Raw genomic sequence first — 51,428 nt, forward strand, 5'->3', positions numbered from 1 at the left:
ACAGACAGTCTCTGGTTCCTCCACATAGTCTGGTCTGGTCTCTGGACTCATGTGAGCTACTATCTAGACCTCTGGGGGACCACAGACAGTCTCTGGTTCCTCCACATAGTCTGGTCTCTTGACTAATGTGGTCTACTATCTAGACCTCTGGGGGACCACAGACAGTCTCTGGTTCCTTCACATAGTCTGGTCTGGTCTGGTCTCTGGACTAATGTGAGCTACTATCTAGACCTCTGGGGGACCACAGACAGTCTCTGGTTCCTCCACATAGTCTGGTCTGGTCTCTGGACTAATGTGAGCTACTATCTAGACCTCTGGGGGACCACAGACAGTCTCTGGTTCCTCCACATAGTCTGGTCTGGTCTCTGGACTAATGTGAGCTACTATCTAGACCTCTGGGGGACCACAGACAGTCTCTGGTTCCTCCACATAGTCTGGTCTGGTCTCTGGACTAATGTGAGCTACTATCTAGACCTCTGGGGGACCACAGACAGTCTCTGGTTCCTCCACATAGTCTGGTCTCTTGACTAATGTGGTCTACTATCTAGACCTCTGGGGGACCACAGACAGTCTCTGGTTCCTTCACATAGTCTGGTCTGGTCTGGTCTCTGGACTAATGTGAGCTACTATCTAGACCTCTGGGGGACCACAGACAGTCTCTGGTTCCTCCACATAGTCTGGTCTGGTCTCTGGACTAATGTGAGCTACTATCTAGACCTCTGGGGGACCACAGACAGTCTCTGGTTCCTCCACATAGTCTGGTCTGGTCTCTGGACTAATGTGAGCTACTATCTAGACCTCTGGGGGACCACAGACAGTCTCTGGTTCCTCCACATAGTCTGGTCTGGTCTCTGGACTAATGTGAGCTACTATCTAGACCTCTGGGGGACCACAGACAGTCTCTGGTTCCTCCACATAGTCTGGTCTGGTCTCTGGACTAATGTGAGCTACTATCTAGACCTCTGGGGGACCACAGACAGTCTCTGGTTCCTCCACATAGTCTGGTCTGGTCTCTGGACTAATGTGAGCTACTATCTAGACCTCTGGGGGACCACAGACAGTCTCTGGTTCCTCCACATAGTCTGGTCTGGTCTCTGGACTAATGTGAGCTACTATCTAGACCTCTGGGGGACCACAGACAGTCTCTGGTTCCTCCACATAGTCTGGTCTGGTCTCTGGACTGATATGGGCTACTATCTAGACCTCTGGGGGACCACAGACAGTCTCTGGCTCCTCCACATAGTCTGGTCTGGTCTCTGGACTAATGTGAGCTACTATCTAGACCTCTGGGGGACCACAGACAGTCTCTGGTTCCTCCACATAGTCTGGTCTGGTCTCTGGACTAATGTGGTCTACTATCTCGACCTCTAGGGGACCACAGACAGTCTCTGGTTCCTCCACATAGTCTGGTCTGGTCTCTGGACTCATGTGAGCTACTATCTAGACCTCTGGGGGACCACAGACAGTCTCTGGTTCCTCCACATAGTCTGGTCTGGTCTCTGGACTCATGTGAGCTACTATCTAGACCTCTGGGGGACCACAGACAGTCTCTGGCTCCTTCACATAGTCTGGTCTGGTCTCTGGACTAATGTGAGCTACTATCTAGACCTCTGGGGGACCACAGACAGTCTCTGGTTCCTCCACATAGTCTGGTCTGGTCTCTGGACTAATGTGAGCTACTATCTAGACCTCTGGGGGACCACAGACAGTCTCTGGCTCCTCCACATAGTCTGGTCTGGTCTCTGGACTAATATGGGCTACTATCTAGACCTCTGGGGGACCACAGACAGTCTCTGGCTCCTCCACATAGTCTGGTCTGGTCTCTGGACTAATGTGAGCTACTATATAGACCTATGGGGGACCACAGACAGTCTCTGGTTCCTCCACATAGTCTGGTCTGGTCTCTGGACTAATATGGGCTACTATCTAGACCTCTGGGGGACCACAGACAGTCTCTGGCTCCTCCACATAGTCTGGTCTGGTCTCTGGACTAATGTGAGCTACTATCTAGACCTCTGGGGGACCACAGACAGTCTCTGGTTCCTCCACATAGTCTGGTCTGGTCTCTGGACTAATGTGAGCTACTATCTAGACCTCTGGGGGACCACAGACAGTCTCTGGTTCCTCCACATAGTCTGGTCTGGTCTCTGGACTAATGTGAGCTACTATCTAGACCTCTGGGGGACCACAGACAGTCTCTGGTTCCTCCACATAGTCTGGTCTGGTCTCTGGACTAATGTGAGCTACTATCTAGACCTCTGGGGGACCACAGACAGTCTCTGGTTCCTCCACATAGTCTGGTCTGGTCTCTGGACTAATATGGGCTACTATCTAGACCTCTGGGGGACCACAGACAGTCTCTGGCTCCTCCACATAGTCTGGTCTGGTCTCTGGACTAATGTGAGCTACTATCTAGACCTCTGGGGGACCACAGACAGTCTCTGGTTCCTCCACATAGTCTGGTCTGGTCTCTGGACTAATGTGAGCTACTATCTAGACCTCTGGGGGACCACAGACAGTCTCTGGTTCCTCCACATAGTCTGGTCTGGTCTCTGGACTAATGTGAGCTACTATCTAGACCTCTGGGGGACCACAGACAGTCTCTGGTTCCTCCACATAGTCTGGTCTGGTCTCTGGACTAATATGGGCTACTATCTAGACCTCTGGGGGACCACAGACAGTCTCTGGCTCCTCCACATAGTCTGGTCTGGTCTCTGGACTAATGTGAGCTACTATCTAGACCTCTGGGGGACCACAGACAGTCTCTGGTTCCTCCACATAGTCTGGTCTGGTCTCTGGACTAATGTGGTCTACTATCTCGACCTCTAGGGGACCACAGACAGTCTCTGGTTCCTCCACATAGTCTGGTCTGGTCTCTGGACTCATGTGAGCTACTATCTAGACCTCTGGGGGACCACAGACAGTCTCTGGTTCCTCCACATAGTCTGGTCTGGTCTCTGGACTAATGTGAGCTACTATCTAGACCTCTGGGGGACCACAGACAGTCTCTGGCTCCTTCACATAGTCTGGTCTGGTCTCTGGACTAATGTGAGCTACTATCTAGACCTCTGGGGGACCACAGACAGTCTCTGGTTCCTCCACATAGTCTGGTCTGGTCTCTGGACTAATGTGAGCTACTATCTAGACCTCTGGGGGACCACAGACAGTCTCTGGCTCCTCCACATAGTCTGGTCTGGTCTCTGGACTAATATGGGCTACTATCTAGACCTCTGGGGGACCACAGACAGTCTCTGGCTCCTCCACATAGTCTGGTCTGGTCTCTGGACTAATGTGAGCTACTATATAGACCTATGGGGGACCACAGACAGTCTCTGGTTCCTCCACATAGTCTGGTCTGGTCTCTGGACTAATATGGGCTACTATCTAGACCTCTGGGGGACCACAGACAGTCTCTGGCTCCTCCACATAGTCTGGTCTGGTCTCTGGACTAATGTGAGCTACTATCTAGACCTCTGGGGGACCACAGACAGTCTCTGGTTCCTCCACATAGTCTGGTCTGGTCTCTGGACTAATGTGAGCTACTATCTAGACCTCTGGGGGACCACAGACAGTCTCTGGTTCCTCCACATAGTCTGGTCTGGTCTCTGGACTAATGTGAGCTACTATCTAGACCTCTGGGGGACCACAGACAGTCTCTGGTTCCTCCACATAGTCTGGTCTGGTCTCTGGACTAATGTGAGCTACTATCTAGACCTCTGGGGGACCACAGACAGTCTCTGGCTCCTTCACATAGTCTGGTCTGGTCTCTGGACTAATGTGAGCTACTATCTAGACCTCTGGGGGACCACAGACAGTCTCTGGTTCCTCCACATAGTCTGGTCTGGTCTCTGGACTAATGTGAGCTACTATCTAGACCTCTGGGGGACCACAGACAGTCTCTGGCTCCTCCACATAGTCTGGTCTGGTCTCTGGACTAATATGGGCTACTATCTAGACCTCTGGGGGACCACAGACAGTCTCTGGCTCCTCCACATAGTCTGGTCTGGTCTCTGGACTAATGTGAGCTACTATATAGACCTATGGGGGACCACAGACAGTCTCTGGTTCCTCCACATAGTCTGGTCTGGTCTCTGGACTAATATGGGCTACTATCTAGACCTCTGGGGGACCACAGACAGTCTCTGGCTCCTCCACATAGTCTGGTCTGGTCTCTGGACTAATGTGAGCTACTATCTAGACCTCTGGGGGACCACAGACAGTCTCTGGTTCCTCCACATAGTCTGGTCTGGTCTCTGGACTAATGTGAGCTACTATCTAGACCTCTGGGGGACCACAGACAGTCTCTGGTTCCTCCACATAGTCTGGTCTGGTCTCTGGACTAATGTGAGCTACTATCTAGACCTCTGGGGGACCACAGACAGTCTCTGGTTCCTCCACATAGTCTGGTCTGGTCTCTGGACTAATATGGGCTACTATCTAGACCTCTGGGGGACCACAGACAGTCTCTGGCTCCTCCACATAGTCTGGTCTGGTCTCTGGACTAATGTGAGCTACTATCTAGACCTCTGGGGGACCACAGACAGTCTCTGGTTCCTCCACATAGTCTGGTCTGGTCTCTGGACTAATGTGGTCTACTATCTCGACCTCTAGGGGACCACAGACAGTCTCTGGTTCCTCCACATAGTCTGGTCTGGTCCCTGGCTCATGTGAGCTACTATCTAGACCTCTGGGGGACCACAGACAGTCTCTGGTTCCTCCACATAGTCTGGTCTTTTGACTAATGTGGTCTACTATCTAGACCTCTGGGGGACCACAGACAGTCTCTGGTTCCTCCACATAGTCTGGTCTGGTCTCTGGACTAATGTGGTCTACTATCTAGACCTCTAGGGGACCACAGACAGTCTCTGGTTCCTCAACATAGTCTGGTCTGGTCTGGTCTCTGGACTAATGTGAGCTACTATCTAGACCTCTATGGGACCACAGACAGTCTCTGGTTCCTCCACATAGTCTGGTCTGGTCTGGTCTCTGGACTAATGTGAGCTACTATCTAGACCTCTGGGGGACCACAGACAGTCTCTGGTTCCTCCACATAGTCTGGTCTGGTCTCTGGACTAATGTGGTCTACTATCTCGACCTCTAGGGGACCACAGACAGTCTCTGGTTCCTCCACATAGTCTGGTCTGGTCTCTGGACTCATGTGAGCTACTATCTAGACCTCTGGGGGACCACAGACAGTCTCTGGTTCCTCCACATAGTCTGGTCTCTTGACTAATGTGGTCTACTATCTAGACCTCTGGGGGACCACAGACAGTCTCTGGTTCCTTCACATAGTCTGGTCTGGTCTGGTCTCTGGACTAATGTGAGCTACTATCTAGACCTCTGGGGGACCACAGACAGTCTCTGGTTCCTCCACATAGTCTGGTCTGGTCTCTGGACTCATGTGAGCTACTATCTAGACCTCTGGGGGACCACAGACAGTCTCTGGTTCCTCCACATAGTCTGGTCTCTTGACTAATGTGGTCTACTATCTAGACCTCTGGGGGACCACAGACAGTCTCTGGTTCCTCCACATAGTCTGGTCTGGTCTCTGGACTAATGTGGTCTACTATCTAGACCTCTAGGGGACCACAGACAGTCTCTGGTTCCTCAACATAGTCTGGTCTGGTCTGGTCTCTGGACTAATGTGAGCTACTATCTAGACCTCTATGGGACCACAGACAGTCTCTGGTTCCTCCACATAGTCTGGTCTGGTCTCTGGACTAATGTGAGCTACTATCTAGACCTCTGGGGGACCACAGACAGTCTCTGGTTCCTCCACATAGTCTGGTCTGGTCTCTGGACTAATGTGGTCTACTATCTCGACCTCTAGGGGACCACAGACAGTCTCTGGTTCCTCCACATAGTCTGGTCTGGTCTCTGGACTCATGTGAGCTACTATCTAGACCTCTGGGGGGACCACAGACAGTCTCTGGTTCCTCCACATAGTCTGGTCTCTTGACTAATGTGGTCTACTATCTAGACCTCTGGGGGACCACAGACAGTCTCTGGTTCCTTCACATAGTCTGGTCTGGTCTGGTCTCTGGACTAATGTGAGCTACTATCTAGACCTCTGGGGGACCACAGACAGTCTCTGGTTCCTCCACATAGTCTGGTCTGGTCTCTGGACTAATGTGAGCTACTATCTAGACCTCTGGGGGACCACAGACAGTCTCTGGTTCCTCCACATAGTCTGGTCTGGTCTCTGGACTAATGTGAGCTACTATCTAGACCTCTGGGGGACCACAGACAGTCTCTGGTTCCTCCACATAGTCTGGTCTGGTCTCTGGACTAATATGGGCTACTATCTAGACCTCTGGGGGACCACAGACAGTCTCTGGCTCCTCCACATAGTCTGGTCTGGTCTCTGGACTAATGTGAGCTACTATCTAGACCTCTGGGGGACCACAGACAGTCTCTGGTTCCTCCACATAGTCTGGTCTGGTCTCTGGACTAATGTGGTCTACTATCTCGACCTCTAGGGGACCACAGACAGTCTCTGGTTCCTCCACATAGTCTGGTCTGGTCTCTGGACTCATGTGAGCTACTATCTAGACCTCTGGGGGACCACAGACAGTCTCTGGTTCCTCCACATAGTCTGGTCTGGTCTCTGGACTAATGTGAGCTACTATCTAGACCTCTGGGGGACCACAGACAGTCTCTGGCTCCTTCACATAGTCTGGTCTGGTCTCTGGACTAATGTGAGCTACTATCTAGACCTCTGGGGGACCACAGACAGTCTCTGGTTCCTCCACATAGTCTGGTCTGGTCTCTGGACTAATGTGAGCTACTATCTAGACCTCTGGGGGACCACAGACAGTCTCTGGCTCCTCCACATAGTCTGGTCTGGTCTCTGGACTAATATGGACTACTATCTAGACCTCTGGGGGACCACAGACAGTCTCTGGCTCCTCCACATAGTCTGGTCTGGTCTCTGGACTAATGTGAGCTACTATATAGACCTATGGGGGACCACAGACAGTCTCTGGTTCCTCCACATAGTCTGGTCTGGTCTCTGGACTAATATGGGCTACTATCTAGACCTCTGGGGGACCACAGACAGTCTCTGGCTCCTCCACATAGTCTGGTCTGGTCTCTGGACTAATGTGAGCTACTATCTAGACCTCTGGGGGACCACAGACAGTCTCTGGTTCCTCCACATAGTCTGGTCTGGTCTCTGGACTAATGTGAGCTACTATCTAGACCTCTGGGGGACCACAGACAGTCTCTGGTTCCTCCACATAGTCTGGTCTGGTCTCTGGACTAATGTGAGCTACTATCTAGACCTCTGGGGGACCACAGACAGTCTCTGGTTCCTCCACATAGTCTGGTCTGGTCTCTGGACTAATGTGAGCTACTATCTAGACCTCTGGGGGACCACAGACAGTCTCTGGCTCCTTCACATAGTCTGGTCTGGTCTCTGGACTAATGTGAGCTACTATCTAGACCTCTGGGGGACCACAGACAGTCTCTGGTTCCTCCACATAGTCTGGTCTGGTCTCTGGACTAATGTGAGCTACTATCTAGACCTCTGGGGGACCACAGACAGTCTCTGGCTCCTCCACATAGTCTGGTCTGGTCTCTGGACTAATATGGGCTACTATCTAGACCTCTGGGGGACCACAGACAGTCTCTGGCTCCTCCACATAGTCTGGTCTGGTCTCTGGACTAATGTGAGCTACTATATAGACCTATGGGGGACCACAGACAGTCTCTGGTTCCTCCACATAGTCTGGTCTGGTCTCTGGACTAATATGGGCTACTATCTAGACCTCTGGGGGACCACAGACAGTCTCTGGCTCCTCCACATAGTCTGGTCTGGTCTCTGGACTAATGTGAGCTACTATCTAGACCTCTGGGGGACCACAGACAGTCTCTGGTTCCTCCACATAGTCTGGTCTGGTCTCTGGACTAATGTGAGCTACTATCTAGACCTCTGGGGGACCACAGACAGTCTCTGGTTCCTCCACATAGTCTGGTCTGGTCTCTGGACTAATGTGAGCTACTATCTAGACCTCTGGGGGACCACAGACAGTCTCTGGTTCCTCCACATAGTCTGGTCTCTTGACTAATGTGGTCTACTATCTAGACCTCTGGGGGACCACAGACAGTCTCTGGTTCCTTCACATAGTCTGGTCTGGTCTGGTCTCTGGACTAATGTGAGCTACTATCTAGACCTCTGGGGGACCACAGACAGTCTCTGGTTCCTCCACATAGTCTGGTCTGGTCTCTGGACTAATGTGAGCTACTATCTAGACCTCTGGGGGACCACAGACAGTCTCTGGTTCCTCCACATAGTCTGGTCTGGTCTCTGGACTAATGTGAGCTACTATCTAGACCTCTGGGGGACCACAGACAGTCTCTGGTTCCTCCACATAGTCTGGTCTGGTCTCTGGACTAATGTGAGCTACTATCTAGACCTCTGGGGGACCACAGACAGTCTCTGGTTCCTCCACATAGTCTGGTCTGGTCTCTGGACTAATGTGAGCTACTATCTAGACCTCTGGGGGACCACAGACAGTCTCTGGTTCCTCCACATAGTCTGGTCTGGTCTCTGGACTAATGTGAGCTACTATCTAGACCTCTGGGGGACCACAGACAGTCTCTGGTTCCTCCACATAGTCTGGTCTGGTCTCTGGACTAATGTGAGCTACTATCTAGACCTCTGGGGGACCACAGACAGTCTCTGGTTCCTCCACATAGTCTGGTCTGGTCTCTGGACTGATATGGGCTACTATCTAGACCTCTGGGGGACCACAGACAGTCTCTGGCTCCTCCACATAGTCTGGTCTGGTCTCTGGACTAATGTGAGCTACTATCTAGACCTCTGGGGGACCACAGACAGTCTCTGGTTCCTCCACATAGTCTGGTCTGGTCTCTGGACTAATGTGGTCTACTATCTCGACCTCTAGGGGACCACAGACAGTCTCTGGTTCCTCCACATAGTCTGGTCTGGTCTCTGGACTCATGTGAGCTACTATCTAGACCTCTGGGGGACCACAGACAGTCTCTGGTTCCTCCACATAGTCTGGTCTGGTCTCTGGACTCATGTGAGCTACTATCTAGACCTCTGGGGGACCACAGACAGTCTCTGGCTCCTTCACATAGTCTGGTCTGGTCTCTGGACTAATGTGAGCTACTATCTAGACCTCTGGGGGACCACAGACAGTCTCTGGTTCCTCCACATAGTCTGGTCTGGTCTCTGGACTAATGTGAGCTACTATCTAGACCTCTGGGGGACCACAGACAGTCTCTGGCTCCTCCACATAGTCTGGTCTGGTCTCTGGACTAATATGGGCTACTATCTAGACCTCTGGGGGACCACAGACAGTCTCTGGCTCCTCCACATAGTCTGGTCTGGTCTCTGGACTAATGTGAGCTACTATATAGACCTATGGGGGACCACAGACAGTCTCTGGTTCCTCCACATAGTCTGGTCTGGTCTCTGGACTAATATGGGCTACTATCTAGACCTCTGGGGGACCACAGACAGTCTCTGGCTCCTCCACATAGTCTGGTCTGGTCTCTGGACTAATGTGAGCTACTATCTAGACCTCTGGGGGACCACAGACAGTCTCTGGTTCCTCCACATAGTCTGGTCTGGTCTCTGGACTAATGTGAGCTACTATCTAGACCTCTGGGGGACCACAGACAGTCTCTGGTTCCTCCACATAGTCTGGTCTGGTCTCTGGACTAATGTGAGCTACTATCTAGACCTCTGGGGGACCACAGACAGTCTCTGGTTCCTCCACATAGTCTGGTCTGGTCTCTGGACTAATGTGAGCTACTATCTAGACCTCTGGGGGACCACAGACAGTCTCTGGTTCCTCCACATAGTCTGGTCTGGTCTCTGGACTAATATGGGCTACTATCTAGACCTCTGGGGGACCACAGACAGTCTCTGGCTCCTCCACATAGTCTGGTCTGGTCTCTGGACTAATGTGAGCTACTATCTAGACCTCTGGGGGACCACAGACAGTCTCTGGTTCCTCCACATAGTCTGGTCTGGTCTCTGGACTAATGTGAGCTACTATCTAGACCTCTGGGGGACCACAGACAGTCTCTGGTTCCTCCACATAGTCTGGTCTGGTCTCTGGACTAATGTGAGCTACTATCTAGACCTCTGGGGGACCACAGACAGTCTCTGGTTCCTCCACATAGTCTGGTCTGGTCTCTGGACTAATATGGGCTACTATCTAGACCTCTGGGGGACCACAGACAGTCTCTGGCTCCTCCACATAGTCTGGTCTGGTCTCTGGACTAATGTGAGCTACTATCTAGACCTCTGGGGGACCACAGACAGTCTCTGGTTCCTCCACATAGTCTGGTCTGGTCTCTGGACTAATGTGGTCTACTATCTCGACCTCTAGGGGACCACAGACAGTCTCTGGTTCCTCCACATAGTCTGGTCTGGTCTCTGGACTCATGTGAGCTACTATCTAGACCTCTGGGGGACCACAGACAGTCTCTGGTTCCTCCACATAGTCTGGTCTGGTCTCTGGACTAATGTGAGCTACTATCTAGACCTCTGGGGGACCACAGACAGTCTCTGGCTCCTTCACATAGTCTGGTCTGGTCTCTGGACTAATGTGAGCTACTATCTAGACCTCTGGGGGACCACAGACAGTCTCTGGTTCCTCCACATAGTCTGGTCTGGTCTCTGGACTAATGTGAGCTACTATCTAGACCTCTGGGGGACCACAGACAGTCTCTGGCTCCTCCACATAGTCTGGTCTGGTCTCTGGACTAATATGGGCTACTATCTAGACCTCTGGGGGACCACAGACAGTCTCTGGCTCCTCCACATAGTCTGGTCTGGTCTCTGGACTAATGTGAGCTACTATATAGACCTATGGGGGACCACAGACAGTCTCTGGTTCCTCCACATAGTCTGGTCTGGTCTCTGGACTAATATGGGCTACTATCTAGACCTCTGGGGGACCACAGACAGTCTCTGGCTCCTCCACATAGTCTGGTCTGGTCTCTGGACTAATGTGAGCTACTATCTAGACCTCTGGGGGACCACAGACAGTCTCTGGTTCCTCCACATAGTCTGGTCTGGTCTCTGGACTAATGTGAGCTACTATCTAGACCTCTGGGGGACCACAGACAGTCTCTGGTTCCTCCACATAGTCTGGTCTGGTCTCTGGACTAATGTGAGCTACTATCTAGACCTCTGGGGGACCACAGACAGTCTCTGGTTCCTCCACATAGTCTGGTCTGGTCTCTGGACTAATGTGAGCTACTATCTAGACCTCTGGGGGACCACAGACAGTCTCTGGCTCCTTCACATAGTCTGGTCTGGTCTCTGGACTAATGTGAGCTACTATCTAGACCTCTGGGGGACCACAGACAGTCTCTGGTTCCTCCACATAGTCTGGTCTGGTCTCTGGACTAATGTGAGCTACTATCTAGACCTCTGGGGGACCACAGACAGTCTCTGGCTCCTCCACATAGTCTGGTCTGGTCTCTGGACTAATATGGGCTACTATCTAGACCTCTGGGGGACCACAGACAGTCTCTGGCTCCTCCACATAGTCTGGTCTGGTCTCTGGACTAATGTGAGCTACTATATAGACCTATGGGGGACCACAGACAGTCTCTGGTTCCTCCACATAGTCTGGTCTGGTCTCTGGACTAATATGGGCTACTATCTAGACCTCTGGGGGACCACAGACAGTCTCTGGCTCCTCCACATAGTCTGGTCTGGTCTCTGGACTAATGTGAGCTACTATCTAGACCTCTGGGGGACCACAGACAGTCTCTGGTTCCTCCACATAGTCTGGTCTGGTCTCTGGACTAATGTGAGCTACTATCTAGACCTCTGGGGGACCACAGACAGTCTCTGGTTCCTCCACATAGTCTGGTCTGGTCTCTGGACTAATGTGAGCTACTATCTAGACCTCTGGGGGACCACAGACAGTCTCTGGTTCCTCCACATAGTCTGGTCTGGTCTCTGGACTAATATGGGCTACTATCTAGACCTCTGGGGGACCACAGACAGTCTCTGGCTCCTCCACATAGTCTGGTCTGGTCTCTGGACTAATGTGAGCTACTATCTAGACCTCTGGGGGACCACAGACAGTCTCTGGTTCCTCCACATAGTCTGGTCTGGTCTCTGGACTAATGTGGTCTACTATCTCGACCTCTAGGGGACCACAGACAGTCTCTGGTTCCTCCACATAGTCTGGTCTGGTCTCTGGACTCATGTGAGCTACTATCTAGACCTCTGGGGGACCACAGACAGTCTCTGGTTCCTCCACATAGTCTGGTCTTTTGACTAATGTGGTCTACTATCTAGACCTCTGGGGGACCACAGACAGTCTCTGGTTCCTCCACATAGTCTGGTCTGGTCTCTGGACTAATGTGGTCTACTATCTAGACCTCTAGGGGACCACAGACAGTCTCTGGTTCCTCAACATAGTCTGGTCTGGTCTGGTCTCTGGACTAATGTGAGCTACTATCTAGACCTCTATGGGACCACAGACAGTCTCTGGTTCCTCCACATAGTCTGGTCTGGTCTGGTCTCTGGACTAATGTGAGCTACTATCTAGACCTCTGGGGGACCACAGACAGTCTCTGGTTCCTCCACATAGTCTGGTCTGGTCTCTGGACTAATGTGGTCTACTATCTCGACCTCTAGGGGACCACAGACAGTCTCTGGTTCCTCCACATAGTCTGGTCTGGTCTCTGGACTCATGTGAGCTACTATCTAGACCTCTGGGGGACCACAGACAGTCTCTGGTTCCTCCACATAGTCTGGTCTCTTGACTAATGTGGTCTACTATCTAGACCTCTGGGGGACCACAGACAGTCTCTGGTTCCTTCACATAGTCTGGTCTGGTCTGGTCTCTGGACTAATGTGAGCTACTATCTAGACCTCTGGGGGACCACAGACAGTCTCTGGTTCCTCCACATAGTCTGGTCTGGTCTCTGGACTCATGTGAGCTACTATCTAGACCTCTGGGGGACCACAGACAGTCTCTGGTTCCTCCACATAGTCTGGTCTCTTGACTAATGTGGTCTACTATCTAGACCTCTGGGGGACCACAGACAGTCTCTGGTTCCTCCACATAGTCTGGTCTGGTCTCTGGACTAATGTGGTCTACTATCTAGACCTCTAGGGGACCACAGACAGTCTCTGGTTCCTCAACATAGTCTGGTCTGGTCTGGTCTCTGGACTAATGTGAGCTACTATCTAGACCTCTATGGGACCACAGACAGTCTCTGGTTCCTCCACATAGTCTGGTCTGGTCTCTGGACTAATGTGAGCTACTATCTAGACCTCTGGGGGACCACAGACAGTCTCTGGTTCCTCCACATAGTCTGGTCTGGTCTCTGGACTAATGTGGTCTACTATCTCGACCTCTAGGGGACCACAGACAGTCTCTGGTTCCTCCACATAGTCTGGTCTGGTCTCTGGACTCATGTGAGCTACTATCTAGACCTCTGGGGGACCACAGACAGTCTCTGGTTCCTCCACATAGTCTGGTCTCTTGACTAATGTGGTCTACTATCTAGACCTCTGGGGGACCACAGACAGTCTCTGGTTCCTTCACATAGTCTGGTCTGGTCTGGTCTCTGGACTAATGTGAGCTACTATCTAGACCTCTGGGGGACCACAGACAGTCTCTGGTTCCTCCACATAGTCTGGTCTGGTCTCTGGACTAATGTGAGCTACTATCTAGACCTCTGGGGGACCACAGACAGTCTCTGGTTCCTCCACATAGTCTGGTCTGGTCTCTGGACTAATGTGAGCTACTATCTAGACCTCTGGGGGACCACAGACAGTCTCTGGTTCCTCCACATAGTCTGGTCTGGTCTCTGGACTAATATGGGCTACTATCTAGACCTCTGGGGGACCACAGACAGTCTCTGGCTCCTCCACATAGTCTGGTCTGGTCTCTGGACTAATGTGAGCTACTATCTAGACCTCTGGGGGACCACAGACAGTCTCTGGTTCCTCCACATAGTCTGGTCTGGTCTCTGGACTAATGTGGTCTACTATCTCGACCTCTAGGGGACCACAGACAGTCTCTGGTTCCTCCACATAGTCTGGTCTGGTCTCTGGACTCATGTGAGCTACTATCTAGACCTCTGGGGGACCACAGACAGTCTCTGGTTCCTCCACATAGTCTGGTCTGGTCTCTGGACTAATGTGAGCTACTATCTAGACCTCTGGGGGACCACAGACAGTCTCTGGCTCCTCCACATAGTCTGGTCTGGTCTCTGGACTAATGTGAGCTACTATCTAGACCTCTGGGGGACCACAGACAGTCTCTGGCTCCTCCACATAGTCTGGTCTGGTCTCTGGACTAATATGGACTACTATCTAGACCTCTGGGGGACCACAGACAGTCTCTGGCTCCTCCACATAGTCTGGTCTGGTCTCTGGACTAATGTGAGCTACTATATAGACCTATGGGGGACCACAGACAGTCTCTGGTTCCTCCACATAGTCTGGTCTGGTCTCTGGACTAATATGGGCTACTATCTAGACCTCTGGGGGACCACAGACAGTCTCTGGCTCCTCCACATAGTCTGGTCTGGTCTCTGGACTAATGTGAGCTACTATCTAGACCTCTGGGGGACCACAGACAGTCTCTGGTTCCTCCACATAGTCTGGTCTGGTCTCTGGACTAATGTGAGCTACTATCTAGACCTCTGGGGGACCACAGACAGTCTCTGGTTCCTCCACATAGTCTGGTCTGGTCTCTGGACTAATGTGAGCTACTATCTAGACCTCTGGGGGACCACAGACAGTCTCTGGTTCCTCCACATAGTCTGGTCTGGTCTCTGGACTAATGTGAGCTACTATCTAGACCTCTGGGGGACCACAGACAGTCTCTGGCTCCTTCACATAGTCTGGTCTGGTCTCTGGACTAATGTGAGCTACTATCTAGACCTCTGGGGGACCACAGACAGTCTCTGGTTCCTCCACATAGTCTGGTCTGGTCTCTGGACTAATGTGAGCTACTATCTAGACCTCTGGGGGACCACAGACAGTCTCTGGCTCCTCCACATAGTCTGGTCTGGTCTCTGGACTAATATGGGCTACTATCTAGACCTCTGGGGGACCACAGACAGTCTCTGGCTCCTCCACATAGTCTGGTCTGGTCTCTGGACTAATGTGAGCTACTATATAGACCTATGGGGGACCACAGACAGTCTCTGGTTCCTCCACATAGTCTGGTCTGGTCTCTGGACTAATATGGGCTACTATCTAGACCTCTGGGGGACCACAGACAGTCTCTGGCTCCTCCACATAGTCTGGTCTGGTCTCTGGACTAATGTGAGCTACTATCTAGACCTCTGGGGGACCACAGACAGTCTCTGGTTCCTCCACATAGTCTGGTCTGGTCTCTGGACTAATGTGAGCTACTATCTAGACCTCTGGGGGACCACAGACAGTCTCTGGTTCCTCCACATAGTCTGGTCTGGTCTCTGGACTAATGTGAGCTACTATCTAGACCTCTGGGGGACCACAGACAGTCTCTGGTTCCTCCACATAGTCTGGTCTGGTCTCTGGACTAATATGGGCTACTATCTAGACCTCTGGGGGACCACAGACAGTCTCTGGCTCCTCCACATAGTCTGGTCTGGTCTCTGGACTAATGTGAGCTACTATCTAGACCTCTGGGGGACCACAGACAGTCTCTGGTTCCTCCACATAGTCTGGTCTGGTCTCTGGACTAATGTGAGCTACTATATAGACCTATGGGGGACCACAGACAGTCTCTGGTTCCTCCACATAGTCTGGTCTGGTCTCTGGACTAATGTGAGCTACTATCTAGACCTCTGGGGGACCACAGACAGTCTCTGGTTCCTTCACATAGTCTGGTCTGGTCTCTGGACTAATGTGAGCTACTATCTAGACCTCTGGGGGACCACAGACAGTCTCTGGTTCCTCCACATAGTCTGGTCTGGTCTCTGGACTAATGTGAGCTACTATCTAGACCTCTGGGGGACCACAGACAGTCTCTGGCTCCTCCACATAGTCTGGTCTGGTCTCTGGACTAATATGGGCTACTATCTAGACCTCTGGGGGACCACAGACAGTCTCTGGCTCCTCCACATAGTCTGGTCTGGTCTCTGGACTAATGTGAGCTACTATATAGACCTATGGGGGACCACAGACAGTCTCTGGTTCCTCCACATAGTCTGGTCTGGTCTCTGGACTAATATGGGCTACTATCTAGACCTCTGGGGGACCACAGACAGTCTCTGGCTCCTCCACATAGTCTGGTCTGGTCTCTGGACTAATGTGAGCTACTATCTAGACCTCTGGGGGACCACAGACAGTCTCTGGTTCCTCCACATAGTCTGGTCTGGTCTCTGGACTAATGTGAGCTACTATCTAGACCTCTGGGGGACCACAGACAGTCTCTGGTTCCTCCACATAGTCTGGTCTGGTCTCTGGACTAATGTGAGCTACTATCTAGACCTCTGGGGGACCACAGACAGTCTCTGGTTCCTCCACATAGTCTGGTCTGGTCTCTGGACTAATATGGGCTACTATCTAGACCTCTGGGGGACCACAGACAGTCTCTGGCTCCTCCACATAGTCTGGTCTGGTCTCTGGACTAATGTGAGCTACTATCTAGACCTCTGGGGGACCACAGACAGTCTCTGGTTCCTCCACATAGTCTGGTCTGGTCTCTGGACTAATGTGAGCTACTATATAGACCTATGGGGGACCACAGACAGTCTCTGGTTCCTCCACATAGTCTGGTCTGGTCTCTGGACTAATGTGAGCTACTATCTAGACCTCTGGGGGACCACAGACAGTCTCTGGTTCCTTCACATAGTCTGGTCTGGTCTCTGGACTAATGTGAGCTACTATCTAGACCTCTGGGGGACCACAGACAGTCTCTGGTTCCTCCACATAGTCTGGTCTCTGGACTAATGTGAGCTACTATCTAGACCTCTGGGGGACCACAGACAGTCTCTGGTTCCTCCACATAGTCTGGTCTGGTCTCTGGACTAATGTGAGCTACTATCTAGACCTCTAGGGGACCACAGACCCAGCAGACAACATCTGGGTCCTCCATTTAGGATTCAGGGACGTCAGGACGACAGGAGGACCATCTCAACGCTGAGACGCTTTAGAGACACAGAGTCTCAGGAACTTCTCTCTTCACTTCAAATATTTAAACTCACACAAACACCACAACAACGGGAATGTTGGGTATTCGCCTCCGTTGCCGTCCGGCAGGAATTGGCGTCCGTTTGCGTCTCTGCGTTGACTTTGTGTGTAATTGAAGGTGAAAATGTGGCGTTTGGTGTGAACACAACACGACATCTTTACAGCCACGAAGAAACAAACGCTACGTCCTGATTAGAATCGGATTTCAGTCATGAACACGTTCAAATCTGGAGCAGCTGAGTTACTGAAGACATACTCACACTTCCTCACACCAGGTCTCAGTCTCTGCTGTCCCCCATGGTCCACCCTGCAGGAAGACATGCAAACACCAGTAAACATGAAGCCCAGCTCCTCAGTCAGAGACTGTTGTCCATCTGTCCTCACCTGAGAGTCCAGTCTGATGTCTGTCCATCTGTCCTCACCTGAGAGTGTCCAGTCTGATGTCTGTCCATCTGTCCTCACCTGAGAGTCCAGTCTGATGTCTGTCCATCTGTCCTCACCTGAGATCCAGTCTGATGTCTGTCCATCTGTCCTCACCTGAGTGTCCAGTCTGATGTCTGTCCATCTGTCTTCACCTGAGAGTCCAGTCTGATGTCTGTCCATCTGTCTTCACCTGAGAGTCCAGTCTGATGTCTGTCCATCTGTCCTCACCTGAGTGTCCAGTCTGATGTCTGTCCATCTGTCTTCACCTGAGAGTCCCGTCTGATGTCTGTCCACCTGTCCTCACCTGAGAGAGTCCAGTCTCCAGTGTGGACCCTCCAGTCCAGCAGACAGCAGCTTGACTCCTGAGTCTCCTGGATGATTGTAGCTCAGGTCCAGCTGTCTCAGATAGGAGGGGTTGGAGTCCAGAGCTGAGGCCAGAGAAGAACAGCCGTCCTCTGTGATGAGACAACCTGACAGACTGAAGACACACACACTTCTGTCACTTCTGGGGACTTTACATAGACTTATGTCCATTTGTCCACTTTTTAAAATGAGAAGAAGTGATATTTGTCTTTTGTTGTGTTGATGTTGTTCTGGGTGGGATAAGCGTGGCTGAGTGATGGACAGAGATGGACAGAGGAGGACGTTAAAAGAAAGACAAGAGACGAGCTGAAATGATTGAGAGAGAAATTGAAGCGTTAGAACTCAACTCAACTTTATTTATATAGCACTTTAAAACAACCGTAGTTGAAAACAGAGTGCTGTACAGAGACATAAAATAATGAAAACACTCAAATAAATAAAACAGACAGTAAAACAGGTGTTTCATTGTTTTTAAAAGCAATTAGAAACAATAAAACACTAAATCAAAGCAGGGCCATAAACACACTCAAACAGGAGTAAAGTCTCATGTGGAGTTGAAAGCCAGGGAGTAAAAATGGGTTTTAAGACTGGTTTTAAAAATGGACAGTGAGGAGGCTTGTCTAATGTGCAATGGTAGCTCGTTCCAGAGTTTTGGGGCAGCAGTGGAGAAAGCTCTGTCCCCTCTGAGCTTCCTTTTGGACCTCGGTACCTCCAGGAGCAGCAGGTCAGCTGACCTGAGGCACCGAGCAGGAGGGTAGGGTTGAAGGAGCTCAGAGAGGTAAGGGGGGGCGAGACCATTTAAAGACTTAAAAACAAATAAAAGAATCTTAAAATGGACTCTAAAATGCACAGGCAGCCAGTGGAGGGAGGCCAGGACTGGAGTTATGTGCTCCCTCTTACGCGCTCCAGTTAGGAGGCGAGCGGCTGCATTTTGCACCAGCTGGAGACGTGCGAGGGAGGACTGGCTGGCTCCACAATAAAGTGCATTACAGTAATCCAGCCCAGATGTTATGAAGGCCTGGATTACTGTCTCAAAGTGCTTTTGTGCAACGAAAGGCTTCACCTTTGCCAGCTGCCTGATCTGAAAGAAGCTGGACTTCAATACTGAACTAATTTGCCGATCCAATTTAAAATCACTGTCCATTTTAAAACCCAAGCTTGTGACTGTTGGCTTTCCATAGTCTGTCAAAGGGCCCAAGTCAATGGGCGAGGGTTCACGAGAGCTGCTGGGGCCAAACACCATCACTTCTGTTTTATTTTGGTTCAAATTTAAACAGTTCAAGACCATCCAGGCTTTGATGTCTTCGAGACATGACAGAAGTGGTGTGAGGGAGAAACCATTTGTTAGAAAGAGAAGAACAACAGTAGAAACAGTCTATGTGGTCTGTCTTCAGACCTGGTGGGCCAACAAAGATCTGGTATTGATTTTAAACCATCGAGCAAAGAAAAAAGGCTGGAATTCAATAACATTTCAACAATGTTTATAGTTTTCATGTTGAACTGGAGGAATTATGAATAACAAGGACTCTGATAATAACAGTAAAATACAAAACACAGCTTTGAAAATGTGCTTCTTAAGAGTCTCAGAACATATGAGGCATTCAGGTGTTCAACTGGCAGTTGGAAGAAAAGAGTCTGTCTTGATTCAAAGCTCTGTTCTCACTGTCAGCGTTCCTCTTTGAGAGCAGCCGTGTGAACTTATCTATCGACTCTAGATCTCACCGACCTGACTGACGTTTATCACCTCCACTCTCTGATCCATCTGTCAGCTGTCAGTGAGTCTCCTCAGTTGTCACCATAGAAACGTCACTCACAGAAACTCCAGTTTGCACAGATTTGATTAAGTTCAGAGTTAACGTTTCACCCCGTTGCATTACTGGGTAATTTAGTGTTTGTGAGTAGCAACCAGTGAGATGATTTAGCCTCCAACCATCTGAACCAGTGTAGTGATGCTAACGCTGCAGCAGTAAAATGGAAACGCTCCGTCATCATTTCATAATTCTCAATGATCTATCAGTTATCTGGGTCCAGATAGGACGGGGTCTGGGTCTGGATCTGGGCCAAGCTCCACCTCTTAGTGACCCTTGCTATAGAGCCTTTTACAGTCATTGTCATCATAAATGTGTGTGCACATGTTGGTGTTAAAATGGCGTTTTGTCTCCGCCGTGCAGACGAGTTAGAAGCTTTAAACTTTGAATTAAAACTGTCAGCAGCATCAAAATGTCTGCTTGGTTCATGTTCAGTTGTCAGAGTTATTATTCCAATCAGGCATCAACCTCTGGTTCAGAAAAGTGAAGTCAAGCCTGAAGGTCCTTAAAGCTGCATTCCCAGTCCAGAGTGAACTTCTGTGTTAACACTGTTTTCCCGATGCCAGCCACTCCCTTTGTCATCACTGTTCTGATTGGTTCATCCCTTCCAGGTGAGCCTTTAAAGATGTCTTCTTGTCTGATGGTTGTTTCTGGTCCGTCCAATCAGGCATCAACCTCTGGTTCAGAGAAGTGAAGTCAAGCCTGAAGGTCCTTAAAGCTGCATTCTCTCTGCTGGCCACTAGGGGGTGTTTTCATGAATAATATGTCTTCATTACATCTGCATAGCTTTGAGTCTGCATGTGGGTCCTCCCTGCTGCTTCAGCCACCGTGACAAGAATATTAGTTCATTTCATATAAACTCAATAAACTCAACTGTATAGAAAGTGGTTCAAACTGGCTCCACCTTGACAGCAGAGACAGTCTGGTGTTGGAGTTCAGGCTCACATGTTCATGGAGTGACGTTCACAAACGTAGACTGACGTTTGCAACAGCATTTATAAACACCAGGTGGATTTATAAAACTATTAAAACATGGAACGGCAGGGAAAAGAGAAACAAGAGGTTTGGTTTTGACAAAAGTTTGGTTTTGTTCTTTTGCTGGCAAGTCGTTAGCAGCAGAAACAGTATTTCATCAGCCATGTTAACAGATTAGTAGCAAACGTGTCTTTTTAGGAATACGTGAATATAAATAACTGAATATTTGGTGCATGTAAACGCATCATTGAAAGCTTCATAGGTAAACTTCTCAAAGTAGTTGAATCTGACCTGAGAGTTTCCAGTCGACAGTGTGGACTCTCCAGGCCAGCAGACAGCAGCTTCACTCCTGAATCCTGCAGGTCGTTGGTACTCAGGTCCAGGTCTCTTAGACTGGAGGACTGGGAGCTGAGAACTGAGGACAGACCTTCACAGCTTCTCTCTGAGAGGTTACAGCCACTGAGTCTGAAGAGGAATCAGAAATTAGTGATGAAACAATTACAAACAACTGTTCATCCCCTCAGGTTCTAACTGACATTATTATCCTAATGAAGTTAAATGATGTTTAACATGTTTGTTCATCAGGTTATTGTTGCAGCTGGGTGGCGTATTAGGCTCCATGGTGAGGTTAACGTCACACTGTGCCATCTGTTTATTTCTGTCTGAGTCTTCTTTCAAGACTCTCACTGACTCCGTTTCACCAATCAAACGCAGCCAGGCAGTCACATGACGGCACACAAACTCTCCACGCCCGGTTATAGATAGAACTCTTTTAACGTGTTTTAATTCTAAATCCTTGTCATTCAGAGACAAATGTGCAGAAATATGCAAGTGTATGTGCAATCATTTATGGAGGAGTCACAATATACCGCCCACTTTTTGAAATCCCCCGACTTTTACCGTCTAAAGTCAGTGAATCTGTCGATCCTATTTAAGTTTCACTTTCAGTTGTGAATCAGTTCCTTTCTGAATGTTTCTGATGTGAGATTCTGTTTGTAGCTGCTCATCACGCAGATTCTTGTGGGTCGAGTCATTCTTATGTCGACAAAACTCAGAGAAAAGTTAGAATAAATGTCTTCAACATGACTATCCATCACTGTGTGTGTGCGTGTGTGTGTGTGTGTGTATCTGTGTGTGTGTGTGTGTGTGTGTATCTGTGTGTGTGTGTGTGTGTGTGTGTGTGTGGTATGAAGGTAAATCGATGTCAAGACACTTAGAAAGACGCGCAGCAGCGTGTGTGTGAACGCATGGTTACTTTGTTATGCGTGCGTGCGTGCGTTGTCGTGCGTGCGTTGTATGTCACGCATAACAAGAAGCTGCGTACATATGAAGCAGCGTGCGCACGTCTGTCTGTCACTGTTTGATAAATGTTGTTACGCGTTCACACGCACATGCGGTCGCAGATTCTGATGCTGCGCGGCCGGAAGTTGATCTGCTGTGCGCACCTACTCCGCGTAACTTGAACGCGTAATGTAGTTGGCCTTTCTATTTCAGTCAACCAGGGGAGGCAACTACATTACACGTTCAAGTTACGCGGAGTAGGTGCGCACAGCAGATCAACTTCCGGCCGCGCAGCATCAGAATCTGCGACCGCACGTGCGTGTGAACGCGTAACAACATTTGTCAAACAGTGACAGACAGACGTGCGCACGCTGCTTCATATGTACGCAGCTTCTTGTTACGCGTGACAGAGTCTGCGCACGTCGTTTCCGCGTACATGTGAGCGCCTGACAAAAATGTTCAATTATCTTCATGCGAGCGTTAATGCGTGCGTTCGCTAAAAAACGCATGAATGTTACGCGTAGTTACTCCGCGTAATGTGATCACAGGCGTGCAGCAGCCATCACGCGTGAACGTGCGCGTGAACGCGTGACCATTATAAGTCAATGAGGAAACTACATTACACGTCAGGCGCTGTGTGCGGCACAGGCGTCAAAGCACGCGGGTGTGACGCGTTCAGTTGATAGTTGCGCAAGTAATATGAAACGATTCTGACGCCATAGTGTGTGTGTGTGTGTGTGTGTGTGTGTGTGTGTGTGTGTGTGTGTGTCGGTGAAACAGACAGAGAGGAGAGACGCTGGATGAAGCGGTGAGCTGTGTTGTTTCTTTTCTTTCAGCTGAGGTAACAAACGCTTCATGTTAGAGAAAGCATTGGTTTTTATGTAACTGGGGGGGTTAGCTGCCCTTCCAACGTCTATGCCTCCTGGGAGTCTCTCAGATCACCAGGTGCGGGGCCACAATAATCAGAATTTACTCAGAAGTTACTCAGTACTCCAGTAGTTTTTTCACTAAATACTTTCTTACCTTTACTCTTAAGTAACTATTTGGAACTACTTTTTACTTCTTTACCTTTTGCAGTTGGGAAAACCAATCAAATGGTTCAGAATGCAGATAGAACCTTGTAATTCCAAGATGGTTTGTTGTTTTCTGAATATAAAAACTATATTTACAGAGCTTTGCTGGAGGCTTGGACCACCGGCAGCAGCCTCAGAAGAGCCTCCTCTGAAGCAGAGTATTCCTTCAGGTCAAACAGGTCCAGATGTTTATCTGATGACAGTAAGATGAAGACCAGAGCTGACCACTGACCAGGAGACAGTTTATTGGAGGAGAGACGTCCTGAAGTCAGATACTGTTGGATCTCCTCCACCAGAGAACGATCATTCAGTTCATTCAGACAGTGGAACAGGTTGATGCTTCTCTCTGGAGACAGCTTCTGATCAATCTTCTCCTTGATGTACTGGACTGCTTCCTGATTGGTCCGTGAGCTACTTCCTGTCTGTGTCAGCAGACCTCGTAGGTGTTTCTGATTGGTCTCTAGTGACAGACCCAGAAGGAAGCGGAGGAACAGGTCCAGGTGTCCGTTTGGACTCTGTAAAGCCTCGTCCACAGCTCTCTGGTGCAGATGTGTTAGTTTAGGTTTGTGTCTGGAGACTTTAGACCACCAGGAGGTTGTTGGTTCTTCTGCCATCAGATTGACACCAGACTTGATGAAGGTCAGATGGACATGAAGAGCAGCCAGAAACTCCTGAACACTCAGATGGACGAAGCAGAACACCTGGTCCTGGTACAGTCCTCTCTCCTCTCTGAAGACCTGTGTGAACACTCCTGAGTACACTGAGGCTGCTTTGATATCGATGCCACACTCTGTCAGGTCTGGTTCATAGAAGATCAGGTTTCCTTTCTGCAGCTGCTCAAAAGCCAGTTTTCCTAGAGACTTAATCATCTTCCTGCTCTGTGGACTCCAGTGTGGATCCGTCTCAGCTCCTCCATCATACTTGACGTTCTTCAGTTTGGACTGAACCACCAGGAAGTGGATGTACATCTCGGTCAGGGTCTTGGGCAGCTCCCCTCCCTCCCTGGTCTTCAACACGTGCTCCAGAACTGTAGCAGTGATCCAGCAGAAGACCGGGATGTGGCACATGATGTGGAGGCTTCGTGAGGTCTTGATGTGGGCGATGATCCTGTTAGCCTGCTCCTCATCTCTGAACCTCTTCCTGAAGTAGTCCTCCTTCTGTGGGCCAGTGAACCCTCTGACCTCTGTCACCATGTCAACACACCCAGGAGGGATCTGATTGGCTGCTGCAGGTCTTGTGGTGATCCAGAGACGAGCAGAGGGAAGCAGTTTCCCCCTGATGAGGTTTGTCAGCAGGACTTGGACTGAGGTGGACTCTGTAACATCAGTCAGGATCTCGTTGTTGTGGAAGTCCAGAGGAAGTCGACACTCGTCTAGACCGTCAAAGATGAACACAACCTGGAACTCTTCAAACCTGCAGATTCCTGCTTCTTTGGTTCCAGGGAAGAAGTGATGAAGGAGTTCCACCAAGCTGAACTTCTTCTCTTTCAGCAGGTTCAGCTCTCTGAAAGTGAATGGAAACGTGAACTGTATGTCCTGGTTGGCTTTGTCTTCAGCCCAGTCCAGAGTGAACTTCTGTGTTAACACTGTTTTCCCGATGCCAGCCACTCCCTTTGTCATCACTGTTCTGATTGGTTCATCCCTTCCAGGTGAGCCTTTAAAGATGTCTTCTTGTCTGATGGTTGTTTCTGGTCTGTCTGGTTTCCTGGATGCCGTTTCAATCTGTCTGACCTCATGTTCCTCATTGACCTCTGCAGTCCCTCCCTCTGTGACGTGGAGCTCCGTGTAGACCTGATTCAGGAGGGTTGGATTTCCGGCTTTAGTGATGCCCTCAAACAAACACTGGAACTTCTTCTTGAGGTTAGACTTGAGTTTACGTTGGTACACTGCACCAGCGGTTCCTGGATAAACAACAAAGGAACCCAGTTAGTGGATCCTACAGACCCTTTTACAGTCTATGAACAAGCCATGTGTTAGAGCCATGTATTCCTATAGTCCTCAGTATGAGTGACTTCATGAGCTTCTTTCATGATTAAATCAGAACTATTGGACACAAAATCAATCAGGTGCACCTGATGAAGCCAACAGAAGTAAAATAAAAGACATTTACAAGACAAACAGAACTGGAAGGATATATAACCCTTTGAACTGCAGCTGTAAAGCTCAGTGAGTCAGTCTAGAAATAAAGAGACTCTTGTATCGCCTCAATGTGCCGTTTTGGTTTTGAAAGGAAAATTCACCAGAATGAGATTTTTAAGGCAACAAAACAGAAACACTGACCTCTGGTGGCGTCTGCTGGTCACTACAACACATCACAATACAGCATCATAGAAAGAGACGGCATTGATGATGGTGTTGAAAATAGTACCGTTGGGATTTCTAAATATCCTGGTAGACCGTAATCCTCCACGCTGAGACGCCACCATTGAAAACATGGAGGTGTCCTCGTAGAAGCCTGTTTTAAATAATTTTTTTCTTTTCATCTACCAACACTGGAGTTATACGAGCTGAAAGTCACCAGTTAACACGGTCACTGGGTGAAGTGAAACACCTGTTCCTCTGAAACGGTCGTGATCCTGTCTGAACTCTGTAGAACTTGAGTCTGTTGGAATATCGATTCTGACATCCGAACACGTAACAAGCAGACATTTAGATGCTACTAACAGTTTAAATTCACTGTTTAAAGCTTCTAACTCGTCTGGATGGTTGAAGCAAGGCAACATAAACGTTGACATCATGCGTACGCATAATAATGATGATGTCAGCTGTAATCAGGTCTGTAGACAACCAGAGAACCTAAACCGTGAAGTTGTGTGCAGCCTATTAGGAGAAATATTAAGTTCTTCATATTGAATCCTTCTCTTCTTTCCACCATGTTAAATCTGTTAAAATCCTCTTACTGATCTGCAGACAGTCAGCCAGCTCCTCCTGCTTCATTCTCCTCAGGAAGTCCACTGTGATCTTCTGAAACGCCTCTCTGCTCCTCCTCCTCTGCTCTTCATCCTCACCGTCCAACAACTCCTCGTCCTCACTCTCCAAGCATTCTGGGTAATCTGGACTCAGGACCTTCTGGATCTTCTTCAGCTCTTTCTTCACAAAAGTGCCGATGTTCTCCTCCAGCAGCTGGAACAGAAGGATAAACTGAACATGAACTCTAAAGAACCCAACATGGGATTCATGTGTGGGTCTGAGCAGCATGGAGACCACTAGAACCTGTTCAGCATTGAATCTGTAGTCCATGTGGTTAATAGTGAAAGGTGAGCTTGTACATGTACTCACCATAAATATGGAGTCCAGGTCTGTTTGATGCTGCTGGGTCAACGGAACCTCTGAGATCTGCTGAACTCTGTGAAGAAAACCAAGTTAAGAGTCACTAAACCACAGACTGGAGATCAGAAGTGGACGTCGTCATGGTGACAACGCCTGTTGGTTTGTGGACTACGGTTTTGAAGCCTCGGATTCTGCACAAAGGGTGGATCTGATGAACACAAGCGGTAGAGCAGCAACCTTACTGGATCTGGATCCATCTGGATTCTGGTGTGAAGCTGCTAACAAAGTTAGCTTCATAATTCAAGGTCAACTTTACAGCTAAGTGTTTAAGTCATCGTAGTAGCTAACTGCATTGGTAGTGTGGTAGCAACCTGTCAATCAACCCCCTGCTTTCTGGTCTGGTGGACTCTAAATGGACCATAATGTACTAAATGAACATCATGCTGGATTGAAGAAGACTTGAAACTAGAGATTGAGACCATAAACTCATGTTTACAATGTTTACTGAGATAATACATCAAGAGAGAAGTAGGACCATTTTCTCATAGACTTCTATACAACCAGAGAGGAGTCTCCCCCTGGTGGCCAGCAGAGAGAAGTAGGACCATTTTCTCATAGACTTCTATACAACCAGAGGAGTCGCCCCCTGGTGGCCAGCAGAGAGAAGTAGGACCATTTTCTCATAGACTTCTATACAACCAGAGGGGAGTCGCCCCCTGGTGGCCAGCAGAGAGAAGTAGGACCATTTTCTCATAGACTTCTATACAACCAGAGAGGAGTCGCCCCCTGGTGGCCAGCAGAGAGAAGTAGGACCATTTTCTCATAGACTTCTATACAACCAGAGAGGAGTCGCCCCCTGGTGGCCAGCAGAGAGAAGTAGGACCATTTTCTCATAGACTTCTATACAACCAGAGAGGAGTCTCCCCCTGGTGGCCAGCAGAGAGAAGTAGGACCATTTTCTCATAGACTTCTATACAACCAGAGAGGAGTCTCCCCCTGGTGGCCAGCAGAGAGAAGTAGGACCATTTTCTCATAGACTTCTATATAACCAGAGAGGAGTCGCCCCCTGGTTGCCAGCAGAGAGAAGCAGGACCATTTTCTCATAGACTTCTATACAACCAGAGAGGAGTCGCCCCCTGGTGGCCAGCAGAGAGAAGTAGGATCATTTTCTCATAGACTTCTATACAACCAGAGAGATTGACAGTTTAAGGCACTTCAGCATTGGCTTCACTTTACAGAACTGGTCAGCTCCGATGTAAACCCACTTTAGCATATATTAGCTTAGCTTAGCTTGCAGTAGCTGTCACGTTAGCCAATTTAGCTTCTCACTGACTCTTAACTTTTCTCTGGCTGATCTAGACCTGATTCATCCTCTAAGGAGGGTTCAGGTTCAGTTCTTACCTTCCATCATCAGCTTGGTCAGCTTTAAATATAATATTGCGGGGCATAGACTGGTCACTCTTCATGGACACACAGCTGGGTCCAGGTCCAGGGGGGTCTGGTCTCTGCTGCTGCATCCTGATATATTAAATACAATATCAGATTCTAACTAGTTGAGCTTCATGAATCAGTTTGCTCTCTTTATCTTTATATTGATGAGTCTTGCTCTAAGAGTTGATGCTAGTGTCAGAATCAATACTATAAATGGATCTGGGTCACATCAGACCACGTTGTGGACCCGTGAACACCCGTCTTAGTGCTGGACTCAGCGTTTTGCTAGCATAATGTTAGCTTTGTGGTTTGTAGCTGTGCCTAAGGGTTTTATGAGCTGAGCGGACTAGAAATATCTCCCGTTGCCAAGTCGTATCTAAGGGCCGTCCTATTAACGGGAGCAGTGGACAATGTTTCCGTTGCATGAGAACCTTATGGGGTGACAATGATGTGGAAACGGAGTTATGACTCATGAAACAACTTTACATTTTGGTTGCAAAATCTCCACTGGATGTCTGATGGTTCTGTCCTTCACGTAGTCCATTACCTCCTGATAATAGACACCTCCTCATGCATTATCAGTTACGTTAAAACCTAAAATAAGAGTCTGGTGGATATAAAGTGTCTTACTTAGAGTTCCAAGAGCTACCCCCACCTACCCCCCGCCCTTCTCAGATTATCAACAACGTCGAAGGAGGACTGAATGTGGATCCCTCCCCCACCCCTCCCAAATCCCAATCCAGGTCTTCGTCATTCTCCCTCCCTCCAATAAACCTTTCTCTCCCCTCCTCCCCCTTGGAATTCCAGGAGCTACCCCCACCTACCCCCCGCCCTACTCAGACCCCCTCTCCCAAGGCTGCAACTAAGTCACCAAAACCCAAGACCCCCTCTTCCAAGGCTGCAACGAAGTCACCAAAATCCAAGACCCCCTCTTCCAAAGCTGCAACTAAGTCACTAAAACCCAAGACCCCCCCCCTCTTCCAAAGCTGCAACTAAGTCACTAAAATCCAAGACTCCCTCCTCCAAGACTCTTCCCTTATGGCCACCTCTTCCCTTTTGGCCACCCCCTCCCCACCCTGACAGCAGCCCTGAATATTACTGAGACAGAAAAGGGTTCAGCAGTAGACCGCATTATCAGCTGGACCCAAGGTCGCCTACATCAAAACATGGCACCTTCTGCATTCCTGTTGTGACTACTAGGAGAGTAAACATTGGGAAACTTGAACACACTGCTAACCTAAACAATCTCATTCCTGTTCTCTCAATATCAAAGTCAACCTCAAAGCCTGTCAATAACACCATCAGGATGGGTCTGCTAAATGTAAGGTCTCTTAATAACAAATCATTTTTAGTCAATGATTTTATTACCACTTCTAAACTTGATTTTATGTTTTTAACTGAAACACGGCTAGAACAAAATAACAGTGCAAGCATTCTGATCGAGACAGCACCCCCCAACTATAATTTTATTGATGTTTGTAGATCTGGGAAAAGAGGTGGAGGGGTTGCTGCTATATTTAAAAATACATTTCAGGGGAAACAGATGTCACTTGGTGTTTTTCCATCATTCGAATATCTTTGTGCTGTGTTGAAATGCTCTCCCAGAGTTCTCCTGTTAATTATTTACAGGCCACCTAAATATTCGTCAAATTTTTTCGATGATTTTACTGAATTATTGTCTAGCATCTCCACTGATTTTGACTGCCTAGTTATAACTGGTGACTTTAATTTTCATATTGATGATTTGAATGACAAGGGTGCAAAAGAACTTTTTAATATTCTAGACACATTTGACCTTTCTCAACATGTGAAAGAGGCTACTCATTGTAAGGGACACACCCTGGACCTGATTATCACAAAAGGTCTCCATGTTTCTGATGTTTTTGTGACTGATCCTTCATTGTCTGATCACTTCTGTGTTTTCTTTAATATTTCTTTCATTCCTGACACACAAACAGAATCAAATAAGGTCAAAAAGCGGTACATCAATGAACATGCCAATGTACTCTTTAAAAATGCCATCTCCTCGTTACCACCTCTAAACCCATGTCATGCTGATGATCTTGTAAACATCTTTAATTCCAAAATTCTGAATGTCATAGATGTCATTGCACCTGCTACGGTTAAAACAATTTCTGGTAAGCAAAAGGCACCCTGGAGAAAAGCTGCTGTTGTGACAGCCCAGAGAAGAGAGTGCAGGAAGGCTGAACGAATCTGGCGGAGTACTAAACTTCATATTCACCACGACATCTATAAAGAGAGCCTCCGGGCCTACAATTTAGTCTTAAAAAGTGCGAGAGAAACATACTTCTCCAATATCATAAACAACAACACTAATAAGGCGAAAACCCTATTTGCAACTGTTGACAGACTGACCAACCCCCCAACACAAATACCAGCTAAACTGCACTCCACACAGAAATGCAATGAGTTTGCATTCTTTTATACTAATAAAATTGAAGGCATCAGACGCGCCATCAATATCTCAAACAAAAAAGTTGGATCACCACCCTGTTCAGGCAAAAGTAACACAGCAATGATGGCAAGCTTTAATGCCATAGACTCTAAAACTCTAGTGGAAACGGTGACGGATCTAAAATCATCCACCTGCTGCCTTGATGCTTTACCTACCAACTTTTTTAAGAATGTTTTTGACTGCTTATCAACAGACGTATTGCAAATAGTTAATAACTCCATTCAATCAGGCAATTTCCCAAAGGCCTTCAAAACTGCAGTCATTAAACCTCTTCTAAAAAAGCGGAGCCTAGATGCCTCTATTATCAACAACTACAGACCAATTTCAAATCTACCCTTCATAAGTAAAATAATTGAGAAAGTTGTCCTCCAACAACTAAATCACTTCCTGGCTTCAACTGGCTGCCACAACAACTTCCAGTCAGGATTTCGACCTTTTCATAGCACCGAGACGGCCCTTATTAAAGTTGTAAATGACATCCGTCTTAACACAGACTCTGGCAAAACTTCAATATTAATGCTATTAGACCTCAGTGCTGCATTTGACACTGTCGACCACTCAATACTCTTGGACAGGTTGGAAAACTGGGTGGGGCTCTCAGGCACAGTCTTAAACTGGTTCAAGTCATATCTACAAGATAGGAACTATTTTGTTTCCATTGGCGACTTTGTATCAGAACCTACCAATGTAACGTGTGGAGTCCCCCAAGGTTCAATCTTGGGGCCAACTTTATTCAACATCTACATGCTCCCACTAGGACAAATCATGCAAAATAATAACATTGACCACCATTGCTATGCCGATTACACCCAAATCTATGTAGCACTATCACCAAACGACTATCGCCCCATAGATCTTCTGTGCCAGTGCATTGAGCAAGTCAAAGACTGGATGTGCCAAAACTTCCTACAACTAAATGAGGATAAAACTGAGATAATTGTTTTTGGTGCTAAAAAAGAAAGGTTTAAAGTAATTCAACACCTTCACTCTCTGTCCCTGAAAACCTCAAACAAAGCCAGAAACCTTGGGGTTATTATGGATTCTGATTTACATTTCGACAGTCACGTTAAATCAGTAACAAAATCAGCCTACTATCACCTAAAAAATGTAGCAAGACTTAGAGGGCTCATGTCAGCTCAAGACTTAGAAAAACTTGTACATGCCTTTATTACTAGTAGGCTAGACTACTGTAATGGTCTCCTTGCAGGTCTTCCGAAAAAAACTGTCAGGCAGCTACAGCTTGTTCAGAACGCTGCTGCTAGAGTTCTTACAAAGACCAAAAAATGTGAGCACATTACACCAATTCTTAAATCCTTACATTGGCTCCCTGTATGTCAGAGGATTGATTTCAAAATCCTCCTGCTCACATATAAATCACTGCATGGTCTAGGACCGAAGTATATCACTGATATGCTCCCACTACATAAGACTTCTAGACCACTAAGATCTTCTGAGACCAATCTGTTGGTGATTCCCAGAGTAAACAACAATCACGGGAAAGCATCATTCAGTCACTATGCAACAAATGGCTGGAATAAACTTCCTGAAGATGTAAGACTTGCCCCAACTCTGACCACTTTTAAAACTAGACTGAAAACTGTTATGTTCACCATAGCTTTCTGCTTAATCTTTTAATGTCTGCACTGTTTTTAATTATTGCAAATATGTTTTTATTCTCTTTTCTTTCTGTAATGCATTTTTAAATTTTTTATTATTTTCTTTTAATTCTTCTATTTTTTTTCTTTTTCTTCTCACTTTGTTTTATGATGTGAAGCACTTTGAGTCTGCCTTGTGTATGAAATGTGCTATACAAATAAAGTTGCCTTGCCTTGCCTTGCCTTGCCTTGCCTTAATACTCTACAACCTCCCTTGAGTGAGAGGAAGACGGTGCTCGAGTTTGGTGTTAGTTTGGAGTCTTTCTGTTCTTAGCTTAGCTTAGCCTGGCCGCTACTCTTCTATGTCATTAACTCTTTACTTTTCCCGTCTATGAGTCTTTTCTTTCAAGAGGTTTTCTCCTCATTGTCTCTTTAAGGTTGGATTGTTTATTTCATATTCTGTAGTTTAATCCCAGTTAAAAAGGATTTAATTGGTCCTTTCTGTTCGAGCTTCAGGGAAACAAGAGACTGTCTGTCACTCATCGTGGTTCAGAAGACAGAACGGGTTGCAGGATTCAGGGCTGGTGGACTCTGAGTTATTGATTAAGGTGCTGGTCTAGACCTGATTCATCCTCTAATGAGAGTTCAGGTTCAGTTCTTACCTTCCATCAGCAGCTTGTTCAGCTTTAAAAAGAATAGGGCAACCCATAGACCGGTCACTCATGGATACACAGCTGGGTCCAGGTCCAGGTCCAGGGGAGTCTGGTCTCTGCTGCTGCATCCTGATACAATAAATAGAATTTAAGAAATACTTTTACTACGATATTATCCCAATACAATATGATCATGATACATAGGTCACGATATGGAGGAAACCCCCCTTCCTATCTGCATTGTCATGAGTGGTGCAAATAAACATAAAACCATCCTGCTGTCAAACTAAGTAGTGTGAGGGGCAAGTTGCATTGTGGGAGATGTTTGGCAGTTCAGACCATCACATTATTCATTCAGCAAATGTTTCATGTGTGTAAATTACAAACCACTCAGGTGGAAGATTCCATCAGCTGTTGTGAGTTATTGTTGGTCGACACTGTGTTTTTGTGGTTCAACAGACCAACAGAGAAAAGATCTGAATTTCCAGTTAAACTTTCATTCCTATCATATCAATATTTGAAGCTGATCAGCTGAAGTGTCAGCAGGTTACAGCGTCAGGTCCAGGTGTATGTCAGGTTAATATTTAATCTGAATATTTATTTGACTTATCATCAAACTTTACTGCTTCTTCTTCTCAGACAACTAACAGTATTGAAGGCAATTAAAGCTTCTGGTCTCAGTGATTGTTCACCAAAGTGAAAACAAATGGATTCAACAGGAGAGTCGACACTAGATTCAGATCATCCCCGACATGGACTACAAAGGTCTGGACCAAGACCTGGGCCCTCATTTATAAAACTGTGCGTAGGATCCTAACTAAAAGTGTACGTACGCCAAAAAGCCAAAGTTTGCGCAGTTTTTACGCAATGTTCCCTTTATAAATCACAGGATCACCTACAAGTGTGCGTACCTGAGTCCCGCCCTGTACACGCCCACATTTTACTATGTTAATGAGCCGGCATGCAATCGTTTCCGTGTGGTGAATCACGGCGACAGGCCAGGAAAAAGCAAAGAAACTTAACTTTTCAGAAACGGAGAAAGAGACACTTGTTGGGGAGGTGGAGGCCCGGACAATAATTTAATTTAGTGGTCACAGCAGCGGGATCACGAATAAAAAGACGCAGTGCGAGTGGCAACACATTGCTGCTGCAGTCAACGGCGTCAGTGGGACGGAGGAGCGGACGGTGATCTGAAGGTAAATGACATCTTTCCGCTCCTAACATGGATTTAATGTAATGCTAGAGTATTTGAGGAGGTTTGATTTTGATGTGACTTTGACGGGGATTGTGTCTGAAAAGGAGGGAGACACAGACGCGACTGAGACCAGAGGGATAAGGGTGAACAGATTTTAAACTTTTATTGTATATAAAACGAAACGTGAAATAGTTTTTGTCCTTCCAGAGTCTGCAGCGTGTGGTGTAGAGGAGGGTGACGGTGAGGAGGGTGATGTGAGGAGGGTGATGTGAGGAGGGTGATGTGAGGAGGGTGACGTGACGAGGGTGACGTGAGGAGGGTGATGTGAGGAGGGTGATGTGAGGAGGGTGACGTGAGGAGGGTGATGTGAGGAGGGTGACGTGAGGAGGGTGATGTGAGGAGGGTGATGTACCAGAGAACCCAGAGCAGCAACCTTACTGGATCTGGATCCATCTGGATTCTGGTGTGAAGCTGCTAACAAAGTTAGCTTCAAAATTCAAGGTCAACTTTACAGCTAAGTGTTTAAGTCATCTTAGTAGCTAACTGCATTGGTAGTGTGGTAGCAACCTGTCAATCAGCAGGTAAGCCCCGCCCCCTAAAGCATCCCCTGCTTTCTGGTCCGGTGGACTCTAAATGGACCATAATGTACTAAATGAACATCATGCTGGATTGAAGAAGACTTGAAACTAGAGATTGAGACCATAAACTCATGTTTACAATGTTTACTGAGATAATACATCAAGAGAGAAGTAGGACCATTTTCTCATAGACTTCTATACAACCAGAGAGGAGTCGCCCCCTGGTGGCCAGCAGAGAGAAGTAGGACCATTTTCTCATAGACTTCTATACAACCAGAGAGGAGTCGCCCCCTGGTGGCCAGCAGAGAGAAGTAGGACCATTTTCTCATAGACTTCTATACAACCAGAGAGGAGTCGCCCCCTGGTGGCCAGCAGAGAGAAGTAGGACCCTTTTCTCATAGACTTCTATACAACCAGAGAGGAGTCGCCCCCTGGTGGCCAGCAGAGAGAAGTAGGACCATTTTCTCATAGACTTCTATACAACCAGAGAGGAGTCGCCCCCTGGTGGCCAGTAGAGAGAAGTAGGACCATTTTCTCATAGACTTCTATACAACCAGAGAGGAGTCGCCCCCTGGTGGCCAGCAGAGAGAAGTAGGACCATTTTCTCATAGACTTCTATACAACCAGAGAGGAGTCGCCCCCTGGTGGCCAGCAGAGAGAAGTAGGACCATTTTCTCATAGACTTCTATACAACCAGAGAGGAGTCGCCCCCTGGTGGCCAGCAGAGAGAAGTTGGACCATTTTCTCATAGACTTCTATACAACCAGAGAGTAGTCGCCCCCTGGTGGCCAGCAGAGAGAAGTAGGACCATTTTCTCATAGACTTCTATACAACCAGAGAGGAGTCGCCCCCTGGTGGCCAGCAGAGAGATTTAGGACCATTTTCTCATAGACTTCTATACAACCAGAGAGGAGTCGCCCCCTGGTGGCCAGCAGAGAGAAGTAGGACCATTTTCTCATAGACTTCTATACAACCAGAGAGGAGTCGCCCCCTGGTGGCCAGCAGAGAGAAGTAGGACCATTTTCTCATAGACTTCTATACAACCAGAGAGTAGTCGCCCCCTGGTGGCCAGCAGAGAGAAGTAGGACCATTTTCTCATAGACTTCTATACAACCAGAGAGATTGACAGTTTAAGGCACTTCAGCATTGGCTTCACTTTACAGAACTGGTCAGCTCCGATGTAAACCCACTTTAGCATATATTAGCTTAGCTTAGCTTGCAGTAGCTGTCACGTTAGCCAATTTAGCTTCTCACTGACTCTTAACTTTTCTCTGGCTGGTCTAGACCTGATTCATCCTCTAAGGAGGGTTCAGGTTCAGTTCTTACCATGCATCATCAGCTTGGTCAGCTTTAAATATAATATTGCGGGGCATAGACTGGTCACTCTTCATGGACACACAGCTGGGTCCAGGTCCAGGGGGGTCTGGTCTCTGCTGCTGCATCCTGATATATTAAATACAATATCAGATTCTAACTAGTTGAGCTTCATGAATCAGTTTGCTCTCTTTATCTTTATATTGATGAGTCTTGCTCTAAGAGTTGATGCTAGTGTCAGAATCAATACTATAAATGGATCTGGGTCACATCAGACCACGTTGTGGACCCGTGAACACCCGTCTTAGTGCTGGACTCAGCGTTTTGCTAGCATAATGTTAGCTTTGTGGTTTGTAGCTGTGCCTAAGGGTTTTATGAGCTGAGCGGACTAGAAATATCTCCCGTTGCCAAGTCGTATCTAAGGGCCGTCCTATTAACGGGAGCAGTGGACAATGTTTCCGTTGCATTAGAACCTTATGGGGTGACAATGATGTGGAAACGGAGTTATGACTAATGAAACAACTTTACATTTTGGTTGCAAAATCTCCACTGGGCGTCTGATGGTTCTGTCCTTCACGTAGTCCATTACCTCCTGATAATAGACACCTCCTCATGCATTATCAGTTATGTTAAAACCTAAAATAAGAGTCTGGTGGATATAAAGTGTCTTACTTAATACTCTACAACCTCCCTTGAGTGAGAGGAAGACGGTGCTCGAGTTTGGTGTTAGTTTGGAGTCTTTCTGTTCTTAGCTTAGCTTAGCCTGGCCGCTACTCTTCTATGTCATTAACTCTTTACTTTTCCCGTCTATGAGTCTTTTCTTTCAAGAGGTTTTCTCCTCATTGTCTCTTTAAGGTTGGATTGTTTATTTCATATTCTGTAGTTTCATCCCAGTTAAAAAGGATTTAATTGGTCCTTTCTGTTCGAGCTTCAGGGAAACAAGAGACTGTCTGTCACTCATCGTGGTTCAGAAGACAGAACGGGTTGCAGGATTCAGGGCTGGTGGACTCTGAGTTATTGATTAAGGTGCTGGTGATTCATCCTCTAATGAGAGTTCAGGTTCAGTTCTTACCTTCCATCAGCAGCTTGTTCAGCTTTAAAAAGAATAGGGCAACCCATAGACCGGTCACTCATGGATACACAGCTGGGTCCAGGTCCAGGGGAGTCTGGTCTCTGCTGCTGCATCCTGATACATTAAATTCAATGTAAGAAATACTTTTACTATGATATTATCCCAATACAATATTATCATGATACATAGGTCACGATATGGAGGAAACCCCCCTTCCTATCTGCAATGTCATGAGTGGTGCAAATAAACATAAAACGATCCTGCTGTCAAACTAAGTAGTGTGAGGGGCAAGTTGCATTGTGGGAGATGTTTGGCAGTTCAGACCATCACATTATTCATTCAGCAAATGTTTCATGTGTGTAAATTACAAACCACTCAGGTGGAAGATTCCATCAGCTGTTGTGAGTTATTGTTGGTCGACACTGTGTTTTTGTGGTCCAACAGACCAACAGAGAAAAGATCTGAATTTCCAGCTAAACTTTCATTCCTATCATATCAGTATTTGAAGCTGATCAGCTGAAGTGTCAGCAGGTTACAGCGTCAGGTCCAGGTGTGTGTCAGGTTAATATTTAATCTGAATATTTATTTGACTTATCATCTTTACTGCTTCTTCTTCTCAGACAACTAACCGTATTGAAGGCAATTAAAGCTTCTGGTCTCAGTGATTGTTCACCAAAGTGAAAACAAATGGATTCAACAGGAGAGTCGACACTAGATTCAGATCATCCCCGACATGGACTACAAAGGTCTGGACCAAGACCTGAAAACGACACTGTCTCTCTCTCATCGTGGCTCAGAAGACCTAACAGGTTGCAGGATTCAGGGCTGGTGGACTAGGAGTTATTGTTTAAGGGGCTAGTCTAGACCTGGTTCATTCTGTAAGGAGAATTCAGTTTCATTTCTTACCTTCCATCAGCAGCTTGTTCAGCTTCAAAAAGCAAAGGCCAACTCATAGACCGGTCACTCTTTATGGATACACAACTGGGTCCAGGTCCAGGTCCAAGGGAGTCTGGTCCCTGCTGCTGCATCCTGATACATTAAATACAATTTAAGGAAATACTTTCCCAAGAATCTCACCAGTTAAGCTTCATTCATCACAATATAAGCCACAACACGAAATCATCAAAAAACGTTATTATCACAGTATTTTTGGCAGTTCAGACCATCACATTATTCATTCAGCAGACTTGACTTAATGTTGATGGACGCTGTGTTTTTGTCGTTCAACAGAGAATCTGAATTTCCCAGTTAAACTTTCATTCCTTTCATTCAATATTTGAAGCTGATCAGCTGAAGTGTCAGCAGGTTACAGTGTTGGTCCAGGTGTGTGTCAGGTAGTAGTGTAACGACTCATGCAATGCATCCATGAATCGATTGTCAGTCCTATCAATTCAACTAAATCGATCTGCTAAAATAAATAAATACAATTAATCGTTTTGGATTCACCAATAATCGATATAAATGAGTTAAATCTTATGAATCATGATTCTTAATAATGATTAATGTTTAAAGACTTTTAAAACACTCTCTCCCCTGCCAGCATGTAGCAATGTTTAATTTCATTTTTGTAATCAGCATAAAATATTATGCAGGACGACTTTTTATAGAATAAATATGTTTAATAAGTAATTCTGTGGTCTGTTTATTTTTTCACCTTTCAGAAGAATACAGATTACTGACTCAAATCGTGGTTTGCAGAATCGAATCGTTCCAAAAAAAAAAAAATGTCCTAAAACGAATCGCCAGCTACTGAATCTTTAATCGAATCGCTGTGAAGCCAACGATTCACACCCCTAGTGTCAGGTTAATATTTAATCTGAATATTTATTTGACTTATCATCAAACTTTACTGCTTCTTCTTCTCAGACAACTAACCGTATTGAAGGCAATTAAAGCTTCTGGTCTCAGTGATTGTTCACCAAAGTGAAAACAAATGGATTCAACAGGAGAGTCGACACTAGATTCAGATCATCCCCGACATGGACTACAAAGGTCTGGACCAAGACCTGGTTCTTCACCTCAGGACAGTCAGATAATAAAAAGGTTCAGTTTTAAACTCAATGAAGGAATCTAGTTAATATTATGTATATACTGTATATGTTTTTGAGTGAGAACCATGATGGTGGAGTGATCTGAGTCCTGGACACTTCAAGATCCTCGTCTCACCTCTGAGCTTTGGTCTGGCTGTCATGTCCCCCATCCTGGGTGGTTTTTGAGGGAAGGACTCCGTCCTCTCGGTCCTCACACTGATTCATAGCAGAGTCTCCACCTGCTGGCAGAGACGCACACTGTCACTACGGCAACACTGACAACAGAGAGGCAAAGTCCCGCCCCTTCCTGTGTCTCCAATGGGACCTCATTTCTTGAAAACTATGAACGGTAGTTAACGGTGAGACCAATAATGTTTTGGTCCCGTTTGAGTTGTACAGCGTCCAGACGACAGCAGGAGAATCTCAAAGGCTTTCAGGACACAGCGACACACAAAGTTACCGCTCCAGTTACAATATTTCAACTGACTCAAATACGCATTTAGTCCTTGTGTTAATCTTTGAGCTTTTCTTCATAGATAACTTTAGCTTCAATGCTAACATTTCACATTCACATTGTAAATAGCTCAGACGTTAATGTCCAACATGAAGCCGTAGGGATGAATCCCTGTTGTCGTTAAACACCGTTGTCGTCCTGTCGTAGGGAGTTAGACCTTGTCCATGTGTTTTTGTTGGTTTCTTTTGTTATCGGATTAGCTTGAACTCCGGTCAGGAAGTTACATTGTTACGTTTATTGCTTTGGCCTTTTGTTCGACATGAACTTCCAACAAAGTCTCACAGAAATTAGTGAAACAGTGAGGCAATGCCCTTTAGACGTATTGAAATGACTTTGTGTTTTCCCCAAATCAGACATAGGGAACCTTTTATTTAATTGCATTCACAATGAATGTGGGTAGTTACTGTCTTTTTCACAGTTGTTGACAAGAAGACATTTTTTTACTTTGTCGTTTAACCCTCGGGGCACCTTAAAAATGTACGCACACTCACTACCTTCGGGCCTGTTTGGGCCACGCCAATACAAGTGTCATAAAAAAGAAAAAAAAAGAAAAAAATGTCACTTTCACTGCATAAACCTTTTCAACAACTTCAGACCTAACCTTAGATATAAAGTTTGTTATTAGTTTTTAACTTTTTTTCTGTTTTTAAGCCTTTTTCTCACACGAACATTGTGTACTTTTTATGCGAAAAACAGAAAATATGCAATATTTTCCAAAAATGAGGTGCAAAGAGGATTATTTGAGATTAAGTTATTACAGCCTTGACTAGGTCAAAAATTGATAACATCATTGTTTTTGATGCATTATTATTTTTGGAGACATTAGAGTTTTTTCAAAAAACTTACACCTGTTACTTTTGGGCCCAAATGGGGTCCCTCTCATAAAAGTGTCATAAAAAATGAATGAATGAATTTTTTTTTCACTTTCACTGCATCAACCTTTTCAACAACTTCAGACCTAACAATAGATATAAAGCTTATTATAATTATTATTATTATTTTATGTTTTAGGCCCTTTTTTCATACAAAAAATGTCTAATTCCAATGCAAAAAGCACAAAATATGCAATATTTTCCAAAAATGAGGTGCAAAGAGGATTATTGGGGATGAAGTTATTACAGCCTTGACTAGGTCAAAAATTGATAACATCATTGTTTTTGATGCATTATTATTTTTGGAGACATTAGAGGTTTTTCCAAAACACTTACACCTGTTACTTTCGGGCCAAAATGGGGTCCCTCTCATAAAAGTGTCATAAAAAATGAATAAATTAAAAAAAAATGTCACTTTCGCGGCATTAACCTTTTCAACAATTTCAGACCTAACAATAGATATAAAGCTTAGTATTATTATTTTATGTTTTAGGCCCTTTTTTCATACAAAAATGCCTGGTTCACATCATCAAATCGCACCTTTCAGGTCACATGGAATAGCTCGTTGTCCAAACCCTGTTCTCTGGACCCTAACCCTTACCCTCAAGGCTCAGTATTAGGACCGCTTCTGTTCTCACTATACACCTGGGCCCTCATTTATAAAACTGCGTAGGATCCTTACTAAAAGTGTACGTACGCCAAAAAGCCAAAGTTTGCGTGCGCCAAACAAAAATCCGATTTATAAAACTGTGCGCACGCAAGCTGTACGCAATGTTCCCTTTATAAATCACAGGATCACCTACAAGTGTGCGTTCCTGAATCCCGCCCTGTACACGCCCACATTTTACTATGTTAATGAGCCGGCATGCAATCGTTTCCGTGTTGTGAATCAAGGCGACAGGCCAGGAAAAAAGCGAAGAAACGTAACTTTTCAGAAACGGAGAAAGAGACACTTGTTGGGGAGGTGGAGGCCCGGACAATAATTTAATTTAGTGGTCACAGCAGCGGGATCACGAATAAAAAGACGCAGTGCCAGTGGTGCTGCTGCAGTCAACGGCGTCAGCTGGACGGAGCGGACGGTGATCTGAAGGTAAATGACATCTTTCCGCTCCTAACATGGATTTAATGTATTGCTAGAGTATTTGAGGAAGTTTGATTTTGATGTGACTTTGACGGGGATTGTGTCCGAAAAGGAGGGAGACTCGGACTCTGAGACCAGAGGGATAAGGGTGAACAGATTTTAAACTTTTATTGTATATAAAACAAAACGTTAAATAGTTTTTGTCCTTCCAGAGTCTGCAGCGTGTGGCGTAGAGGAGGGTGATGTGAGGAGGGTGATGTGAGGAGGGTGACGGGCTCTCGGCACAGCGTCCGGGTCCTGCGCAAAGCAGCAGCGCACCCCGGGCGCATGGCACATCAAGCGGTCGGTGCTCACTGATGCCGTCCTGCAACTTCAGCGAGACACAATCACCGCCATCAACAACGTTGCAGATGAGCTACGGCAAACGCGCACTGTGATTAATAAAATACTACGTTTACAATGAACATTGATTGTTGTCTTCCTTATATTACTAGTGGAGTCTGCCTCCTGAAGTTCGGTAAAGTTGCGCTCTCCACGCTCCACGACTGAGCGCGCACGAGCGTGGCACTCATTATAGCGCATTTCCTCTGCGCTCTGGTGGTTTAAAAACGAGGATAAAGTGTAACAATTATACGATGGCTTAATGGCTGTATGTATGTGCGTTGATGATATATGCACATAAATAAGGAGAATATTTAGTTATTCCCGCTGTGTTCTACAGTGATCTAATGGAAGGTATTGTATTACATGCATTTGGGCCGTCTCCTCCTCCTGCGGTGACAGCGCTGATTCAATATTTCAAAATTATTTTGATTTAAGATACAAGTCAGATTTTAAAAGGTGTTAACATGAAAAAAACTATCACTCATTAAAAGCGTCAAAAACATTGCTGGAGTTCATCATGATAACGCAGATCTAACGTATGATATGGAGTGTAATTAAATGTGTGCGAGTCATCAAAAATATATAGTTCTTCTCACGTTTACTGCTGATTCCCTTCCAGTCTCCAGAATGTGCGTACCGGTACGCATGCCTCAGAGTTTGCTTACGGGTACGCACACTTTCCCGTCAAGTTTGGTTTTTATAGATCACAACATTTGCGTGGAAAGTGGCGTACGCACGTTTCCAGCCCCGTTTTGTGCGTACGCAAGCTTTATAAATGAGGGCCCAGATCACTAGGTTCTGTTATCACATCACATGGATTCTCCTACCATTGTTATGCAGATGACACCCAGCTGTTCCTCTCTTTTCCTCCAACCTCTGACGCTCACATTGCAACTCGCATCTCGGACTGTCTGGCTGACATCTCTGTCTGGACAACTGCACATCACCTCAAGCTTAACCTGAATAAAACCGAACTCCTCTTCATCCCAGGGAAAGACTGCCCTTGCATGGACCTGTCGGTCACTGTCGAGGGCATCACAGTATTACCTTCCTCAACTGCGAGGAACCTGGGTGTAATCCTTGATGACCAACTTTCCTGCACCCCCAACATCACTGCTGTGGCCCGATCCTGCAGATTTCCCCTCTACAACATCCGCAGGATTCTGACCTTCCTCACAAAGGATGCAACGCAACTGGTCCTGGTCCAAGCACTGGTCATCTCCCGCCTTGACTACTGCAACTCTCTCCTGGCCGGACTCCCGGCCTCTGCGATTAAACCATTGCAGCGTATCCAGAACGCTGCAGCACGTCTTATCTTCAATCTACCCAAATTCTCCCATGTGACCCCCCTCCTCCGTGACCTCCACTGGCTCCCTGTTGCAGCACGCATCCAATTCAAGACGATGGCACTGGCCTTCAAGGCCATCAATTGAACGGCACCCATCTACCTCCAAACACGCTTTGGAGAAAAGCGCTATATAAATGAGGTCATTTACACTGGTCAAACCTCATCAATCACAATCAATCACATTCACACCACTCTTTTATATCAATCCCAACACACCCAAACCATATTTGAGCCGTTCTGGTCATGCATTTTGCAGAATACGAACTAGGCTCCTATTGTGACACTGTGCTCTGATCTCAGGCTGCTCCTCATGACTGTCTGCTGTCTGTTGGACAAATGACCAGTCTGACCAGGCTGCAAACTAGTTGTGCAGACTTCAGAGAAGCAACAGCATTGATATTTTATACCACACAGCCAATAGTGCAGTGGAGTCTCTCTTTTGATCAAGAAAAAAAGACATGCACAAATCTCCATTTGCCTGTGAAGAGCTCATTTTCACAGACACACACACACAGACACACACACACACAATTTATTCTCAAACACATTCACACCACTCTTTTATATTAATTCCAACACACTAAGACCATTTTTGTGGATTTCAGCCTCTTCACTGGCATGCATTCTGCAGGACAAGACAACCATTCCATCCATTGAAACTGTGTGTGGTTTGCTCTACTGCCCCCAGTGGTTTGAGGGAGTCAGCACACCTCAAACCTTTTTTTCTGTTATTTTGAAGGGAGAGGCTTGGGAAGTCACATTGATGCTGGCTTTAGAGAAAAAAATGACCGTTTCACAGTATGTCAAAAAAACCTAATTTTATGGTTTTATAATTGGAGTTAATGGGGCCCGCCACGGTCCCGAAGGTGGCAGGTGTGGGAATTTTTTTTATGGTATATTCTATACATCTTGCAATCAAATGGATGAAAAAAAAATGTTTTAAAAATTAAAAGACATTCCTTGGAGAAGTTTCAGAAAAGTAGGCGTTAAACTGACAGAGATATTGATACTCAAAAATCAAAAGTACCAAACGGTCCCCCAAAGTGCCCCGAGGGAATGAATGTGGGTAGTTACTGTCTTTTTCGCAGTTGTTGACAAGAAGACATTTTTTTACTTTGTCGTTTAACTAACAGATCCATGTCACAATGAATTTGTATGGTTATAGTTATTTTTTTGTTTATAAGGCGACATGTAATTCTGTAGTATGTTTTTATTTACTGTATTTCACAGTAAAAACACTAATACTACTACTAATTGTACTTAAAGTATCCACAGTAAAAGTACACAGTGTTGTACTATAATACATGATATGCTTAGATTATTCTTACTGATGCATTCAGGTGGAAGCTGTATTTTACAGCTTCAGTACATTTACTGCAGTAAAGACTGAACATTGTCTCATTCTTGTATGTTTGAAATATCAGAAACTGTCACTTACCAAACTGTTCACATGTAGGAGAGACGACAGGACGATGTGTAGCAGATCTCAGGCACCAGGAAGTAACCAGATTCTCAAATACGATTTAAACCAGTTTAGGACTGTGCCAGACAGCCCCACCCATGTTTCCAGAATGCCTAGTATGTCGTGTATCAAATGCAGCACTACGTCCAGTAGAACTAGAATGAAGATTTTGGTTTATTTATTGTAACACAACGCAGACGCAGACATTTGGCTGGTAGAGCTGCTGACTTCTTGTCTAAACGTAAAGGAATCTTTCCTGTAAGAAATGAAGCAAAGTGGAGAGCAGGTGAGGGGTTAGTCCTCCTTCCACCAGCGGAGAATGAGACTCCTTCATTATGTTTTTGTCAACGAGGTCAGAGAACAACATTTATCTGTCTCTCTCTTCCAAACAGTCGGTGCTTTATTCTTCTTTGTAAATATCACAATGAACCCTGAATTCTGATGTTTCACCACCTGCGTTCAGCTCACTGCCACTTTCACTGATGTGGCGTTTGTCCACGGTGCTGCAGGACTAATGGCATCCAGGGCCCACTTTTTCAGAAGGAATCCCATTGGATTTAGGATTTCTGATTGGATTAAATATTGAAAATGGGTTTTTCAAAAGGAAAAACGGATTCTGAAATCAGATCACGTAATCCAATCTTGGTTTTGATCTGGATCAAACCTTCATTCTGTGTTGTTCAGTTTAGTACAGTAATATAATGTAAACACAGCACACATTATTAGGCCACATTTGAATACAGTAAGGTAAAAAAAAATTATAATTCCACAAAATGAATATAACAAAAATAAATGCCGATATTTTTTGTGAATGTCATTTATCACAGTCAGAGATGAACCAATCAAAAGTAGTTCCTTATTGCAGAACAACAATTAGAAATTGGGTATTTTCTATTTTGTTGTTGTACTGGATATTTAGTCTTTTTATTTGATTGTTTCCTGATTTAAATCATATTGAAAATATCCACGACATGCTTTGTTTTTTATCAAATGAAACTATGAGACAATTTTACACTTCCGTTCAGGGGCGGTTTGTTTATTACACACTACCAACGGGGAAAAGGAGGGAACTTTTTTATAACCAATTCTATCACAGCAAGTCGTTATCAGTGAAGTTTGATCTGCCAAATATATCATATATCAATATATGTATATCTATATATGTATATGTATATCTATATATCTATATATATGTACAATGGAAAAGGTTGTTGGGGGACATGTCTGTAATACATTACAATAATACTTATAATATGTTTTAATCTCATTCTGTTGGTTAATAACATAGCATTATGATGCCTTTTATAACTAGAAAATGCATTTCCTGCAGAAAATGCGTGGAAATGCTTTAATGCTGAAGCAACACTGGAAAAAAAAGCTGAATATTTGAAGAAAATATTAAAAAAGCTGAATATTTGAAGAGAATATTAATAAAGCTGAATATGTGAAAAGTATGAAAAAGCTTAATGTTTGAAAACAATATTAAAAAAGCTGAATATTTGAAAAGTTTGAAAAAGCTGAATATTTGAAACCAATATTAAAAAAGCTGAATATATGCAAAAGTATAATTAAGCTGGATGCTCAACGGCACCTCGGCAGAGCCCAGGAGGTGAACTGGCACCTCTCCATTCTTGGATCATACAGGGACTCGAACCGGCGACCCTACGGTTCCCAGTTGAGTTGTGTGAAGAGTGCCCTAATGATGTTATCACATGTGAGCAACAGTAAAACGTTAATCACAGTCAGGCTTGCTGGGGGCAGGCTTTGGTAGCTAAGCAACCAGGGCCAGATGGAGCCCACCAATCAGAGCAGAGCAATCAACCGCAGCTGGTCCTGTGACGTGTCTGTCCTGTCTGTCTGTCTGTCTGTCTGTCCTGTCGGTCTGTCTGTCAGGTGTGTGTTTGTGTGTGTGTGTGTGTGTCTGTCTGTCTGTCTTCTTTGAAAAACTACAACTCCCACTGACTGCTCCTGTCGGCCAATCAGAGCGCACCTGCTGTCACTTCTGAGTGAGACAGAGAGAGATAGACAGACAGTTTAACGTTTAAATGGAGTTTCTAGGTGAAAGTATGCCTGAGCAGACGATGTTTGACAAAAAAAACTACAAATCCCACTGACTGCTCCTGTCTGCTGCTCCTGTCAGCCAATCAGAGCACACCTGCTGTCACTTCTCAAGATCAAAGCCAGCCAGAGTGCCGTCACCATAGCAACGGCCCTCTACGCGCGTGTGTAACTGTCTAAAGCCTGGCTCACACCCAAACTCCTATGGCCAAAATGTTTGCACCGTTAGCGCCACAAGACTCTGCTGAAGACACTGATCACTTTGATTTGTTCCTAGTGTCAGAAATGTGGACGCTAGGGCGAGTTAGAAATGGACCTGCTTTCAGGTTTCTGTGAAAATCTGCTTCTCAATTTGTATTGTAAGTCAACATGGCCGCGCTTAGAGGTTGCTAGTTCAAATTCTGTAAATCTCACAGAGTTTTTGAGCACATTGTGAGAGACAGGACACGTTTGTCTACAAAACTGGAAAATATCACGTGTGTAGAGTGTAAATTTGTGGCCGGGAGGAGTTTGGAAAGCACTCAATACACACCCATTATAAACTCTGATGAGATCTGAAAAAACCATAAAACATAAACTGTGATTATAGAAAAACTGTAAAAGATATCAAAAAACTGAACAAGAGTTTTATAGTTCAAAGTCTTGATTGTTTAAAGTTTAAATGGAGTCTGTAGGTGGAAGTATGTGAAACTAGTCGGAGTTCAAAGAGGAGGATGTTAAAGAGGTTTTTAGGCTGATCTCCATAGGAATGCATTGAAAAAAAAATATGGAAAAGGCTGAATATATGAAAAAGTATGAAAGGCAGAAAAAAAGTTGAAGGTGAGCATAAAAGAGCTGAAAGAGCTGAACATTTTGATAGTTGAATGGTTTTTGTAGCTGAAAGTATGCAGAAGTTAGAGGCGACTGAAAAACGTACGGAAGAATAATAATATTAAAAATAAATAAATAAATAAAGATTAGGATAACATAGGTTGGAAATGCTTCAAAGCATTTCCACCAATAATATTTTACGCAGTGAGAATAGTAGATGACCAATAAGTCGAACTGCTCCACTGACCCAGTTGAAGAAGCTCGATAGCTCTGGGCTCGACTGGTTTTGCTGGCGTCCAGATGCTGACATCAAGGCAGCGGAGATAAGACACTCAAACCGGAAACGCAGTGATTTTCCTTCCCAATTAAACCGGAAAAATATTGATGAGTTGAAAAAAACCGAACCAATTTTAAAACACATTTACACGTCGCGTGACGTCAAATTGCCACCCGATCAGATTCTGACTTTGTGGCCGCGCTACGAGGTGTTATTAGATCGGGAGTGATTTTTGTCGATGTGTTTCCGCCGCGGCCAGACCGGAAGTCGTAGTGAAAATGACCATCTTCGCGCTACCTTGTCGTTTTCAGGTTTAAGTGGCAAAAAACAACACGTACTGCATCTCCCACTGCCTGATTATCTCGGGGTATCAGAGGAAGACGGTGGTCTACCATGACCCCCTCCCCTTTTAGTACCTGCTTTTAAAAAAAAGTCGTTTTCCCGCCGCGGAGAATGACGCAGGAGTTTCATCCGCTGAGTTTACTGCTGTTGACATAAGCAGCCTAACAGCCAGAAGACGTCGGCGGGGCAAATCCGAGTCACAAGACTCGTTAACTGGACTGGACGGCTGTCCTTTTTGGTATTACTCCCACAGGTAAAGTTGCTAACTTTGTATTTATACAGCGAAGCGACAGACGGCACGCCATTACATTTAACAGCTAATGAAGTTAGCTCAACGTTAGTTGGTGACGGGTAACGGCTACATTTAAGCTAAGCTAATACGCGTCTTTTTCCCTTGGCCGCGCGCGAGGCGTTTACTTTTCTGGAATCAAAGAGTAGTAAGTAGAGAGGAACAGCAGAAGCGGAAACGGTTGCGAAAACTTCCTTGTAACTGGAGATGAGCTGTCATTACCGACTGCGATGAGCCAGGTGATGGGGACCGGTGTTCGAGATTAACTGGTGGCTGAATTAACTGGTGATATTCTTTATACTAGGCAGATGTTTGGGAGGCGTGTCCTTCTGAGGACCCCTTGTTGACTATCCAGGAAATAAACATTTGATCGCTTCTTGTCTTTATCACGTTCATGTGTCGGTGTGTTTGGAAACATTACGGTCCGCTGTAACATTATAACCGTTCGCCAGCCCGTCGGTGAGCTGCCGCTGTCAGGACTCTCCTAGCAGGACTAGCGAATGAGACAGTAGGTGACTGTCCCGATGCCTGTTCAATACACTGCTAACGTTAATAAATCTGTTGAAATGTGTTCTTGTCGTCAGTCTCATATGTTTAATCACACATGGTTAGTAAACTGCTGTCCAGACGGCCCGATAGCTGGTTCTGCTTTAACCCACCCTGCAGGAGAAGCAGTTTCCAGCCCGCTCAGAGCGGTGAGGAGACTGTGGTCAACTGTGGTCTGCTCAGATTAACCTGTGATACAACATCTGCTACCTACCTGAGCGCTCTGCTCAGCTTTCTGCTCAGCTTTCTGCTCGGTCTAGACAGAACCGCTTGGTACCATCAGACATCTGGGCTGTGGAAATATGTTGTGTGGCGACAGAAAAGAAACAAAGACATGTTTGGCGGAGTTCAACGCGGCACATGTGAACACGACTTGGCTGTCAAGTAGCGTCAAGACCCGCAGATACCAGCGCACTGACCTGTGTGGACCTGCTCTGTCATATAAACACTTCCAAATAAAACATGATGCAGCTAAATGTGAGTTTACACACTGTAGTCATGCAGCACACTGCCAGAACTACAATCAGTCATTACTGTAGCAGAAGGAGACACAATGGATCAGTAACAATTCAGAATCACTTTTATTGTCCAAGTATATGTAGACATACACTAAAAATACAAGGCAGTAGCATGTCCTTAATGTACAGAAATGTGACAGACATATCTCATCTGCCAGTTGAGGTGTGTTCCTGTCCTGTTTGAATCCAAACCAGACTGAATTAGTCTGTATGTGGAGTCTGTTCTAATGTTCTTCCAGCGGTTCCAGTGCCCTCCAAAAGTGCAGAGACATGCAAGTTAAGTGAATTAAACTAGACATTTTCAATATCTGTTCAATTGTGACTGTTCACCCGGTGATGTTGAGGTGACCCATCCAAAGTGCATCCCAGTCTTCCAATCAAACTCTGGGCAGGAGTTAATCAGGAGTTACAGTTAATCAGTGTTATTAAATTAACCTGTGGGTGGTTGGGAGCAGGTTTCATTGGTACATGGTACAGACTATATAAACCCAACTGACATGCCCCAACTTTGTGGGTTTGTGAGGAGACGGAGATAGTGAGAGATAGAGAGAGATAAAACATATAAGTCAGACATAGTTAGGTGATTGGTTAGTAGCTGAGTGAGTGAGTAGTCGATAGTTGAGTGGTTGCTGTGAGTAGTAGAGTGTGGCTGTGTGTGTTTGAGAGGTTTATTTGTCTTTATTGTGGTTGTCCTGTTTGTATCTTGTTGTGTATCTGTTTGTGTGTGAAGGGGTGAGTAGGTAGGTTGGAGCAGGTGAGACAGGTGGAGGTAGGAGCTAGGGACAGATAGGGGTGATGGATCCCAAAATTGTGCAGGAGGTGCTCAATTTCAAGCTCCACAACCAGTATCCTGAGGGGTTAACGGCCAAACAAAAATATGTTATCAAAAGGAGAGCGGACACCTCCCGGATTAAAGGTAAGAATGCTTGCCATCTGAAGTTCAGAACACAGTGATCATCTGCCATGGTAAAACTAACAAATGTAGCATTATGTTATTTAAACACCAGATGGAGATCTGCACTACATCTGCAGGCGCAGAAAAAATAAAGCTGAGCACCTTGCTAAGGTTGTATTAAGTGCAGAGGAAGCAAATGATATATTTGAAGAATTCCACTGCAGCCATTTTGGAGGACACTGTGGCGTGGAAAAAACCCACAGTGCCATCATCAGCCGGTATTACTGGCCTGGCATGGAGGAGGACATTCGCAAGTGGGTAAGTTTGTATCTTTAAAATGAGGTGGAACACTCATTCAGCTTGTACAGTAGAGTGTGATGTGTTTGTTCATATACTGCTAGTATGTTTTATTAGTTTTCAATATAATGTATCATGAAATCATTTGTGTGAACACATTCATCATGCTGTTGGAACTCATGTTATGTTTAGATTGCTCAGTGTCCACAGTGCCAGGCCAAGAGAGCGAACGTGAAAGAGAAGAGGGAATACAACCCGATAGAGGTAAGGGAATCAATGGCACATTTTGTCAGCTTTCAATCACAACACTGAAATAGAAATACTATAATGTGTTTTTTTTTTTCCTCCCAGGTAACTGAGCCTCTGGAGCTCGTAGGGATGGATCTAGTGGGTAAACTCACAGTAACCAATGGTGGCAACCAGTACATATGTGTCATGGTTGATTATTTCACTAAATGGGCAGAGGCTTACCCACTAAAGAGCAAAACAGCAGATGAGGTGACCAGTTGTATTCTTGATTTCTTTTACAAATTTGGTGCACCTAAACGACTGCTAACAGACCAGGGCTCAGAATTCCGCAACAAGGTACCATGATGAAGCATTATGACTGCCCGATATGTAACTGCTGCTGTGCTCACCTATTTAATGTTAGTCCAACTGATCATTTCAAGGTCAACTACGGCCTGTGCAAGAAGCTGGGCATAAAAAGGAGCCTCTGTTGCCCCTACCATCCCCAGACCAACGGCCTAGTGGAGAAGCTTAATGGCACCATACAGAGGTATATTTGTGTTCAATAACTTAAGCTCTTCATGAAATATTGAGCTAAACTAATATGTGTTTTGTCATACTGTGCATGAGTATCTAAATTCTTTCCTGTCTCCTTTTTGAGGTCCCTGAACAAACTGGTGGGTGAGAAACCACAATCCTGGGACCAGTTTCTGCAGTCAACTATGTTTGGTCTGCGGACAAAGAAACAGTTGACGACAAAGTATAGCCCATATTTTTTGATGTTTGGGAGGGAGGCCAGGTATCCTTCAGAGGTACCAAAGGAGTATG

At 46.1% G+C, this 51,428-nt stretch overlaps 1 protein-coding gene across 1 annotated transcript; it reads right to left on the reverse strand.

Moving 5' to 3' along the window:
* Window positions 1–17,114: 17,114 nt before the first annotated feature.
* Window positions 17,115–47,680, reverse strand: LOC311009400 (NLR family CARD domain-containing protein 3-like). Its single transcript, XM_084003540.1, has 14 exons — window positions 47,456–47,680; window positions 44,317–44,596; window positions 38,816–38,921; window positions 37,556–37,678; window positions 36,650–36,763; window positions 35,590–35,706; window positions 32,500–32,619; window positions 27,737–27,853; window positions 26,345–26,411; window positions 25,966–26,188; window positions 23,163–24,966; window positions 21,004–21,177; window positions 17,871–18,044; window positions 17,115–17,450 (listed from the first exon to the last, which is right to left on the reverse strand). The coding sequence occupies exons 3-14, from the start codon at window positions 38,902–38,904 to the stop codon at window positions 17,336–17,338; spliced, it is 3,237 nt and encodes a 1,078-aa protein (XP_083859666.1). The 5' UTR covers window positions 38,905–38,921; window positions 44,317–44,596; window positions 47,456–47,680; the 3' UTR covers window positions 17,115–17,335.
* Between the last annotated feature and the right edge of the window lie 3,748 nt (window positions 47,681–51,428).

The sequence above is a fragment of the Eutrigla gurnardus genome (assembly GCF_963514095.1).
Source record: "Eutrigla gurnardus genome assembly, chromosome: 23".
In the NCBI taxonomy this organism is placed as follows: domain Eukaryota; kingdom Metazoa; phylum Chordata; class Actinopteri; order Perciformes; family Triglidae; genus Eutrigla; species Eutrigla gurnardus.

Coding starts and splice junctions, on each gene's coding strand:
- LOC311009400 (XM_084003540.1), bottom strand. CDS start 38,904: ATGAATCAGTGTGAGGACCGAGAGGACGGAGTCCTTCCCTCAAAAACC. Junction 27,854..32,499: donor GAACAAGCTGCTGATGGAAG/GTAAGAACTGAA, acceptor TTAATATATCAG/GATGCAGCAGCAGAGACCAG. Junction 21,178..23,162: donor CAAGCCTCCAGCAAAGCTCT/GTAAATATAGTT, acceptor ATTCCTCTTCAG/ACTCAGTGGCTGTAACCTCT.